The sequence below is a fragment of the Carassius auratus genome, unplaced genomic scaffold (genome assembly GCF_003368295.1).
Source record: "Carassius auratus strain Wakin unplaced genomic scaffold, ASM336829v1 scaf_tig00035951, whole genome shotgun sequence".
Taxonomy (NCBI): Eukaryota; Metazoa; Chordata; class Actinopteri; order Cypriniformes; family Cyprinidae; genus Carassius; species Carassius auratus.
Window position 1 is genome coordinate 153362 of NW_020526275.1, and position 72089 is coordinate 225450.

Below are 72089 nucleotides of genomic sequence, written 5' to 3' on the forward strand. Positions count from 1 at the left end.
TTATACAATTGTTATGCAGCCCCTAACTGAGCATACAATACTTGATAAATTTGCGTTCTGTTATCTAGCCACTAGCTTAGGTATGTTACGTCCGGTCCCTCAGCCGGAAGTAAGATGACAAAACGAGCGCAATGGCGGCACCGTTGTTGCCATGGAAAATAAGGTGAATAAGGCTCAGATAAATATTTTGAATGAACTCTTACCTGATAAAATCAACTGAAACACTGAAATAAATCATGATGCTTATTTTCTTTTTATTTTTTTCAAATGATTAATATCATTAATATTTTAAATATTTTCCCATGCCGTGGGGTCCCCCAGAGGGTGGGGCCTGGTGCATAGCACACCCTTCCATTTTAATTAGGAAATGTAATGGAGTAAAAGTTGGCTGAAATATAAAAACTCAAGTAAAGTACAGATACTCCTAAGAAATACTTAAGTACTGTAACAATGTATTATTACTTAGTTACAATACACCACTGGTAACATTTGCCAGCTATATGCAAGTCAACAACTCTCAGTCTTGAGCTGCTTTGATCAAAGCATAGCTCACATGAGGAAATGATTTCTGTCTATAGCAAGTCCTAAATTTCACAATGCTTTTATATAGTGCACAGCACACCTCACCAACACCTCGGATCTCATTACATTGATTAGACTTGAGGAAAGTTGACCACAGACAAGCTCATGGATAAGTCATTACCCTGGGGATTCACATTTTGTTTACACATTGTGTTCAATAAGGCATAAAATGCCTTAATGTATTATTATTGTTATTATTATTATATTTTCTTTTTTTGTAACTTAGCTGAAGATTAGATTTGTATGTTTTTAGTTTTTTTGTTTTTGTTTTTTAATGAGCAATTTATGCATAACTTATCACATACTTTTTCCTGCAAGGAAGTGATGTTGACTGGTGCTGAGAAAAAAATAGTTTATGCATTTTATGTTTAGTATTTTCTCATTTCACAGGTATGGTTTTGTTTTCATCAAATGTGCAGCATTCAGCAACACATAAAATATAAGAGGAGCAAACTACAAATGTTCTCTCAGACACAGTGCTGAAGGATCACATCTGGATTCGTCATTTAATCTGCAACACTTTGATTTAAAAGCCAGTCTGCTGATTACTTCTGCAAACCTCTTATAGGTCTTTGCTAGCAAAACTTGAAGCAAATTTTGAATGTTAAGAAGTCTTCTCTGTAGATGTTGCTGCTTTCAAAAATGTGATTACAGCCTCTTAACTTCGAAATTCTGACCTGCTATTGTCTGAAATTATGTTTTGTCACCTCTCTGGACAAAATGTTATTGGATTTAATGTGAGTAGACTTATTGCTTCTAGCTTCTCAAAAACAAACAATGTGGTTGGTCCACATTTTTTGTTGACATTTAGGCACAAAGAATGCACAGCAAATCGATTGCAGCTCCAAATAAGATGACCTTGTCCTAAGAGAGACAGGAATTAATCAATACCTACACTAGGAAGGTGACCTCCTACCTGAGTCACCTGGGCACCAGCTCTTCAGGGATGTGTGCTGTACATCTGAATGAGCGGAGCATGTGCTCTCCCAAAGAACTAATGACTTCAGCTTCAAAAATAACCCCCTTGAAACAATCTGTCACAGCTGGAGTTGAGCACGGTTCAATCTGTGTCCCGGTTTAGAGGTTTATTTCTGCTCTGGCTCATACACCCTGGTGACTATATGACTGGCATTGAGCGTTCAGCACAACTATCAATCAAAAATGTGCATAAAGAGACCAACCCATCTGTCAATGGGGAGAGAGCTGCACTACTCCATCAGTCCTCTTCTAATGACCCCAACCTGGTATAAACATGGGACTGACTCGGCTCGCTCTGTCTGGTTCTCTAATGGTGTGGACACTGGCCAGCTCAGTAGTGTTTCCATTAGAAGTTCATTGCACCTCAGCTTTCATCCATATAAAAGCCTTCCATTTGAAAACATCTAGTACCGTGCAATAAAAATAAATAAATAAATTCAGTAGTTCAGCACAAAAACCTGTACCTTATTGGTGGTGTCTGAAAGATGAAAAATGTGGTAAACATATATGGTTTATATATATATGGTTTATATATATATGGTTTATATATATATATATATATATATATATATATATATATATATATATATATATATATATATATATATATATATATATATATATATATATATACTTTAAACCACTTAGTAAATGGAAACCATTTTTAAATTTATGACAAAAAAAAAAAAATTATTATAGGTTATAAAGAGCATGTATATTTATCTTAGATCATTAGATCATCAAATGGACTATTTTACTGTTGTCCTTGCTGCATTTCTGTGCCTTGATTGTGGTAGTATCCTTGCTGTCTATTAAGGGTCAGAGAGGTCTCAGATTTCATCAAAAATATCTACATTTGTGTTTTCCGAAGAAGAATGTAGGTCTTATGGGTTTGAAACAACATGAGACTAGGGTTGGGTATCAATATATATTGTATACTTTTACAATGGTCCCGGTGCCTAAAGCGGTGCCTGAACCGATAATTTAAAAAAGAGCCACAAAAAACTGTGGATAACATAAAAGAACATTAAAAATATTAAAAATATCCATAGCTTTCACAGGCTTCTCAAATCCTCCATTTCCCAGGCTTCCCAAACTCTAAAACTAATAAATGTATTTCATGATCTGGGTCATTGTTTAATACAAAACAACACATAATGTTTCTACTGTATCTCTGTCAATCACTCTGATATTTAGTTAAAATGAGTGCTTTCTGTCACTGTCTTTAATCAGTTCTGTGAATGACTGTATGGTCATTCTTTATAAAGTAGAAACAGTATTGTGCAAAAGTCTTAGGCACATTAGTACTTGCACTTTTTTTTTTTTTTTCAGGTAGCTTTACAGAAAGGTTTCTTCAAGTGTCTTGGAGATATGACCACAGTTCTTCTGGATTTAGTTTGTCTCAGTCATCTGTTTCTTCATGCAATCACAGACTATTCGATGATGGTGAGATCAGATCTCCATTTGGAGCACCGGCTGTTGTCAGACTGCTTGTGCATTCAGAAATCTCACTAGATTATTATTAATATTAATGGCAAAATTAATGTTTGGAAATGTAAACTGATATTTTCTAATGACACGCTACAGCAGAAAATATAAATAACTGGCCGAACACCATTCTTTGGGGTGAAAATACTAACCTGCCTAAGACTTCTGCACAGTATGTATAAAGTAAGTATAATTAAATTAAGTATATTTAAATAAGTTTAATCAAAGTATGCGTTTACGTGTGTTAAGGGCTAGATTTTCGCTGGAGGAAACAGCTGCGGTATGATGAGCAGTGAACGCAGCGAAAACTTTACAGTAGATTGGAAACAGATTGCTCCCTCATGACCTTTTGTAAACTGTATTTATGACAAAGAACTGCACAGATACAGATATTCTAACAATCTATCGATAAACACACCTTGTGTCCACTGTTTCTGGTTGAGTCTGCTCGCGCTGCTCTGCTGCGGTCTGAAAGACAGGGAGGAGACAGGTCTGCCACTGTTTTCATATGAAATTTAAGGGGACTGACTCTGAGGCGATCACAAAATTTGTGCACAGTTTATGGAGCTAAATGCTATAGACCCTCTAAAAAAGCCTAATAACGCCCACGCTTCTTGCCTACACTTCGGAGAACCAGGACAAATATTTCAATCGATCACTCAGGCATTTAAGAGGCACCGAAATGAGGCACCAAAATCTGTGTTCTGATTCGGTTCGGTTCCTACTGGTTCCATAGGTATCCATATTGGCACCGGGTTTCGGTACCCAACCCTACATGACATGACGTGGCTTTGAAGCCTGTTTGAAACTAATTTTAAGTAAATGCACAAACTTCTTTCCTTAATGCCAAATAAAAAAAAATATATATATATATATATTTATTTATTGACTATTGCGGTCTATATTTTCTGGAACTAAAAAGTAACTTCTTTTACCGAACAAAATGGCAGCAAATAGTAAAGAGACAATTTACTCAATTACTCAAACCAAAGTGATCTACAGTGCCTTCAAAAGAGCTAAATGGACCAGTACATTAGCATCAGAATGAGGTTTCTCAGCAGTTTTGATACACAAACACTTTATATTGCCAAATAAAAGTCATCATACTTCCCTTCATCACATCATCTGCCCACGCTCTCCACAAACAGTCCTAACGTCCTATAAAGACTTTTCTAACCAGCAGCAAGCGCTACATTCAGAAAGCAATAGGAAACTTTGCTGAGCGCCGATTTCAGTTCAGGCACATTGTTATACATGCTGTGGACATTAAAAATCATTATACAAGTCACTTTATCTGACATTCAAATTGTCAGCTTCATCTCTGAAGAGGCGTCGCATAGCAGTTTAGTATAGCAATTCAAAATATGTCCATGCACAGTATGCACTGCTCCCCAGTTATTTCCAAAAGGCATAGGCTTTTCACAATTCAGGGTCTCGATTAAAGTCCATTAAAATACAGGCAGCTAAGAGAGGGAGGTGGAGAGATTGATGGATTTGTTCATTAACCACGTCGCTGTGTTAAAAGCATGCTGGCAAGATTAGTGACAACATTGCTTGTTTAAACAAATGCCTTGCCACTCTTGTTTTTCACTTCTATTAAGAACAATAAGGGCAAAGGCATTTTAAAAAGACACATATGTGAGGCAAAACCAGTGCCAGCATCTCTTTTCCTTTTTCAAGACATTTGTCTCTCTAGAATCAGTCAGCTATGTCTCAGTGACATGACCACACAGGTCAGTGGAAGGAAAGATAATTTTCATGAAAGCTTGTTGCTTATATTCTCTTTTCCTCTCTACAAAATGTGTAACTCAGCATGAGATGCGGCACTGAAAACAAATGCGGCATCTGGTGTATGCTCACTTTTTGACTTCTGCTTCTCATCATTAATCAAAGTTGCAGCATGTGCCTTTTAATGGGGAAAACAACAACACACTCTGTACAATTCTGCATAGTGAAAAAATAACAGACATCTCTAGCTAAAAAAGTATGACTAGTTGCATCTAAAGAAAAGTATCAAGACGGATGTGAATAGTATGATTTTGAGTTGGTATTGCCTTTATTCAAAAGTTCTAAAACAAGAAACATATATCAAGTAACTCTCGTTTTTGCTTGTGTGGCATTGTTTAATTTTGCGTTTGACTGACGCTTCTGCCTGAAGCAACTTTCAAGGTATCACATCTGTATGTGTGATGTGAAGAGTGAATCTATGTGTTGCATCCAGTGACATATGCTCTTTATATTCAACATATTCAGTGTTTCTTAGCAAATACAGATTTTTGTGCAAAAAAAATTAAGAAGCTGACTCAATTTACTAACTAAATACAACATTACCAAATAATTATATAAAGGGTTCCCACAGTTTTGACCAATACATATTGGTGACTTTTTCATTGTATTTCTGTAATACCTCAGTAGGCAATTTGTTTGTTTGTCTACATTCTGACTAATTCACTAAAGATTTGTTAAAATCAAATCATGTGAAATGAACTGACTTAATGTAACAATTTGTTTAAAAAAATCAGTCATTAGTATTTCACATTATACTATTATTATTATTATTATTATTATATTATTAATAATAATAGCACATTAAAAAGACAAACCAAAACTCCCACTCCAACAGAGTGCTCCATTCAAGCTATTTTAAGTATTATGGGCAATGTTTAAGAGTAAATCAATAACTAGAAAGATTCTTGGCTATATTCTTAAAAAAAAGAAAAGAAAAAAAAAATACTGTAAGTAACAAATTTCCTTTATTATTATTTCAAGATTTCATTTAAAGCACCATTTTAAAATGCCCTGATATTTCCAGGTTTTCCACGACTGTGGGATCCCAGTGCGTAATGATTGATAAAACAGGATATACATTTCCTATTACCACTTTCACACATTATATTGTACCAACACTTCTTTCTTATATTCCAACACATTAAACTTTTACAGCATATACTTTATTATTCAGCACTGGTCAGCTTGACCCACAGGGAACCATGTGCTGGACCAACCACCGGAGTAGATAAAGTTGAGCTAGTGCCAGAATGATTGCGATTTACCAAACCTGGAGATCTATCACAACACTACAAGACAGCACACACACACACACACAAACATGCTTCTTTCCCTGCGTGTCAACATACGCATCTATACACTCCAATAGCTTCTCTAATACCCTGTATTTTCCGGTTTGCAAGAGAGAGATTGGATTCTAGCCTAAGCCTTTCTTATGAGTTTGTGCACAAATAAGATTGAAAATTGTATCCGCATAATTCCAGACTGCATTACAGCAAATACATTGTGTGCTCTCCTCAAGGGGCTATTTCTCAGAATATCAATGATCTTGTAAGGGACAGTGGAGAGGAAAGAAACTCAGAGATGAGAAAAAGAGGTGAAAGATGATGAAAGCAAGGAGATGATATTTATAAAATTTCTGTGAAATTACAGAAAAATACAGCCTGCTATTTTTGACCAAACTGGACTGAAACACTATAAAAACTAAGAAGAAAATGACATTCATCTCCCACATGATTTTCTGAGAAGATTATCAAATATTTGAACACTAGGTTCTTTGAACATACACATAACATTGCAATGCTGCCTCATCTCGACTGTTGCTAGGTAGACACTGAGAAATCAGCATCTATAATTTCCAATATCTCTTGAAGAATGTGTTTAATTTGCTCTGCAGGTCTCTCTTATACTGTAGGGTCACCGCAATGCTTTGAAGTGCTCCCAGACCAGCTGTGAGAACGTGATCTGTCGGTGGATCACAGTGAAAGTTCATCGACTAAACCCATGATACTTGGTTCTCCAATAAGATACTGGTCAACACCACCAGAGCCGCCCTGAAGCAATGAGTGGGCTCAGAATCCAGCAATTCCACTGTTAATCTTTTAAACAATTTATTCCCACCCACACCCTCACTTGCTTTTCTCCACTGTATTGTGGGTTGGGTATTATGGCTGTTTGCTATACTCATGGTAAATGGCACACATATGTGAAACTGAATATGCCTAGTTTATATGCAGCTCAACATTTCTATTTTTGGCTTCTGAACAGCTATACTGCTTTTGCTAATTTTTGCTTTACAAACCTGCCACTGCGATGATAACCTAAGGTAGAAAAGCTAAAAGGCATATTTGTACGTTATTTTCTCCTAAATAAAGTGTGCATATGTGTACCTTTTGAAAGGGAACCTTTTCAGTGACAGTTCTTTCTTTACCTTTTCTCAAAGAATGTATTCATAGATTTTTATATGTAACACTTTACTGGTATACACACACACACACACACACACACACACACACACGCACACACACACACACACACACACACACACACACATATATATATATATATATATATATAGGAAGGTAGGAAGGAAGGAAGGTAACCAATGGTGTGGCTTAAGGTTACTGCATTAAAAGAAGGGACCTTTCTCGCATCTTCTCTCAGTGAGATGTCAAAACAGATGTCAGACCTATAAAGATAATAATCCACACAGTGTTTTTTTTTTTTTTTTTTTTTTTTTTTTTTTTTTTTTTCAGAATCAAGCCGTTCTCAGCTTCTTGGCTGTGTAATGTCATAAAGACCCAGGCCCCTCCCACTATTGTTGATTGACACTGGTATTTTACCTGAGTGAGCTGTCATCAGTCAACAATGGTTTCGATGCTGGAGCAGATGTAGACAAGAATGGCTCCTATGATTGAGGTGTTCAATAATGAACATAGCAGTCATCATTTATTCCCAACATCCAAGCCGCTGATATGTTAATGCATACATGTTCATGTGAATCATTTGTGATCTAAAGAGGCATGCCCTAAAGAAAAAAAATAAAAATAAATAAAAACCCAGTTTGCTGTGTGCAGAGCTGTTTTTGACAAGGTAAAAAGGGTGTTGTTTTACACTACCATTGAGGAATTTTTAATTAAAAACCCTAAAGAATCATATCAACTTGTGGAAAATGGGCATCCAATGACCCCTTTAATACCCCATGTGTGCCTTCTCCATCTCAGAAGATCAAAATGTCTGAGGTTCTATAAACCTTATTATATACATTATTAATAATGTAACTTTCAGTGTGTAAACATAAAAATGTCTCTCACTTTCAATACCATTGCAGATAACTGAATCCAATATAACCAGGCATTATCTACACTGGTACTGGTACACACTGATACACTGTGTATACTTTATTCTATTCCAGCTTAATAAGCAGAAACAACCACAAACTATCTTATTATTTATTTATTTTTATTTTTTTGTCCCAGGTCTTGTGAAATTAAGCAGCCTTGGATGTGCTACACCATAAAAAGTGCCATACATAATCTTTTTACCGGGTCATAATGATTCCAGGGTCAAGGCACAGCACTCCTCTATGTATGTTTCATCAGAAAATAGGGTGATGAGAGGTTTTACCACATGCACGGATGGTCTCTGCCAGAACTTTACAGCAGGACATCCTCACAATGTATTCCTAAAACCAAGCAGCCTAGTAGCCGAGAGTCTTTTTTAGGAGCCCGTGGGAGAAGACAGATCAATAGAGGAAGCAAGAAAAGAAAGTGAAAGGGAGAAAGAATAGCTTTGAGTCCTTTGAGCACAATATAGGGCCTCAGACTGAGTTACCTAATGGATGCTCTTTGGCTATTCGAATGGAGGAAGAAAGACGGAGTGTCCATCCTCTGTTGTCATTCTTCATGATCTGATGGATTTAATGGAAAGGGGGATTATTTTCTACTGTTTGTCCGTGCAGAGGGACCAGGACAGAACTATCAGGATGAGCTGCAGTAATGGGAAGCTGGATGTGATGAGATGTCAGGTCAGACTCCTTCTCTAGAGATGCCACAAGACGTGTCCTGCTGGGATTGCTGGTGACAGGGCCAGTGGGCTGCACCCAAGCAAGAGGCAGGTAATGGGACCGGCTTAATGGGACTGTCCTCGGGCGAAGACATCGCAAAGGTCTCACGCACACACACAAGCAAAGAAAAAAATACACTCAGTGACTTTTCCCTTTCACGATGGCAGCAGGTAAGCACCAGCAATGGACACATGAGCTCGGGATTGAAAAATCAAATTCTCTAACATGAACCAGGGTGAAAAACCATCAGAAGATGGCACAGATGCAGAAGCACATAAATGTACGAACCTGACTAGCCTAAAGCCACACCACATGTGATGACTGCACAATCAATACTTGCTTATTGGGAGTGTAGGATGAATGGAATAAACAGAGAAAGGCCAGAGGGAAAGTAGCTACAGCCATAATTTCAATAGCGAGTTCAAGTTTGCAATCTGAGATGTGGGAGGAGTGTGAGACATAAAATGCATCTGGAATAAGCTTCAAAATATGTTTTCAAAATATAAATGCAGTGGCGTCAATGCTAAGGTGGGTGGCCCTGGTTTAAAGCTGAATGTAGAAAATTGCTGCAATGTTAATAGAAAAACCTGATGAACAAATACCAGCAGAGGGATAGAAAAACAGCATTTGTACTAGTCTAAATGCATTTCTATACAAAAAAAAAAAAAAAAAGAAAGAAAAAAAATCACACTTGCACTATTCAGTTTTTTACATGGGAATATTTGTTTATTTTGTTAATCATTAAGTCTTGTACATGTACTGTACTGTTTTTTCTGTTTTCTCAGTATGAACAGCTATCCATTTTCAAGAAATGGCTAAAAAAACATCTCTTACATCTACACTTGACCCTCTAACACTAGCATTCTCTATTCTTTTTTAGCTACTTGTTTTATTTTTTTATTAAAAAGGACCCTCTGACAATAGTGTTCTCAATTTTTTTTCTATTCCATCTACCTGTTTTATTTTTATTTATTAATTATTAATATGGTTATTATTATTTGATAGCTTGTATTGTCCTCATTGGTAAGTTGTTTTGGATAAAAGTGCCTGCTAAATGACTAAATGTAAATGTAAAACTTATTTGTGTTTTTGATCATTAATTTGCATAATTATTGTAGGTAAAAAAATATATATATACAGTACAGACCAAAAGTTTGGACACACCTTCTCATTCAAATAATTTTCATGACTATGAAAATAGTTTTCATGACTATGAAAATTGTAGATTCACACAGGCATCACACTGAAGGCATCAAAACTATGAATTAACACATGTGGAATTATATATGGAATTATATACATAAAAAAGTTTGAAACAACTGAAAATATGTCATATATATATATAGGTTCGTCAAAGTAGCCACCTTTTGCTTTGATTACTGCTTTGCACACTCTTGCGCTTGTCGGAAGGAGAAAACAACACGATTGAGAGAGGTGGGGCATAGAGTACCTAGAATAATGTACAGCATTCTCTTGATGAGCTTTAAGAGGTAGTCACCTGAAATGGTCTTCCAGCAGTCTTGAAGGAGTTCCCCGAGAGATGCTTAGCACTTGTTGGCCCTTTTGCCTTCTGTCTGCGGTCCAGCTCACCCCTAAACCATCTCGATTGGGTTCAGGTCCGGTGACTGTGGAGGCCAGGTCATCTGGCGCAGCACCCCATCACTCTCCTTCTTGGTCAAATAGCCCTTGATGCCTTCAGTGTGACTCTACAATTTTCATTGTCATGACAATAAAGAAAACTCTTTGAATGAGAAGGTGTGTCCAAACTTTTGGTCTGTACTATATATATATATATATATATATATTAAAATATAATTAAAAGTGCAATAATTATGTCATTGTGAACCCTCACGTCGTTCGAAAATCGAGTGTGATGGCTGGTCATGTTAGTCATGCTTGCATCAGCTGACAGTCAGCTGTTCCTGACGTGTACCAATCCAGTCTCGACACCTATCACCTGCGGTCTATTTAAATTCCCATTATTCAGTGTCTCTCCATCGCATTGCTGCTTGCAATTAACACCCTCCTCCAACCCCAACTCCACCAACTGAACCTGTAATCTGATCTAACTTGTTCTTTCTTTACAGTGATCTTCATTGGAAGAGTGTTGCCCAGAACCATACCGCCAACACTAACTGTATGCAATTATAATTGTCATTAAATATACTTGACGGAAGTGGTCCTGATTGAACTTATGTTCAGTTGCAATTTTTGCTTAGTTTATTTAAAAAAACCAGGTCACTTTGCAATCTCAAAAAAACATAACGCAACATAATGCTTTTTTAAAACTGTATGACTTCCTTTCTTTCTTCTTCAGGACAAACAAAGATTATATTTTAAAGAATGTTGGTAACAAAAATGGTTTGGTTACCCATTGTATGTAAAAAAAAAAATAAAATAAATAAAAAAAATAAACATTTACAAAATGAGATATTTCTCAAAATATGTGCCTGGAAGAACACAAGTCACTATCCTAGAAATTTGATTATACCGGTAATTGGATTATTGGGGTTATAATGTGAGCCAGTACTGCCACCTGTGATCTCTTCAAAAATAAAAATATAAAATAAAAATGGATATGCGAGATTCCTGACATTCAGTTTTAGTTCCTCAGTTCCACATTGTGTAAAGTAGCTTGGTACAAGAAAGATGCTGGAGCTCAATGCAGTCCAATGCTCAGAGCTGCCCTCAAACAATCTTTAAAAACAGCTCAGTAGTTGAACTTGTCAGAGCTCCCAAATTGTTTCCTAACAATTTAAAGTGGGTAAATGTGCTGGTCACACACGTACAAAAACTTCTTCTCAGTGTCTCTCACACAACACGTGCATTATAAGATGGCCTATCTTAGCTTATTTGACCTTTCAGCCTTTGTGTAGTGAGCACATCTATATGATGTCTTTACGTGCTGCTTATGTAGGCAGTTTGAGTAGAACATAACTTGTATCTGATGGCACATTAGACACAAACAGAGACACCATCATTAGAATACTTTAATCAATATGGGAAAATAAATGAATCCTCTGAGTTATTAAACTTGTTGAGAGCCAGACATGCATGAACACAAAACCATATTTTATCATCCCCTGCATTCTTCTAATTAACTACTAATACAACAGTGAGCGATTAGCTTATTGTGTACGGTATCTGTGGCATTCCACATTCCAGTTTTATACAGTAAATGAGCTTAATTATTTATGATTACATACTCCCCTTGTCTATCTTTTTTTGGCACATTTATAACAGTCATTCAATCGTTATACAATTAGAACCTCATTAACTAATGATTCTCTGCACCAAAAATGTCATTACCATTCACCTCATACCTCATGTGCAAAGCTTTTAATGTTTACTTCGCCAAACTGTATGAAAAGTGCTCTTCAGTCTACTGAAGTTCAGTTCAGTTCAGTTCATGAATGCAGATATTTGGAGATAAAACCATGATGCTTATATTTCATTTACATGATGCAGTCAAAAACCACAATTAAAATGGCAAAAACAAACAGAATCGTTTTTTAAAGGTTTCATTCAATATTTCACTTGAATATTTCATCAGCTCTGAACAATGTTATGCTAAACGATGGCTAGATACAAATGATTCACTGTTAAATTACTTAAAGAAAAAAAAAGGAAAAGCAATCATGACCTACTTGTAGGCTTTAAATGGTTCACTCTGATACTCATTGTTAAAATCGTATCAGTTGAAATGACTTTCACAATTTACTTGCATCAATAACAAACAGACACTAAGACGAATGCTTGAAAAGGTTTATGCAGTTAATTACATAACTGTGTTAATAAATTACATAACAAGGCAATAAAAAGGCATCTTTTCCAAGCATTAGAATTAACCTATATTTTAAAGAATAGTTCACCCAAAAATTTACATTTGCTTTTGCATTCAGGATATAGATGAGTTTGTTTCTTCATTAGAACAGATATGGAGAAATTCAGCATCACTTGCTCACCAAATGATCCACTGCAGAGAATGGGCTCCAAACAGATGAGAAAAGCATTACAATAATCCACAAGTCTTTTACGTATTTTGAAGTGAAAAGCTGTGTGTCTGTAAGAATACAAAATCTTGAAAAGCTGTGTCTGTAAGAAAAATAAGTTTATCATTAAGGATTTTTTTTTAATTTGAAAGCGCCACTTTTGGTCAATATACAAGGCCAGAACTCTCAGCTTTTCACTTTACAAGATGTTAATTGATGGACTGGAATCATGTGTCATTACTTTATTATTGTGATGTTATTCTGACGGCACCCATTCACAGAGGATTCACTGGTGAGCAAGTGTTGAGATGGTACATTTCTCCAAATCTGTTATAATAAAGAAACAAACTCATTTATATCATGAATGGCCTGAGGGTTGTCACGTTTGTTTAGTTGTGTTATCATCGTCTCCTGGTTCCTGAGTTGTTAATCAAAGTATTTTGTGTTTGAATCACCCTCTGATTCTTCAGTCCTATTCCTGGTACACACACTGACAAGGGTGAGTACATTTTCATTAAATGTTCATTTTTGGGTGATTTATTATTTTTAAGGTCAATAAAATATCCTCAGACTTTACTTATCAACCAATGCTTTTATCGAGTTGACCTTGCCTCGGAATGAGATTTTGGAATTTAACATTCAGGAAGGTTATGAAGTTCAACAGTCTTCTGTGGACTTCTAGTGGACTTCAAAGAGGATTAAATGCTTATCAAATGAGTTGGATCTGTTCTGATAGAATCGGAGATGGAGGGGGGCTTCAAATCATGTAAGTCAGAAAAATAAATAAATAAACACCCAAAGGGCATAATGAAAATTAGACAGATGTGAGCTTGCTTGGGTTTATCCTTTTTGGTTTGTCTGTCTCAAAAGACAACCTTGGGCTATTGTTATAAGCCTTAATGGTTTCCTAAGTACCAAAGATGACACTTTAACTAATTAGGAAGACCATGTGCACACCAGAATCAAGGAAGATCGTAGGATACTCATTGATTCCATCCGTCTCATTTGTTTCCTCTATCACAGATCAATAATGTGTAGATCACAGTCTGGGAGGGATCAATACAACAACTTATTCCTGTCAGCGAGGCTTGAGGCTGACGTAAACACATACTTGAGCAAAGCCTCATTTCTCCCGAGCGAGTGAATTGAGAAGAGACTATGGGTATGAATGTCTGTCTGTCTATTTATCTATCTATCTAATTTCATATGGCACCTGTGCCATACAGATTTTCCCTGAAAATTCAGTTTAATAGACAACCATTGAGAAAATGTATGTAGTGAGTTGTGAAAAATTAATAGAATTATTTTATTGCCTTAATAGAAGATGTTGTTTTGTCTGTAGAACTGTGCCACACTAAAAAAATAATGTAAACTAAACCACACACACCCACACAGTAATAATAAACATAGACCAAAAAATAAACTATTAACATCGGATATAAGCCTGCAGCCGTATTTTGTGGTCTCTGAGGGTTATCTATTGCACTGATAAACAAAATGAACTGCCCTCCTTGTCACCATGAGTTAATTGCCTCTGGGTTCCAAAACTGGACCACAAATGTTTATGCATATTATGTATTCATGTAGTTAGCTATCAGTGTTTACAACTCTCACTTTCCCAGTCCTGAAACAGATCCTTATGTTTCATAAACCCTTGAGGGTCAGGGGTGAGATTGTTACTATTTTCTTTCAGCACGAATAAATAATTGACCCATTTACATAGCATTTAGCTGCACCAGAAACATCACTCCACAAATTGTGCTTAAAAAAAACAACAAAATGTTTGTGAGCATTTTTTTTTTCCATTGTAGATGAACTACATAATAGTAATTCATGTCCCTTGAAGGAGAGGAACAGGGCAATGTAGAACAGAGATGCCCTGCTTTTGAAAAGCAAACTGAAGTTGGTTCAATTTGATTCAGTTCAATCCCTCATAAATGCATGTATGCTTCTAAATTATATATAGATATACAGTTTTTTTATGTATCTTTTTTTTTTTTTTTTTTTGCTTATATTAGCCAACCATAAGTCAACCTCATGAGAAGGGTAAAACACACATATATACACATATTTCCTTTATGTCTTCATCTCACTTTCCTTCTCTGCTTAAAAAACATTAGCTGTACTATATGAGGGACATGAGAACATGAGGCGCACATCTCTGTGACTGCACCAGGAGAGACGGTGCTCTATAGATATGTTTTTATGAAGCCATAAACATCGGCCCATCTGCTGCTGCCAATGATCTCGACAGCAGAAAGAAGTGCAGGTTTATGACTCCTACAAAGCTTACAGCACTGAATATAAACAAGTGTGAGAGAAACAACCTGCAGGTGATGGGAGAAACTCATTTGGCAGGTGCTCATCACATGGGCCTCCTTTGAAAACCTGGTTTAACTTTCTGAGTTATAAAACATACAGATCTCATATGGCTTTTGTGAGAGCAGCTGTGAATTTTAATATGCAACATTCTATGCACAGTATATGTCTGGAAATATTACTGTGGTACTAAGAATGGAGGCATTTAATGAATTCTGGGTTTTATGTTTTCATCCATTTCACGGCTGTTTCTGCTTTAGGTGATGCAAAATCTCTCAAATGAAAAGCTAACTTTAAAATGCTGGCTGATGTGAGAGAAATGCTTTGTTGTCACACTACATAATTATCCAGAAAACATCAGTGTGATAAAAGAAAATTGTAAACAAAAAGGAATAAATGACCTTGAAGCACTATTTCTGTTCCCCACAAAAATATATTTATTATCTGTTCCACAAAAAGACAAAACATCATTCTATTTTTGTATATAGCGTTTATACTCTGCACCCTGAATGAACAACAGAACTTGAAGACATTCTATCCTGAGTACATACATGAGAGGAACTTTAGCATTGAAACTTATATGAAACACTAACTGCTTTACATAAAAAAACAACAACATCAGTAATGGCTGCTGTTATGATATAATGGCTGATTTGTCAGTTCTAATTGGAGCTACGGTTGTCTGAAATGGTGTCACCATTGCAGTGATTAGAAATGATACACCACTCACCCCCTTGACCTTCCTCTACAGACCACACATGCTCTCTCTTTTTACATAGCTTAATTGCATCTTGCCCACTGCAGATGTGGGTAATTCAATATAACGTCATGTTCTCACACTAGACTCGTCTGGATTAAATGTCCATCAAACTGCTGCAGTTTTTCATAATATATTTTGTGGCCACAGACTACTCTAGTATTACAGAAATGATCTGTCCTATTCCAGCCAGAAAGGTTTCAGAGATTTAATGTAAATGTAGATGATCAAATAAATCTAAATGTGTCACAAAATAATAAAACTGAACCCATATTCCATTTAAAAGTCTGTCCGAACCAACTAAAATGAATTACTGATGCATGCTAACTGGTTCTCTTCAGCTTTCTAATCAAATAATGTTGTCAATAAAACAAATAGAGTTGTAAAGAAGAAATACACATTAAATCAGGTGTCAAAATGATTCAGATATTGTCATCATTATTCACCTCTATTTGTGGATGCCAACATCTCATAAAAGGTTATATAAAACATCATAAACCAGAATTTACAGTTTGCTTTTAATCAAACTCAATCACTGCACATGCAACTATAACAGTCAACACATCTTCATCTGATCCTAATAAACATTTATACTACCTGACAAAAGTTTGAACACACCTATAATGAATTTATGATCTGAAAAAACATTTGATCTAAAAGCTTATGCTTAAATGATTAAGAATCATTTTGTTATTTTGTTCCTTTCATTACAAACCCCTTTTAATGGAAAATAATACTGGATTTTTTTTTTTTTTTTGTCTTTACATAATATTCTGATAAAAAAGGAAAAATACACAAAGGATGAATATTATTGTCAAAGGGTTATAGACAGAAAGGCTGCTGGGTCTTGATATAATGAGTGTTGTTGTTTTCAGTGATGTGCAACCTGTACATATTAATCCAACACACACACTGGTAAACAATAGACAAGAGACAAACCACAAACAAGCAAAACCGGACCCTGAACACAGGAATAGGAAGGACTTAAATATGAAACAAACAAGGTAAATTAATGAGACACAGCTGAACTCAAGATCAAAAAAAGTCAGTAACCATGATAACAAGCAGGAAACTCAAACAAGGCAGACAGTAACTAAAGAAACAAATTAACTGACTGGAATGAGGGAGGCGACAACAGAGTGGGGATCCAATTGCAGGCTTTATTAGAAGATCGTGGTCAAAACAGGCATGGCCAAACATCAGCAAACAATAACATCCAAGGCAATGACAAAAGAGTAATCCATGGAACAGGTGAGGGTAGGTAGCAAACAATCAAAGTCAAGGAAACGGCTCACGTTCAAAACACTAAGACAAGGCAAACCTGGAAAACTTAGGAAAACATAGAACTCACAAGAAAAACATACAAACATTCAATCACCAGCGAAGACAGTATGTGTTTGCTATTCTTATAGTATTACTAATATGAGGCAGCTGTAAGTGGATAATTAGTTAATTTACAAAAATATTAATTACGAGTGATGTCTTCATCACTCATACTTTTGGGTCTGTAAATGAAAATACATTGCTGTGGTCCCATGTAAGACGTTCATAACATTTGTGGCTTCCTTGGTATTTAGAAACTGAAAAAAACCCTGGACTACACGTCACTTACCTTTATTGACATCCTGCTATACTGTATATTAAAGAACAGCAGCACATCTTAGTCAGTTAAGCTCACGGAGTTAATCTGTACTTTTATTTATTTTATTTTATTTTACTTTTATTTTATTTTATTTATTTAACTTCCAGTTTATTCAGTGAAAATTGAACAGCAAAGAGATTCCAAATAGAGAGTACCCTTGCTGTTTATGTAGCTTTGTAAAATTATGGTTGAACTACTGATGTCACATGGATATTTTACTGATGTCCTTACTACTTTTCTGGTCCTTGATCGTGGTAGTATCCTTGCTGTCTATGGAGGATCAAAGAGCTCTCAGAATGCATTAAACATATCTTAATTTGTGTTCCAAAGATAAACAAAGGTCTTACGGGTTTGGAACGACTTGAGGGTGAGTAATTAATGACAGAATTTTCATTTTTGGGTGAACTATCCCTTTAATTTAACTTTCTTTGACAAATGAAGATTTCTTTTCACAGTCCTGCTGAGAGGCATCTGAAAATAGAGACAAGACGTTACCAAGCAGTGATGACTGATCATAAAAGTGAGCATGACTCTTTGAGTGCAGACTCATGTGGTATGATGTGAGCGTGTAATTCAAATTTTAATTGCCTACCCTGTGTATCTTTTCCCGCAGGCAACAAGGTGTAGTGTCTGCAGAACAGAGCACCCAGAGCCATTATTTCTCCTTTCTGTTTTGCAGATGAGCACAGAGTCCCACTGTACATTATTAGTGTTGGCATGTTAATATGAGGTGGTTTAAAGAACCCTTTAACACGCCAATAAGTGGCACTACAAATACGAATGTTCTGCAAACGAATGGTGAAATGGTGTGTGTCAGATATCTCTACTTTAAGAATCTAACTGATGTAAATTATTTCTCAGGTATAAAGGGATTTAGACCAACCGTTGAAGTGTTGCAGAACATCATTTGAATTTTAAACTAAAGGGCCAATCAAAAGTCAGAATTAAAAGCAGCTGCCATTATGATACTGAACTGTTTTATATGCTGCGCTCAAATGAAAGGTTATTTATTCCAAAAGGTTACAATGTGAGAATTAAAGTGTCAAACTGGACAGACTGACAGTCCCCTGCTGTATACTTGGATTAGGCCCCTGTGTGGAGCATATACTGTATGACTCAGAGAACAAACAGTGTGTGTCATATGTCTAAATGACTCCATGTTGTGTTGCAGCCCCTAAAAGCAAGTCATTAATGTGCTATTTGAGCAGAAAACAACAGAAAAAGTCTAAATGGAATCTGATTTAGCTCTTGGGAGCTTTTATAATGGGCATGCTGTAAAAACAACTTAGTGGAAAAAGATGGCCTCTCCTGAAATTACATCAGTTACATGTAATGCTTCCAGGAATTAGTCATTTATTCAAACTCATTCAGAGGCCTGAGTAAGACTTTAAATAATCTGTTGCCCTTTTAATTTTTCTAGGACGCCTGACACAATGGCTGCATGGGCCTCACTAGGCCATATATATATATTTTTTTTTTTTGGGGGGGGGGGGGGGGGGGGTTACCCCTCATCACCCCTCATCACACCACAGCTGTTTTGTGCAGTGAAAATGAAGCCTAACACATACTTTATAAAACGATCATGTTGCCATTTTCATTTGAAAATGTAACTTTCATATTCCAGTGCATGTGGCAAAGAGTTTTGCATGCTTGAGCTACAGAAAGAGGGTTGTACTAGAAATGCAAACAGTAAAATGTTGTGTTTGTACAGTAAACAGGTTGTTTGTGTGAGATCATGAAGACTTGTATTTGACTTATTCAGGACTCAAATGTTATACCTATTTATGCAAACCAGTGGAATACTGCAGTAAGTTTTGTATATGACCCTATTAATCAAAAATGTTTAATCTTATATATCGGCATTATAATAGTATGCATCCTAAAATTGGAGCTTGATGGTGTACAGAAATAAAAAGCGTGTTCACATTGACAAAATCTTACTGGTGGGGACACTAAACATCTGCGATTCGTCCTCACAGACATCTGAGATACTGTCTCTTCTCGGCAAATGGGCTTATGAGAAGCTTCTTCGTGCTGCTGTTCTCTATTGCAGTAGATATTGAGAATCTTTCACTGTGCAGATGTTGCCAAAGGTTTCTAGTGGGTATTCCAATTTTTACAACACTTGCATGGCTTATCGGAGAAACTCAAACTGTTACCTAGGCAACTGTCGCAATACTTAGAGATAAGTTAACAACCTCAGCCACCTTAACTATTCTGTGAAATCCACAGTCTTGAACTTTAAACATTGTTCCTTGCTTCTTGATGCTAAAATGATTCAGATTAAATGCTTAATGGTATATGTTCTGATTAGCTGTGTCAGTGAGCTCATAATTGCTAGTGGTCTTGTGTGTATCCATTAGGAAGAAGAAGCAATATTGCAGCACAATGCAAGTGCTCCCTCAGTTGATTTTAAATGATACTGCATGTCCTTGCACAGTCAACAAAGTGTGCTTTGATTCTTTTATAATTAATTTACATATATATTTACATCAGCAAGACACCACAAGGTTATTTTATAATGTCTCTACATAAAATTACAAACTTTTCACTGAGTTCTCAATACAGTTGGTCTAATATAAAACAAAGTATACAGTATATCAATTAACCAGATTATCTGTAATATAATTTAAGAATACCTTTAAATCACATTTAAATTACTGAAACATAATACAGAATTTCAATTTGAATTCAAGAAAACAGAATCGGTATGAAATGAAACTGACAGAAAACTATTTAACAGTTGTGTTTACCTTGGAATTTAAACAATTAAACAATTATATTTAAAAGTTTTGGATAAAGCTTTGAAGTTCGAAGGTTATTAGATGTGACATAAAGACTAGATGGATAGATAGATGGATGGATGGATGGACAGATGAAATTCAAAGAAAATAATTTAACTATTTTATTTATTTATTTATTACCTTGAAAAGCATTTTTTAAAACAAATTGGATTGATGGATGGATGGACAGATAGATTCCTAAGTACTGAAATTTGCACAACCCTGGTAGTAATTCACATGACTTTCATTGCAAGAACACATCAATGTTTGTGCACTTGATATGAAGCAAGGATGTTGTGCTGTTGTTGAGTAAGGGGTCTCATACAATACATGCTGTATGAGAGATGTGCTGAGTTAGCCTGAGCACACCTCATGAGACTCTCTCCTCCTAACCCAAGTCTGAGAAGACAATAATATTTTGCTAAACAGAAATAGTCCAAATCTATTTAGCGTCTACCCGGAGATGTGGATCAAATGTGATTTCCGCAATAAAGAGGAGAGCTGCCCACACCAGTATGGGTCCCTGGAGTCATGAAAGAGCATCTACATCTGATACAGTGTTTAGCTATTCACTCACTGTGGTCTCATACTGCCCTCTGCAGGAAACTGCAACATCCCTTTTCCATTCTTGTGCGTTCTTACACTTGAAAACCATTTCTTCAAAAAAAAAAAAAAAAAAAAAAAAAAACACATTCACAGATAAATTATCAATTCCTTTATCAAAGAACACCAGAGGCAAGACCATCATACATCTTAGAAATGTTTGATTTAAATGGTTTTGCCTTTCCTGTTATTTTCTGTATTTCAAAAGCTTAATTATTTAATTGACTTTTTTAAAAAAAATCAAATGAAGATTTAATGCATTTAATTTAATTATTATACAATATCAACAATTATTAAACTATTATTATTTACAATAAAACTTAATAAATAAAACTGCAACATCTTCAGACCCAGTTATAAACATTTGAATTGTGAAACAAAGTAAGAAATAGCTAAATCACTAACACCCTTACTGTCACTTTTAAAGAATATACAGCTTCAGTAGCTCAACTGGTATAATATTTTGCCAGTTTTTTTTTTTTTTTTTTTTTTTTTTTTTTTAATACATGCTTAAAATGTATTTACTACCACAAAATGTAATATATATATATATATATATAATTATATTAATTATATTAATTAAATGTAAAGAATATGTGCATGAAAATGTGAATGTGTAACTGTAAATTTAGAATAGCTATCCATCTGTCTAACCTCACACTGTCTATCTATCTATCTATCTATCTATCTATCTATCTATCTATCTATCTATCTATCTATCTATCTATCTATCCATCTATCTATCCATCTATCTATGTAGAAGCTGTGAATGTGATGTTATTAGGTTGTCACTAGATGCCGCTCTGTTTTTATAGATACGGAGATAGGCGAGCGAAGAAGTCTTGGGGTCCTGTTTCATGTGTTTCTGGGATACTGGCGGACTGACTGCGTTCTGAATGTCATGGCGACCAACAGCGAGCAACTGTCCCTTTGCTTCGTAACTGATACTAATCAAGAAGTCCACAGCGAAAGTGAGTATATGTGGGTGAATTATTTCTCAAAAAGTATGGCGGCCTGGTTTAAGAATACGACGGGAATTGGGGGTATAACAGATTTTTGTTTTTTCTGGTTTTGTGTTTTGTAAAGCCTGTTGCGAGTAGGATGCTAAGCTAATACAAGCTAACTAGTCTTTGTCCGCGTGATCCGTGAGACGCGTATCCAACCGTGTTTATAATGCGTTATTATTTTCTACGCCCTCATAATTTTATATTAGCACATCAATTAATTGATTATATAGAACCTGTAAATGAGCAGGCAGTGCAGTTGCAGAGCACGCTTGTAGCCTTTTTGAGATGCGCGTGTTGAGATAGCTTCGCGGGAGCGCATCTCCATTCTGTCTTCTGAATGAAACGCCATGCAAACAAAAATTTGATGAAGTACTACATGTGCTTATATTAACGGTAGGTGTGGTTATATTGTAATAAAAATTAAACTTTCAAAAAAGGGGTTGTCTATCCATGTAGTGCATAAAACAAACACACAAGTTGTCTCGTGCGCTTTCTTAACCGTGCTAACGTTAGCCGGTTTGCTCAACTGCATCTAACATCCATGTAACGTTAATGTGGTAACGTTAGTATTCTTATATTTATGTTTCTGTATGCTTGGCCTGAGTGGTCGTTTGTAAAAACTGCACTGATTGGGATAAGTAGTGTTGGTTGTTACCGTCGGCCGTATGCTTACAACACAGTAACATAACAATTCATATATATATATATATATATATATATATATATATATATATATATATATATACATTTTTTTAATTTTATTATTATTTTTATTTTTTGTGAATCTACAGTAACGTAACTGTAGTATCCATGTTATTTGGGGGGAAAACCGATTTGAAAAGAATGGCGATACCTAGTAATATATGTGTAATTCTTAGGGTATAATTTGTATAAATGACTGTAAGTGATAAGAAGACTTTAAGTTGAGGGATGCATTTAATCAGTCCAATTTACATGACCAGTTCTGAAAGTAGAGAAATTCCAGTTATCTTTGCCATTTAAACTAATTAATTTGGGAAAACATTAAAGGGATACTCCACCCCAAAATTTAAATTTTGTCATTAATTACTTACCCCCATGTCATTCCAAACCTGTAAAAGCTTCATTCATCTTCGGAACAAAATGTAAGATATTTTGGATGAAAACCGGGAGGCTTGTGACTGCCCTATAGACTTCTACGTTACCCTGAGAAGAAAACAAAAATAATGACTTTATTCAACGATTCCTTTATCAAACATCTCCTCTGTGTCTCTCCGCATCACTCAGACTGGCTACACTTTTCTGTGTCAGCTGCATCTCAAGGATGCACGGTTTTCTTTCAAATCAAAGCATGAATACACATAGAACAGTACATCCTTGTGGCTGGCTGACACAGAAGACCGTATGCAGTTTGAGTGATGTGGAGAGACACAGAGGAGACTGTTGACAAAGGAATCATTGAGTCATTATTTTAGTTTTCTTCACTTACAAACAGTATTTTCGTCACTTCATAATGTTACGGTTGAACCACTGATGGCAGATGGACTATTCTGATGACGTCTTTCATACTTTTCTGGACTTTGACTGTGTTACTTTCTTGACAGTCTATTGGACAGTCACAAGCCTCCCAGTGTTCATCCAAAATATCTTAAATTGTGTTCTGAAGACAAACAAAGGCTTTACATGTTCGGAACTAGGGCTGGTCGATATAACTAATGATATGATCATGCGCATCTAATCAGTAAATCTGGTTCCTTGATTGCCGTTAAATCGCCATCACCTGCTTGTAATTGGAGCGGCATTTAATAGACAGAGCCATAGATCACTGACAAGCTACGCAATATCACGTTCATTATCCCAGATGAATCGCCTTCGATAATGAGCACGATATTGCGTAGCTGGTAAGTGATCTTCTGCTCTTTCAATGGCAGTTGACAATCGCAGTTGTCACGGCAACCATCACAGCAACCATCCCAGCCCTACACACTGATTCAGTTTCCCTCAGCAGCATCAACAATTATATAATAATCAGGCCTGATTCACTGGTTGAAGTTATCTTATGAAGTGATTTGCCAGGCTGATGTTATTATGCAACAGCTCTGCTGATTGAGTGCATAGCATTTCTATGTGCTCAGCCATGTAGGTCAGATATTATGTAACAAGCCCTAAAAACATCCTTTCATGTCTTTATATAAGATGCATTATGACTATTTTTAATTTCAGGGCTCAACATTAAGGTTTTTTGGCCCAGTCATTCAGATATTTTTATTGGTTGCTTTGCCATTATTCGTCTTTTTTTTTTTTTTTTTTGTTCGCAAATATATATAACAAATATCTTTATATTTTTATATGTTTATAAATGTTTTAATACGTTATGTTACTTTACTAAATAAAAATTTACTGTAAGAGCTGTATAACTGCATAGAGGGATAATGTCATAAATGCACTTAAAAAAAAACATGTGCTGGAAAACAGTGGCATATGGTGATTTGGTTTGATTTTCTGCCCATTCAAACTGATGCTCACAAGACTATCACAAATCAGTGTTGCAGAATCTCACTGCTTTTGTGACATAAACAAAATCCACAAAAACAGTGCATAACAGAAAACAAAATGTTTACATACAATAGTTAGATCACCATCATCCTTTGTGTGTGTGTGTGTGTGTGTGTGTGTGTGTGGTGTTTTTAGTTGGTTTGTTGAATTTATATGTTTTTATTTTTAATTTCAGAGTGAAAACAGAGGGTTAACGCATTTCGTGTCCAATTTACAGAGCAAAGACTACAGAAATAATCTCAAAAACTAAGACTGGGATTCAGTTAAATCGTTTTTTTAAAATGGAGTGTGCCGTAGACACCGGTCCTGGTAAGTTACAAAGTTTTTGTACTTAATACTGCCACAGTATTAGCATTGTGCTTTAATCATGTGAAATGTTGCTAATGGCACATTTACTGTTGGTATTGTTACACATAAGTGCTTTCCATGTTAGCATATATTCAGGTGTTTTCAGATGTGCCACATTATTCATTTATTTTATGTCTTCTGACTTCTCCTACATTTTTCTCACAGATAACTTAAGGCTGGTTCACACGGCAGGATAATTAGGCCGATTTTAGCCCCGATTCACCCCTTCCGACAATTTTAGGATGCTCCGATTATCGTAAAATAATCTGATCAAATATTCCTGCCTTGTGTGGTGTGTTAAGACTGCTCTCCTATGCTCGGAAGAATGTCGGGACCGCTCCGATCTCAAATCGGGGATATCCAACATGTTGGATTTATTTGGCCCGATTTCTTCTCGTGTGTGGTGTCCCCCGAGGACAAACAATCACGCAGCCTGTGGACTGTGGCGTGTAGCCAATCAGAAAGCGAGGTGACAAGGCGGTGAGGAAGTACTGGGAAACAAAATCAAAACAGCCGGCGTATATAATATAGGCTAACAAATATAACAAATACAAATAAAGTCGATGGGCATAACTACATCCACAACTGCAGTCCACCAGAGTACATGGAAACGAATATATGAACGTTTATTTTAACGGTTATTAATCTGTGTAGTACGTAACAACATTTCTATGAGATAAAACAACAACTTATCTCCATATTATGATATAGCAAGTATAGTCCATGCTCGCGTTGTCTCCACCTCTATGACCATCGCCTTTTCTTGTTTTTCTTATGTTTTTTTTTCCGTTAAAAACAAAGCACAAACTATGGCCACTGCATCCTCTTCGTCCGCCATGATTGTTTACTCTAAAGTCACGTTTGATCTCGAGGGATTTTGCGAGATTTCCCGTCTGACCTGGGAATGCTCGGGAGTCAAATCGGTTCGTGTGTGATGTGTTGATATTGCCGTGTGGCTGCACACCACACACGGAATGACCCTGATTTTTTATCGCCGTGTGTGGGGTCTCTCAGGTTTGGAAAATCGGCCAACAATTTTAAAATCGTTCCGTGTGAACCAGGCCTTAACTGATATTCCCAGTATTTGTTTTAGATATAAGTTTGATATTTGGGATTCAGATATTGTTGCCATTAGGTTCTCTGTGTCCATTTTTAAGGTATAGCTAAGTCTGCATTATAACTTTGTGACTTTTTAATATAACTTTCTTGTAACTGTTAGGGAACACTTCTGTCATGCTGTAGTTACTACGTTCACATAACTATGTTTGTAAACATTGTACGTTACCTCTACAGATGATGGGCCATCTGATACTGCTGTTCCATATGAAGCCATTACTGTAAAGGATGGGAGTGAGACCCCAAAAAAGAAAAACAAGAAACATAAGAAACACAAAAGTAAGAAGAAACGTAAGAAGCGCAAGGGAGAAAAGGAGAGTAGCTCTGAATCTGGAGTAGAGTCAGATGGCGATTCCCAATCAAGAACGAGGTGAGAGGTTTAGTTGCTTGGCAACGCTGAATGTATTTTTTTTTCCTTGATGCTTTTAGATTCTTTTAAATTAAAAGCAAATATTTTCCTTTTTTACAGCATGAAAAAAGATGGCTCATCTAACCTTGAGGCTGATAATCATGCGAATGCCACAAAAAATTGCACAGAAGGTATGTCCGTGTTTTTTTTTTTTTTATTAACAGACGATCTGGCTAATTATGTTTATGTATGATTTGAAACCAATTTACTGTGAGTTTTAATTGGAAATGTATTGTTTGTAAAGTAAAAGCACATTATATGTGTCTTTACAGACCTCAGTGATGTGGAAGCTGATGCCAAGGTTAAAAAGCAGAAACATCGTGTTGGGAAAAAGAAGAAAAAAAGAAGACGGAAAGAGGAGGAAAAGCAGGAGGTTCCAAAAAAGTCCTCATCTCGCTCAAGATCGGCGAGTACCTCAGGGTCAGAATCAGAACCAGACTCCAAACAATCACAAAAATTGCAGATGGCATCTTTAAATTTGGACAGGAAGTCACCTATTGCTGTAGCTACATTTCCAAAAGACAAATTTAAAGATAGCATGCCCCAATTGGAAGATAAAAAGAGAGGAATGACTTCGGATAACACTGAAGAAGAAAGTTTAAAATTAGAAGGGATAAGAAAGATGTCTCCTGAGACTGCACATGCACTAATTGCAGAGAGGGACATAAAAGTGGAAGCTGTTGGTGAACAGGAAAGTTTTGGTAAAGTGCAAGAACTTCCTGATATTATTCCTAAGCAAGAGAATGTGCACAAAGAGCAAGCTGTGCAGAAGAACATTTCGAAGGAAGCAAATGGGAATCAGAAAGAAAAGAAAAAACAGTCCCTCTCCAGGTCAAGGTCACGATCGCTTTCAGACACTAAAGGGAAAAAATCGAAACACAGTCGCTCTAGAACTCCAAAGCAGTCATCTGGTAAATTAAGACGTCATAATGACAGATCATCTTCAAGGGACAGGTCTGTGTCTGCCTCTGGTGGTAAGGATCGAACAAAAAGAAGCTCGAGGTCTCCATCAAAACAATCACCGTGTAAAGTAAAAAAGAAAACTGGACGCAGGTCAGAGTCGCTCTCTGGAAGAAGAGCATTTCGCTCAGACTCAAGGTCCCGCACAAGGACCAAAAGATCGAGGACTAGGTCTCCACGACGTGGTCATCGCTCAAGATCTAGGTCAACTAGAAGACCAAGACATTCACGCTCAAGATCAAAACAGTCTGTTTCTCGGCGGAAGAATCGGCGCTCAAGATCACGGTCCAGATCTGTACGGAGAGGAAGACAGTCAAGGTCCCGCTCTCGAAAGAGGACACCTGTTTCTCGGGCAAGGCGGTCCAGGTCTAGATCCGTCAAAAGAGCAAGGCGAACTCGCTCAAGATCCGTTGTGATTCTTAAGCGATCTAGATCACGCTTAAGAAGAAACAGGAGATCTAGATCAAGATCTGCTCGTAGAAGATCAGGTTCAAGAAGCCCAAGATGTCGAAGTAAGTCTCGGTCCCCTCAACGCTCCAGGCCCTCCGAGTCACGTTCTCCTGCAGTCCGTCAAAGGAGGTCAAAATCTAGGAGCCCTCATAGCACAAAGTCAGAGTCCATATCTCCTCAACGATGTAAAAGATCAAAGTCACGGACATCTTCACATAATTCAAAGTCTGAATCACCAAAAGTAAGAACTAAAAAGCAAAAAAGTAAACGGTCAAGGTCAAGGTCAGTTTCTCAGAGACGCACATCAAGATCTATTTCCAGGGAGCGACAGTCATCAGATAGTATATCCCCTACCAAGAAAGCACACACTAAATCTCCGACTAAAGAGGAAAATTCCTTAAAGGATCAGAGTTCAAAAGAAACTAAACAGCAAATTGTGGATGCTGTAGAGGAAAATGTAGAAGTTAAAGCGACAGAAGAGTCAAATCAATGGAAACCAGTGTCTACTGAATGTGCTGTGCAAAATCCATCAAATGAGGACACAACATCATCAGAATGTGTGATACAAAATAAAAAAATAAAGGAAGAGTCTGAAAATCTCTCTGAATGTGAAGAAAGACCAAACCGATCCAGATCTTTGTCGTCAGAGCCAGTTCCTCAACATGGTACTGCAAGATCAGATGAAGATGATCAATCAGGGGGCTCACGATCACCTACACCAAGTAAAGTAAAACAATCAAAGTCCTCCAACAAAACGTCACCTGTACGGAGAAAGCGCTCCAGATCAGTTTCGTTCACACCGAAAAGGCGATCCAAGTCTAAATCGGTCAGTAGAAAGAAGAGGTCAAGGTCTCCTGTTAGAAAACGCAAGTCCAGGTCTCCCTCACATAGTCGTAAAAGGAGGACGAAATCTCGGTCACCTGTTCGGAAAAGAAGATCACGATCAAGATCAACCAATCGAAGGGCAAAATCAAGATCGAAATCTCACACAAGAGCAAAGCGCTCAAAATCGAAATCCCCCAAGCGGAAACGGTCAAAGTCTAGATCGCCGACTCGAAAAAGGAGGTCCAAGTCACGTTCCCCTGCTAGAAAGAGAAGATCTCGTTCACGGTCAAGGGCTCGTCTGTCCCGATCCAGAAGATCACGCTCTGTTTCACGTCGTAGGAGACCAGCATTTCGTGGGCGATCTTTTGATAGACGAGATCGATGGAAACGTGAACCAAGCCACTCACCAGTTTTGATTCTCCGTAAGAGGAGGTCCACCTCAAGATCTCGACGCAGTTCTAGCAAGACGCCACCACGTCTTACTGACCTAGGTAAATATACGCTTTGCTTGGCTTCCCTTTCTTGGTAGCATAAATAATATTAAAGTTGACTTAAATAATAACATGAAATGTTTGTGTACATAACTTATCTTAATTGATTTTTCAAACAGATAAAGATCAACTGTTGGAGATTGCGAAGGCTAATGCTGCTGCAATGTGTGCTAAAGCTGGAATGCCCATACCTGAAAGTCTCAAGCCGAAGGCAATTCTACAGTTACCTCTGCCAACCCCAGGTCCAGCCCCCTTGTCTTTGCCTCTGCCATTGCCTGTGCCCAATTTACCTATGAATCTCCCCATGGGTATACCAGGTATGCCTGCAATGCCAAACATGACAATGAACGCTGCCATGGCAAGTATGACTGCGGCGACAATGACGGCTGCTCTCTCAAACATGGGTGCCCTGGCCTCTATGCCTCCAATGGCTCCACTTCCTACCATTACCAACAAGCCCCCTTCAGCACCAACACCTAATCTGGCCAGTATTGAGGAGGTGAAGAGGAAAGTGGCTCAACAAGCTAACAGCATTAGCATCAAGGAGTTTACAGAGGTAAGATTTGTTTGTGTGAACTGCTATCCCAGTTGTTTAATGTATCATGGAGTATAAATATTGGGTTAAGTAAGGTGTTTTGTTTTAGTTTTTTGTTTTAAAAACATTATCTGCTTTACCATTATTAATAAATAAATAATAAAAATCAATTATTAAGTTTTCACAATAATATTGTTTTGCTGTACTTTTGATCAAACAAGTGCAGCCTTGGAGAGCATAATAGACTTATTTTTAAAACATAAACCTTGCCAAGCCCTAATATATCTATATAAAACCAATCTTTATACTGTTATTACAATTGTAATAATAATAATTATTATTATTTTTTTTTAGAAATGTAAACAGATCGCAGAGAGTAAGGAGGAGATGAGTATTGCACGGCCACATGTTTCAGATGATGATGATGATGAGACACGGGTGAGTATTTAGGCTTAAATTTAGAGCAGCAAAACCAAGAATGTGTGAGTCTTGAAACAAAATTAATGGAGAAATATTGTTTTTGGCCACAAATTCAATGGGCTGAACAAATAATCAAAAGTGATTGTCATGCATATCTTTCAGTGAAGCACGGTTCTGTGATCAGTAGTAAATAATATTCCAAATATGCCCTGCCGACGAAAGGCAATGCAAGTCGTTCCAGGGTTGTAGCTAGAGAAGGGATAATAATACCACATTTAATAACATGTTTTTATTTCAGTCTCACTTAGCATTGCATTATAAAATATACTTAATTATAATTAAATTATAATAAGAAGAACTCAAAAAAAAAACATTGTGTATTTATTAGTCACATTGAATCAATGAAAGCAGTTCAATCTTCTGTTTCCTGGAGCAACATGCTTTACCTTTCTTCTGCGGTGCATATTTGGAGTTTCAGCAAAAGAGTGCCCTCTGGCCTTCAGAAGGAGATTTACTGATCACAGAACTGTGCTTCACTGAAAGACACACATGACAATAGCAGCTTTTTCCTAATCACGATTGTGATTTAATTTTGATTAATCATGCAGCTCTAACAGTTTTATTAATTGGCCTCGTAAATTTAATCATGTTGTGTCATTTTGAACTAATTAAAAAAAAAATCAGTCTCGTTTGCCTGTATTTACCTCTTGTTTGTTTGTAACTATTTTGCAGTAACCCACTGTCATTCTGCTGCATCTCATATGATGATGGTCACCTGTGGCTCGCATTTGTGAAAAAGGATGATCTCCGTCATGTAAATGAAGCTTTTGTTTGCTCACAGGACATTTGAGCATCTGGACACTTGAAGCTACATTGATTTCAGTTATCTTTAAATGGTCATTTGTTGGAACAACTGCAAGCTACAGGAATATTTTTTTACCCTAGACTAAAACCTACCAGAGTAGACCATTCAGTATGTCTAAAAGTGGAACAAAGGAGGTAAAGTGTAAAACAGACATACTATCTGCCCAGACTGACAGTGAAACAATTCGCTTTCAGGCTTGTTTTTACTTTTACTACATATGGTGCCTCTTGATACCATGAAGAAGGACCTCTGGTAGATTTAACATGGAGTTATGGTTGTACCTAAAAGAAGAAACAGATTTTGGGGTGCAGTTTAGATCACAGGTTAGGTCTGTTGGTACACATTTTCAGAGCTTTCTGTTAACATACAGAGTTATGATTATTTTAGGAGTATATTTTCCGTCTTTTAAAAATTCATGAAGTGTTAATCACTTGTTTAAATGCATTGGTGAAGAGAATTGTGTTTGTTCCTTAACACTTTTGTGAACTTTTAAAACAAATTAAATGTTGAGGTTCAGAATTGTTGCTGTACTTGACTGCTATACTTAACATGATGTTTGCATTGGGGTGCATTGTAAGGCTTTTGACCACAGACTTTCTTTGAGTTACATTGGTTAAACCTTGCCGTGCTGCTTGCCAATTACTGGCATTGTGGTCTGTCTTTATCTAAAAAAAAAAAAACAAACAAAAAAAAACATTACAGGTTCATTGATGAAATTTAATCTTTTTTTTTTTTTTTTTATCATGTAATGCATCCTTGTAAATGACAGACCATGGTGCGGTTGTGTGGTATACAATGCTGTTTTATCTTTGTGACTGAAATATTTGACCCAGCAAAGCTGCAGGGTGAGATGCTGTATTTACAGGAGTGAGAGCATGTCAGCCATCACTATTCTAGATAAGGAGTGATTAAAATGCATATGATTTGAATAAGATTATTGTTTAGACATACTGTATATTGTGTAGGTGTGCATTTTGTCCATTTTTTTTTTTACCTCTCCCCTCCACTGTGGGGTGGAGACCCCTTTACCAATTTAACTAAAAAGAAATGTGATGTCACACCTCCTACTAATTCACGTAAAAAAAAAAAAAAAAAAAAAAATCTAAAGATTGATAGTTAAAGAGTATGTTCAACATGAGATGTTACATGCTACATTAGCTGTAGATTTGGCACTATTGTTGTCCACATTAAATGTAAAAAAAAATCTGTTCAAAACTGCTCTACACTTTATTAGATTAATATTAACAACAGATTTCAAACTGTAAATGTAAAGCATTGTGAATTAGAGGATCTTATTTTGCCATTATTTTCTTATTGTTCATTTTAAGGGACAGTTAGCCAAAAAATAAATATTCTGTGGTCATTTACTCACCCTCATGTTGCTTTAGACCTGTATGCCTTACTTTCTGCAGAACATAAGATTTTGAAGGTTTGGATAAACATGAGGGTGAGTGATGACAATGTTAAATTTCTGAACCATCTCTTTAATTAGAAAGCCATCATCGTGAAATGAGTTTGGCCATGTTGAAGTCTCCTTAAGGATAATATGAAAAAAAGTTTTTTTTCTGCATCTAAGGTACAAGCCCACATTCCTTGCATAAAATGTGTACCGACATCAGTTTTGACAAAGCATTTTTATCCTTTCCATCACATTGTGAAATATGATGGCACTTTCTATATAATGCAACTTCAAATATTAAAGGAAACAATCTACGCAACTTTTGGAAATGTGTTTTCTTTGATAACCAGTTAAAATGAAAAAAAGTGGGTCACTTATTAAAAATATTAAAAGATCATTGTTTCTGATTTAATTTAAGCTCCACAGTACATTTGACATAATTTCACAGTTTGCTCTCATGATGTCAAAGAAAGTATGTACCAGTGATTAACTCTTATCAGTTCTGTATTATCAAGGAAAGCATATCTGCCACTTAGTACATGACTCTAATAATCTCTTTTCAGAGACAGTATAGGCCATATGACAGAAAAGGTGCAACACTTTCGTCCATTCTAGTCGCTATTCTACAATTTACTTATATATTAGATATAGATATTTAACCCTTGTGCGGCCCTCATTTGGGAGTCACACTCATGGTCTTCACGGTCAAAAGTGACCGGACACCTGAAATGTAACTTTTTTGCCCCCCAGTAAAATCAGTGGAATATATTTTTATTCAATAATATTTTTTCTTTTGTATTTTGAGAAATTTTTAAGGTATTAATTCATATTTATGCAATAATTATGAACAATTTTTCTCATAGAAAATAGTACATAATTTTTTTTTTCTAATTTTTCAAAATTATTTTCAAATAAATGTTGTATTTCAGATTAAACCAGAGACTAGGCCTTTCAAATACATTTTTTTGAAGATTTTTTAGCGCCACCTGGTCAGAGCAAAGAAAGAAAAACATGTAAGTGCATGGTGCAACCACTTATTACCAGTATAGGAATCTATAGAGAGGCTTGTGAATTCCCTTATTGTTTTTAGACATAATTGCTTACTCATATTAAGTAGTGGACTTGAATATATATTAATACATTCTAAAGAGTACTTTTTGTATATTTTTTTATATTTCTTCTGTTATAAATAATGATTTCATGCATTATTTGCATTAAAGTTTTTGCATTATGATTGCAATCAAACCTGAACATATTGTTCAGTGGCACAGAGCTCCTGCAAAAAAATAAAAAATAAGAATCCTCAGAATGGTGCAAAGGACCAAGTCTGAGTTTCTAAGTGCACTGACAAACCCAAGAGGCAGCGCTTGCTTCTCATCGCTGTTTTACAGACAGCAGGTCATAGGTGTGTGTGTGTGTGCGCGCGCGTGCGTGTGTGTGTATGTGATTATTTAGAGTGTCATACCTTCACTGCTGTTAGATTTTCTCTGCATTATGACTGAATTATTGAATGGATTTCACATTCTCAAAACTTTGCTCTGTGTTACAGACACAGTAGTTCATAGGTGTCTATGTGTAAGTATGTGTGTGTGTGTGTGTTTGTGTGTGTGTGTGTGTGCATCTGTGTGTGATTGGATGTGTCAATATCACACTCTTGATGTTTTATAGTGTCATCCCTTCACTGCTGTGCACTTTTTTTCAGTTTTGTGATCGATTTGTAGATTGTGTACACAAATATTCTCTGAATTGTTGTATTTTTGTCTATTTCCCATTCATTTCCTATGGACGGTCATTTTTGACCGAAGACCCTGAGTGTTACTATTTTTTTTACGCCCACTTAGACTGTTCGAATCATGCCCTCAATTTTTTTGTGTGTTCACACCCCAAATGCCATGAAGGTCACCGCATTTCATATCATTCCGATGAAGCTGTGATTTTTAACATTTCAAAACGTAAAATATTCCGGTCAGAAATGACCGAAGACCGCACAAGGGTTAAATTTGACTCAAAGACATACTGTCCGTTTGCGGACTGCGGCGTCGAGAAGAGTAAGTAAGCAAACCCAACGTTATAGCCGTTCAATCTTGTGTAATCTATAGAAATAAAGTAAACTGTCGAAGAATAAGTAATAACAAAAATTCCCTCTTTGTGATGTAAATCATATTTTTAATGCAACTTATTTCTAAATACTGCAGTTATTTTCAGGGATGTTTTACCGCCCCCTGCCGGATCACAGATTATGTCGAAAAGAAAAGGAAACGGGAAGTTGTCGAGTGCGTTACGTCGATTGCTGCTTTTCCGCAAATGAAAGGTTGTACCGAAGTTACTTTGTTCTTATAACACTCAGTTTAAAAGACAAACATCTAATTTAAAATTAATAAGTACAGTTGAGCACGTCAATGCCGATATATAAAAAGGTTCCCAAAGTCAGCGTGAGTAGTAAAAGGGCAGTGACATTTGCATATATAATGGACAGAATATCTTAGCTTACCAAACCGTATAATTATCACCAGTTCTGTAAGAATTAAACTTATTTGACTACGTGGACAGTAGTTTCCTATCTGTTCCCATATTTACATTATGGAGCAGTCGAGTAATGAGGACAGTGAGGCCACCGTGGACGTGCATTTTACCGAGCTGACTGATTCACTAGTGGCCTGGAAAGTTCACATGGAAGTTTTTGCCATTGAAAACCCTTTAAGAGTGAGTAATACTGAATTCACACTCCTGTATCCATCTGGCTCCTGTATCTTAAAGCCTGACGTGTGTATAACCCACGTATAGATGCATTTAAGGACTGCTATATATTAAAATAGCTTTCTTGTCAAACATATAGCGGACATGTCCATATTGCGATGAACTACACAAAAATAGTTTTAAACACATCATGTGTTTGCTTGGTTTAGCAATGTGTTGTCGAATGAAAAAAAAAAAAAAAAAAATCATATTGTCATGCAGTTGGGGATTTGTTGGCTGCACATTCATGCTGAAAATGTGTCTTTCCACTTTTTCCAAAAGATGCTGTTGGTCTGTGATCTGTTGACTGTGAACTCATGGAACCAGAGATAAATTGCTTTGTGACATGGGACTTCATACCGCATAATCTTCACAGTAATCTTATTTAATGGGCCACAAGAAGATATAATCTTTTTCCTAATGATATGATGCAAGCTTCAGATTTGATGATTAGGCATTTGTGAGGTGGTTGAACCTGAATGTCTTTAACTTGGAATTTTTTTTTCCTTGATATAAACGGTCACAACTACTAACCTTTTAGTTTTTTGGAATATTTATGGAGATTTGGACGTCAGTGAATTTCCCTGACAGATTCTTTGTTCCTCATCATAAAAAAGGAAAACAGGAACTTGTGGAAATAGCATTGTCATTGTAAAAGTGTTTGAATCGATCCAGATAATTATTATTATTATTATTATTATTATTATTATTACATTTTGTGTGTTTGTGTATGGTGTTGGTTGCATATCATTTATCAAACGAAGCATTTAGCTTAATACACTCTTTTTTTCACATACTTGTTTAATGTAAGTTTATGATGTATTGAAGTAGTAGCCGTGTTTTCAGAAATGGAGACATATTATATACCCGCTAAGTCCCTTGAGTTTAGCTCTGAAATATTGACGTGCCTTACAAGTCAAGTAATTCAGTGAATAAACAAAGTAATAAATAACAAAGCATATTGTACTCATTTGTATGCCATTTTTCTACGAGATGATTAGGACATCGCTGTGGTGAATAGGTGTGTTTGTCTTGGCTGAAGAAATTTTCCACTTGACGTCACCTTTGTTGAGCTGTTACACAAATCCTGGCCATCAGACAGCCTTAAGTCAAGTTGTAGACATTGTTATTATAATGTAGAGCAATGACCAGTTGTTTCTATTGCCCTTTTTTATATAGTTCAACTCAAAGATTGATTTACAACAGTGACGCACAACAGGTTTTGTCAGTTTGTCTCATGATAAATGAGCATTTGTTAAGGAGATTGAGAAATAATACACAATATACAAGTACTTATGTCCAAAGACTAGAAGTTGTCTATACCACAAATAGGTTATTTTTTTAGCTTAGGCAACAGGTTTCTGGTGTGTGCAGTTTTCCAAATAGGATGGAAACCTTGAGTTTAATGGAAATGGGATGAGAGAATAATAGTGATAGGAAAATAGTCTGCTGTTGAAAAATGGAGAAAATGGAAAATCTGTTCCATTGTGTTTTGCAATGTGGAAACAGGAAGCAAGTTCTCGGACACGTATTACAATGCGTATGCAAATAATAATGAAGAAGAAGGTCATGTTACCACCATAGACGGAGGTCCCAAATATACAGTTAGAGGTCATTCAGTAATAGTAGAGCTTTTTTCAATGGTAGCTTTTTTCTTAAACATATTATTCACTATTATCGGACACTTCTTCATTGTTGTGAAGGAGCCATGAATGGAACTGATGTAAAAAAAAATGCTATATAATTGCATTACAATTAAATTGTGGGAATAATTTACTCAAAAATGAAATCTGTTTCCTTTTCCATTGAACACAAAATAATTTATTTTGAAGACATAAAAACAGTTTCTGGTCCCTAAGATTTTTTGATTAATGTCTATTGTTTTTTTTGGCCAAAACTGTTTGGTTACAAACATGCTTCTTTGTTTGTTTTTTGTATAGAATACAGGTTGGAACTTCATTAGGAGGAGTAAATAATGTCCAAATTTCCATTTTTGTATAAACTATTCCTTTAATTGTGGTAAGCCACTCAAACACTTTAATTGGCTGTATGTCTGTACGCACAGGTTCCACTGGAACATACACATTCTTTTCACAATATCAGCAGTTTTTGCTCGTGGCTGTTTCTTTTCTTCTTTTTTTTTTAACCTCTGTGATGCAGATCATGATCTCTGCCCAAGTAAACAATCTTAATTTCAGAACTTATCATTGTGGTGTCATCTTCCACCCTCAGTTCTTTGAACCGGCCTGTTGACAGTGGCACATGCGGGCAGCATTTTGTCCAAACAATAATTAAAGGACACATTTAATTTATAATTTGTCTTAAATCTCAAAAAAAAAAAAAAAAAAAACTGAATCGAATTGTGAGTGAATCATTACATCCCTAGTGAGGTCTAAATTTTTAAAGGGACAGGCAAAAATCCCTTTCTTATTACATTTACTATACTCTTGGCTTCAATACTAATTTTGTTCAAGCGTAAACATTTACAGACTAACAAGTTCTTGTCTGTTGTGAACATGAGAGAGTCATGTGTAGTTTAGACCATTCTAAATTTGAATTGGGCTTTTAAATTAATATAATTTGACTAATATTCAAGGCTTTATCAAATGTATTAATTTAAGCATTGCATTTTAAGTAATTTCTTTATTAGTTAATTTAGTTTCACTACTACTGGAAAATTTTCCACTGGTTTCACCCTCAATCAATGTGTCAAAATGTTTTTGTTTTTTTGTTTTTTTAAAGAGGTTATTCATAGTCAGCTGGTTGTCTCATGGTGAAAGAATCCACTTTGGTTGTTTGTTTCTGTGGAAAGTCTGGAAGGAGTTTTGACACTTGCTGTATGTGACACGGGCCCTGGAGCAGTCATAAACTCAGCTGGGTGTCTAGTCAGTGGAAAATGTAAGCTGTTCTCGTAAAAGTGTCAGATGAATTGACATTCCCTGAGCAAACCCATTCTGATATCATAACCTAAGCCAGGGTCTTATAAACAAAACACTGACTCATTTGGAAACTTGAAACCCACTTCCTGAATTGGTGCTTCAAAACACGAAGTGTGCCATTTAAGTGCACAAGTGGGTGAAAACTTGATATGGAGCTCAGGTCAGTTTGGGCTATTATTATCTTGCTATTTGTACCTTGTGCCATGACCCATATCCCACCTTTACACACATTTCTTGATAATGACCTTATTTGTCATTAAATTGACCACAGGTCCTTTTATTTTCCATTACATTGATGACAGATAATAACTTCATTTGCCATTACATCGACAGAAAATAATTACTTTATTTACTCTTAAATTGAGGTTAGAAAAGAATTGAATTTGCCATTTGACTAAATAATGATCCAGTTTCCTGATTCTTCGACATCATACTTTTATTCATCATTACATGAAAATGCCATTTAGCAGAAAATGTCATTTTCAAGTATTCAATTTAACAATACATATATGCTTAATGTAGTAACTAATATTCCTATATAAATATAGGAAGTGACAAATCAAATTAAGGCAAAGTAAATATGAAAATATTTTTATTATAAAACTTCATTTTCTGTAGATTATTTATTTGTTTTTTTTTTTTTGCTGTAATTTTTACATTTCATATTCCTTTTATTTGTTGTTACTCTGACAGTAAATAAGAATCTAAATTTGTCCTATATTTTAAACCTGTATTTCCGGCTTCTAGCTATTTAAAGCTGATGAATTCAGCTGTTTGTGTTGTATGCTTTTGAAGGGAACGGAAAGTTTTTATATGCATAATAATACCTTTTGGCTTCTACCTGTATAAAAGCATACATAAAACACAGCAACACAACTTAATGCTGTCCTGTTCACCATTTTCCACTCTGTATTCCTTTTCTTTTTTTTTCCTCTCTATCCATTCCCTAATAAGAGGCCTTGTTCCACTTGAACTAGATTCCCAGCTTTTGGACTAAAAACATCTGCACATATGACTGACAGATGCTTATGGCTAGTGTAGACATCTCTGTGCTTATCTTGAACAGGAAAGCTTTTACCAGATAGAGAGGGGAAAATCTGAGTGAAAGGCATGCTGAGAATTTCTAGTATGTATGCTCACTTCAAGGTTTTATTTAATTTGAGAAAATAGATAGATAAAAGAAATGGGAGTTCTGGAGTTAGTTCTGTCTAGGTCAGTAATATTTATTTCGAAAGTAGTCTTTTATTCTCAGGAGGGCTGCAATTATAGAATCAGAAATACAGGAACATTGTTTTCTCTTTTGTATGATTTATTTTATGATTATTTTTAAATGTAATTTATTCCTGTGATGGCAAAGCTAAATTTGCAGCAGCCATTACTCCAGTCTTCAGTGTCACATGATCCTTTAGAAATCATTTAGGCCTAAATATACTGATTTGGTGCTCAAGAAACATTTCATATTTTCAATGTTGAAAACACGCATTGCTTAATATTTTGTGTGAAACTGATACTTTTTGTTCTCACAATCCTTTGATGAATGGAAAGTACTGACACCAAAGTGTAAATATATCAAATCTGTGTACACTTTTTTTTCTCTCCAGATTTTATCTCATCATTGTTTTGCTGTACAATTTTATATTGCAGTCATCATTAACTGGTTGTGCTTTAGGTAGCAAATCATGGTGACCCAACACCGAAGCAAAGTTTGTTTGTGCTCAATGTGTCAGAGTGTTGTTACTTGCATTTTATTATATTGTTTAATTTTAGTTTACTTCTGTTTAGTGTTATCAAGCCTGTAAAAGTAGATGATATGTTTAGCTTGATAAAGAATTAGAGTTAATCTCTGTGCATCAGCCGCACTGTCGTCAGTGTCAGTATTTGGTAATAGTTGTGTGTACACAAGAGACTGAGAGAATATGGATCATGTTTGTATTGCTTGCGAAACTGAGAAAATAACACCATGCAGATGTGTTAAAGATAAGACGTGATAACTGAATGCCACTTAAACAGATAGAAAAAGAAAAGCTGCTCTTCAATAATAACAGGACAAATCCACTGCCCCTGGAGTCAGACAGGAGAAAATGAACACCTATGGAAAGTATGCTGCGGGGAGTGCTTGATAACACAGCTGCCCTTCTGCCCAGCTCAGCTGATTTAGATTTTCCATCACGATGGGAGGGGCAGCATGAAAGAGACCGATACAGATCATTGTTTTACCACACTGTGTGTCCTGAAATGGTATGACTGAATTGAGCAGAGATTGGCCCAACTGGATCTGAGCTGCATGGAAAGCAATGGCGCATAGTTTCCAAGACTTGCATTCTCAGGGTGTGTGTGTTTAAGTGTGAGTCTGTGATTAGTCAGCAGAGCCATTCGTTTCGGTACAGAATGTGAAAGTGAGGTGGAACCTGCTAGCCGAGTCACCCCTCCCCTGTAGTAGGCGGAGCCTGTAGTTGTGCGGCTGACAGGGGCCTTTATATAAAAGGAGACAGCTGAGTGAGCTGCAGTCTTACGAAGCTTTCAAGACGTTTGATCGGTGGTGCAGGAGGACAGACCATTCCAGAAGATTCTGTCTCAACAAAGCAGTGTCACGTGACCACACGGGGGGGGGTTTAGTTTCTATGCATTGCTCAGTTTGACCCATTTCCTTTGTGAAAACGCTCTAGGCTCTCTACAGGACTGAGACCGTCTGAGAAGGACAGGAAGAAAAGCAGAAGCGAAGAGGGTGATTTCGAAGCATTTGTTTCCTGAAGCAGGCGTCAATCGTGTCCTCACGCTGGGGAAGGCAAAACGGACACGTCTCAGTCCCTCCTGCCCTTTACATTCTCTAACCTCTCAAGTCCTCCGGAGGATCCGTCAACAGGCTTCAGTCATGCACCTGAAAACCATGAAGTGTAACCCTTTCTGCCTTATTGCTTCCTTGGAGGATCCGGATATGTTTAACAGACCTGAGCAGAGGGTAAGGCTACATTGACATGGTGCCTTATGATATCAAACTAGCTTTAAATGCTGGAAGTCAGACTGCTAGAAAACCATAAATGACAGAACGCTGTCAGAAAGCTATCCAACAGCTCTTTGAATTCCTCATGCAATCTCGTCTTTATTGATGCCAACTTGATTTGTGCTTTCTGTGAGGTTTGTGGTTGACTGAATGACCTACTTATGATATTTGTATTTAGCTAAATATCCAGTTGATTGGTTGTGGTAGTAGTGGTTAGGTCATGGAATAAGATGCTGTGGGAACATTTAAAGAGCATTTGGCTGGACAATTTGGGGGTTTTGTATCTGACGTAAGCACTTACGCACACACAACACAAACAGAATAACCCAGGATGTGTGGATCATACTCTATTAAATCTCTGCATAGCTTGAAATGGTCCATCAGGACTTTTTCTGTCAGTTCCGCCTGCATGTTCACAGCATGCAGTAAGTCTCTGTTACCTTGGAAACCAATATCTTGCCGAGCACTGACAGACGTGATCATTTTTAGGATGTGTATTAGATTAGTACTATGTGCGTCAGTATGGTTTAATATAGAAAGGTTTACTGAATATCAGTCTGGCAGCATCCCCAAAAACAAGCTAAATGGATTTGGCACTATAAAGCCTTAGGAGTGCAGGCTCACCACGGGGTGGGGGTAATCTAGTGGTTTAGGCTTAAGGCTGGTTAGAAAGGTTGTCAGTCTGACTCTGAGCCTAAATGGGTGCACACTTAAAACCTGACCTCAGATTGCGCAACAGGGGATGTTTATTCGTGTACTCCTGAATCACATGCAAAATGGTCCTTTCTTCATTTCTGTTTCCATGAAGATATAAAGTGAAATGTATTCATCTGAGATGTTTCCTCTCATCCACAGGCGAGTTTTGAGGATCTGTTCCGTGCCTTCGACCGAAACGTCACCTTCCAGTTCTTTAAGAGTTTTCGTCGGGTCAGAATAAACTTCACCAATGCTCTGGCTGCTGCAGAGGCAAGAGCAAAACTGCACAAAAGTGACTTCAATGGCAGGGAAGTGCGACTCTATTTTGCCCAGGTATGTCAATTTAAATGTAGCCTATACATATATTGCATTTAATAAATGTGTGTGTGTGTGTGTGTGTATGTATGTGTGTATGTATATATATATATATATATATATATATATATATAAAGTAATAATAAGGTTATTTTTTATGATCATTAATCAAATAAGAATATATATTTATTTTTTATTTACCACACTTGTCAACTGGGGGGTGGGGTGGGGGGAAAGATAATGACCAAGTGACTGTATAAACAAACATTTTGTATTTTTTATATGCTATATCATATTATAATGATTGTATATTGATTTTATGATTGTGTAATATTTTATAATGACTTCTAAACTGTAATGTCTTTTTATTACTGTTTATTTTATCACACCTGGTTAGAGCTACAGTGTACTGATTATTACAAAAAAAACTCTTCTTTCTAGTCTGTGCATATTGGCAGTCCACACCTTGAACCTCCAAAACCAGATAAGCAGTTCCTCCTGTCCCCTCCTCCGTCGCCCCCTGTTGGTTGGGAGCAGTCAAAGGATGCCACACCTGTCATTAACTATGACCTTCTGTGTGCTATTGCCAGACTAGGGCCAGGTAGGAAACGCTTTCATAAATGTAATCTTTTTTTTTTTTTTCTGAATGTTCCATTCTTAAAAAAAAAATAGGTCATAAATTATTCATTTAATATGACCTGCTCTAAACGTCTAATAATAAATTCTCTCTGTTCAACAGGTGAAAAGTATGAACTCCAACCAGGAACTCCCACCACTCCCAGCGTGGTTGTTCATGTTTGTGATAACAATCAAGAAAGCTCAGGAAATGAGGAAGAAATGGATGGAGGCAGACGTCCACGTCCAAAAATCGTCCAGACCCGTCGACCAGAATACAGTCCCTCTGTCATGCAGTGAGCCTAGGGAAGCTCTCGTTGTGCCATAATCTTTGCTTTACTATCACAGGACCCTCTGGGGATCTGTCGTAGCATGCAGTTGGTCCTCCACACCATTAGAGGACGCCTTAAGACAGAACCTCAGCTCTGTAGAGAGCGACATAACGTATATGTCCACTATCTCACAGGGCAAGGGGTTCATTGCATGCATTCAATGGTAGACTGACTCATTCTTCTGCAGGCTGGGGGTTTTCAAGAGTGCTTTCATTGGTAACTGTGGCCATGGAGAACATGAGTCTCCAATTGTGTAGTGTTTTTTTGTATTTTGGGAAGCATGTTGAATCCCAGTCAGTGGGTGTGATAATATGATTAGTTTATTTCTTTTAAGTTTAGCTTGATATTTTCAGGACCTTAATTAATACTTGTGCAAGATTACTGGAACCTGAACTAGAGATGAAGTAAATATTTTTGTCATAAAATCTGGGGGGTGCTTTTCCCTTTCATATTGCAATTAATTGTAAGTCTCGTTCCACCATGTGCCTCAGCATGTTCCTAAATTACGGATGGCCATTAAGTGCTCTCGTATAATTTTATTTTTTGGTCTAGACATATACAGCTTAAAATTTAGTTATACGAGAGTCCATTGTTTTAACGTTTTTAATAATAATAATAATAATAATAAAAAGACTCAAAATGGCTCAAAGTAGTTGTTTATCCATTAGTATGTACTGAAAGGCATGGTCCTCAATTTCATGCACTTGGGAGTCATTTGTAGGACCATAACACTGTAATTAGTTTTTGTTGGAAGACTTACACTCTTTACCAGGATAAACACCAGTTGATTTTTTTTTATCACATTGACCTTAATAATGTATTTCTGATGCCTTTTACTGTTTGTTATGTCTGTATATGATGGTATATGCTGGTTTTTTTTTTACTTAGTTTTGAAAATGTCACTGACTTGGCAATGGCATGGGTGTTTGTCCTGTCATACATAAATAACAGCCATAACATGTCATTAAAATGTTTTTTTTTTTTTCTTCAATGTTGTGTTATGTCCTTTTTACCTTTTTTTTTTTTTTTTTAAAGCGAAACTGTATTTTAGTCGCAAAATAGTAAGTGTTCTGACTTTCAGCCCACATGCCTCTTGAGTTTTATGAATGTATCCATTTTCAAAAGATGACTCAGTATTCATCTCGTATGCTGGTATCGCAGTAATGACGCAAGTCGAGGACTTTTCAAGGTGATGTCTATTTTTTTTTGTTGCCCTGAAATAGAATCTGTGAGTCTCGAATTCCTGGCTGTCTCAATGTAAACCATTGTTCCCACTTGCATGTGGAGTTATTCAACATCAAGGTCTAGCTGGCAGAGTTGATAGAAATATCTACATTCCCCAGTGACTCATGCTCCTCTCCACCAACATAACACTTAACTAGCCTGTTAACGTCAAAATAATACATTCAAAAATATCATTCTCTCTCACATTGGCTTTTAATTACATCTGTGGTTGATCGGTGCAGGATCTGACCACGCCATTGGTAAGCACGTCATTGGTAAGACTTCTGTTCAGGTGCAGACTTTCCCCGTGTTGAAGCTGATGACCTTGACTTTCATTAAATACATTTCATTCATTAAAGCTGTTGACATCTTGAGAGGACTGGGTCCTTCTGAATAAATCTCTCTATGTTCAGAAATGGGTGGAACCATGAGCTCAGATACTGTCCTGTCTTCCTTAGTGTTTTTCTATATAGAAGAGCTTACAGGGAGACTAGCAGGAAAGATCTACAACACACTGTTTTGGCTTCTTTTCCATTAAACTGAAACTTCCTATTACCAGCAAAACTAAGGTATGTCTGTTATTTTTATATTATATACCTTTCTCTCTTGCTTAAAAACCAATATCAATTTGTGTCTGTATATTATATACTGGACTGCTTTGCTTTGACAATGATAATATATATATATAGAAAACTGCTGGGTTGCTTTCTATTGTTATGTAAAAAAAGAACTGCATTTATTTTAAAATATTTTGTAATATAATCAATGCCTTCAATATCACTCTTGATCATTTTAATGCATCATTTCTGGATAAAAATAAATAAATAATTTAGTTAAAAATTATTTTCTTTCAGAAAAAAGTACAGATCCCAAACTTAAAATTATTCGATAATTACATTTTTTAAATTATTATTATTTATTTTTTATTCAGTATAGCTTTCGCATTTAGATCAAAATATTAAGATCATGAGAACGAAATTCTGAACTCAATATATAACTCAATATGTATCCAAACATTTGATTGGTTGTATATATTTAGCAATATAGAAGTATTCCTAAAAAATAAAAAAATAACCAAATGATGAATTCCATATCTGTATTTATATATTGAGTTCAGTATCTATATCCACAGTTGGAAAAAATGCTAGAGCAGAACTACACAGATATCCACGCTCTGCTGGTATCCTGGTTGCAGCACTACATTAATGAAACATGGGTGGTGGGCGCAGCTCCGTATACACCACCACATCATCCACCTGTGCATCTGAGTGGAGCTCCGGTCCCTGATAAAGGTCACGGCATGATCTACATCTGTCTGATGGTGGGACTCTTCAGTTTCTTTACCTTTGGCATTATGTTCAGCTATATTCGCTCAAAGAAGGTGGAGAACTCACAGGATCCATATCATCTGTATATAGCTAAAGACTGGGCTAGTATAGCCTCTCCTGTGGTCATCAGTAACCCAGCTGCCCTCGGACACCTTCCGGGCTACAGTGGAAGAGAGCAGGAGCAGGCCTAGATTACAGCCCTAGACAGAGTTTGATGAAACATATAAAAAAAAAAAAAAGTGTCACAGTTGTTCATTATGTCAAAAATAAATGAAACAATTGAATTCTACAGTCAGTTTGGTTTTATAAATGCCACTGGGTCATCTTATCTGCAGGTAATAAGTCTAGTACACAATGTCCAAACAAACAGATTTTGTGGATCAGTGTGTTAACCCTTTTAGCATTTGTTATAATGATCACGTTCAATTGGCATGTATAAGGTCATGGAATGTTTGAGATGTGTAATCAGATTTTCCAAGAATAGCTTTCATGCTTGATCATGAATGACTGGCATGACAACTCCACAGAAACAAAATAATTGCTGTCCTTCGGAGACTTTGGACAAAAATTCCCTAGAGTCACTTTTTTTAAAAAAGGAATTTGTTATTAAAATGATTTGGAAGTAAATTCCTTTTTATTAAGCGATTTTAGGGCTCTTTGGGACAAATCATGCAGTGTCAAAAAGGCCAAGCCTCCTTGTTACTAATTTACATTTATATGTATCTGCCAAATAATGTACTTAATTTGTTCATGTTAATTATCAATATTAAAGATCTATTTCACCCCAAAATAAAGAAAAGAAAGAATTGTATACGTTTTTTGTACATATATCTACATATTAATCAGAACAAATCTTTTAAAAATTGGTAATAATGAGTGATTCTTGAGCACGAAATAAGCATATAAATAATATCTGAACTTAAGCATTATGTGACACTAAATACTGGAGTAATGACTGATGAAATTTCAGCTTTGCCATCACAAGAATCAGTTATAATATATGTGTGTATATGTATATATATATATATATATATATATATATATATATATATATATATATATATATATATATATATATATATATATATATATATATTGCCATCACAAGAATCAATTATATATATTATAACTTATAATAATGTAATAAAAAATGTAATAAATATTTGTAATATATGCATAGATAGATAGATAGATAGATAGATAGATAGATAGATAGATAGATAGTAAAAACATGCAAAAATGTATACATCCACATTGTGTTGTATTTATTTATTAATTATCGTCTTTACTTTTCTGCTAGTTTTTAATAACACAAAATAATTGTTTCATACTGTATTACAGTAATGATAAAAAGAAGGAAGGGGCAAAATAATCGTAATCACACTAATAACAGGCCAACATGTAAAATACAACTCTGCGTTTCATTTAAGAAGATTCTGCATCCATGTGATGAGTCCTTGTCTGGTGTTCTGAGATGTTCTTGCTGTCTCCATCTGCTCCTTTTCCTTTCTTTCTTTTTCTCTTTCCTTCTCCTGCCTGAGCAGCTTGTCAGTTTCCAGTATCTTCTCCAGCTCTCTCTTCAGGCTGTAATGCACCATCTGCCTGCTCATGAGAGGCACAATCAGGTTGAAATTGTCCACTTTCTTGTTGAGTTTCCCCAGTTCATTAGCAAACGCAGCGCAGTGCTCCTTCCACTGGAGAGTTTCTGAGTGTCTCATGGGTTCTCCCATCCTTGCCCTGACCTCCTGCAAACTCATCCTCATTTTTGCAATGGTTTCCCTGATCTCCTTCTGAGCCACGATCCATTCAGGCTGGTAACCGTTGTCGATAAGGATTCTGTTGAGGTTGTGCGTCATGGGGTCCATATAAGGGTTGTGATCAAACTTGTTGAGTGGTTTGCCAGTGCCACTGAGGTTTTGGAAGTCTCCACGGGCCATCGACTCCTGGATGAGGTCCTCAACCAGCCTCTCCACTGCCTGAGTGATTTTGATCTGCTTGCTGCGCAAACGTGCATCTCGTGTCACCATGGCTCCTTCATCTGCTGCCGCCTTCTCCATCTCCTTCTGTCGATACTCCAGAACCTGGTCAGTGGCGCGCTCTACACGAAACTGTCGGTACTGTCGCTCTCTTTGGCTTGGAGTGCCAGAACCAATGCCTTCAAAACTGAGGTATTGTCTATGTTGAGGTGCATTTCTTTTAATTTGATCTTCCTCTTCATCCTCCATCGATTGGGTATACTGTGAAGCTGATTTTTGTCGGGCAAGGTGGGCTAGAACAGCCCGATAGGCCTCCTCTATCTGGGAAAATAGAGCAGCATCTGCTGTTGGAGCGCCAGAATCTGGATGGTAGAGCTTGGCCATGTGAAGGTAAGCCTCCTTGACCTCTGCAGCATTGCTGTCTCCATCATCAGGCAACTGCAGTATACGGTAACTCTCTCTCAAGCTGCGGCTGATAGAGCCAGAACTGAGAGCTCGCAGGCTGAGGGAACCGTACAGAGGCAGCAGAGATCTGCGGAGGTCCCCGCTGTGCAACCGTAACAACATCCAGCAGCTCATTGTGCCTATATCAATCCAGCACCTAAATATATACGGAAATTATGAAATAATGCTAAACTGATTTGAACAATAACTTTTGGGTATATAAAGTGAGTGATTCTTGTGCATGAGCTGCTTAAGAAATAGATTAAAAAAAAACAGTAAATATCATATACACCTTTAATGTTTATTTATTTTATTTTTTTATTTTTTTACTTATCAAACCTTGTTATAAAAACTGTAATACTTAAAAGAAAAGAACATTTATTAAAATTACTATATAATTATTTTGAGTTAGATAGATAAATAAATACTTTATGTATTTATTTTTAAGCTCCAGGTTTGATGTGCTTTATAGCACTGCACAATTTGGTAAAATACATAAATACTTTTTCACTGTAAAAAATAAAAATAAAAGGTGTTTAAGAAAATAACTTTATTCTCCAGTACAACTGTAATAATTACAACAATATTATATAAAACATGTACACCTTTGAATCTTATTTACCCCTAAAGGTGCCTTTAAGGTACTTATTAGTATCAGACAGCTTTTGTACCTTTTTTGTTTTTTTCTCAGAGTGTGGCTATGACGTCTTCAGGCTTTTATTTTGGCACAGAAACTGTCAATCAAATTAGGGCTGGTTTATGTTACATTTCATGTAGGTTTAGGACTTGCTAGATATTTGCTAAGTCAGATCTTGCAAAGCTTTGTCAACAATGTTATAATGCAGTGTTTCTAGATAATATTTAGTGATATGGCCACCATAAACCTCCAGTGATATTGTCAAGTTTGTTGTAGCACAAAAGCTAATGTTCAAAACTAGCCTACATATCAAATATGAACACTTACGATAGTGAAATCTAAATACAACACGAACAATACATAGCAAGGACATACCTCACCGATTTAGCTCGGATGTCTCCACTGCAGAGAGGGTTAGGTCAGCATGTCTTTGTGTTTTGAATGACACCGTTTTGAACGTGCACTGGGGTTTGTTGTTATATATTAATGTCGAACAGAATGCGGGGAAATGTAGTCAGTGTTTTCAGGGCAAAGCGCGGTACAGAATTGGTCCTGTAGGTGGCGACAAATCTCAACAGCCACATTACAGGAACATTTATAACTTAGGCTTCTTTCTCCTTAAAAACAATTTAAAAATTAACTATTTTATCCACTGTGCAGGACACATTTGCTGCTATCCTCTTTGTGCACAGTCTGGTGAAAGTCAGTGTGTTCTGTGAGATTTGGTACGAGGGAGATAAGCAAACTATTCAAGTAGGTTTTAATATAGGTTTAATATTATATATATATATATATATATATATATATATATATATATATATATATATATATATATATATATATATAAATTGGGCTATTTTAGAAGTCAACCAAGTTATGCACATGTAGTAAATTGTGATAAATTAATTTATGACATTTTTAGAGGTCTTTTGTTTTTCTAGCTTTTGCAGTGATGGCACTCCATGCATGAACTCTTGAATTATACATATATATATATATATATATATATATATATATATATATATATATATATATATATATATATATTGCCTTTGTTTAAAATCCATGTTTCAAATTGCTCTCAAATTTGTGAACTCAAATGTAGGTTCCCAATTTTGGACCTCATTGGACCACTTGTTTGTAATTATAGGCTTTATCATTTCATATATAAAATTGCCTCTATTTGATGTTGTTTCTGAAACCAGCTTATATTAATTAGATATATTCAGACTGATATAAATACAAAATATAGAAAGACATTAGTGGGATCCATCTGCATGTTTGTATATTCCACTATTTACATTGCTAGATTAAAATAAAACAGATGTTTACATTCAAATTTCTCTATGAGTGTGATCTGTCATGTGAGTAAGCAATTGGTGAACTCATTTGCCCAGAGGACCATGAGAGCTTTTTAGCATCTCAGAAATCAATATTGTGAGATCAATGGGTCTCTGCTGAAGTGCTTTTCCCTCGCACAATCTGTGTCACACGTACACGGGGACACAAAAGAACCACAAAAAAAGGGCCACAAAGACCTCACATCAAGCTTTGCGGCTGGAAAGAAGACTTAAAAATAGCATTCAAAGAGAGCACTTCTTAGGATAGACTGCAAAATGACCAACTTTACAGATGAAGACCTGGACAACTATTTGCAAAATCAGGTGACCTATTTTTGCTGTCTTGGGTACTGGGATCTAAATCGAACTAAAGTATTAACTTAATTTTGTATTTATTTTATTTTTTATTTATTCAGATAGCTCAAAGAAAATGGCGTCTGCCCTGGTTTGTTTGTAAGTTGCTAATTTTGTTCTGTTGTGCTGTCAATGGTGGCCGAATGTGTTATTGTCAGGTGGATCTCAGGCATCGTCAGGTTTCAAAGTCCGTAGAAGATGTGCAAAAAATCATAAAAGATCTTACAGCTGAGGTCAGCTCGAAGGATGCTCGTTTCCAGTCCATTGCAAACTCTGGAGTGCATAATGCCAGCCTCAAAGTAATACTTCATGTAGGCCTCTTGTCTATTATACAATGAATAACTGTATTTTAATTATGGCTACTTTTGTAACATCATAATTCCTCTGGTGTCCAAAATCCGATTTAGGACCAGCCAGCTTTAGTGTCAAAATGGTCTGCATTACTCAGAGGAAGATGCGCATACAACCCTGCCATCCAAGTAAGCAACAGAACTGTCAGCTGTATCTCTTACAAAGCAAAATTATTTTTCAATGTACTGCAATGCATGGACCATATATGGATGCATATAAAAAAATACATAGCAACGAAGACAAAAGCTGCACTGCATTTTTACATGTAATAGTTTATAGGAACATTAATTAATCCATTAATTAATTTCTCTTCCATGAGTTATCATTAGAATTTTCATAAAGCTGAACGGATGATCATAGATTTCTCGTTCTTTTTCGGCAGGTGCTCACCCCAACTCTGTTCCTGATTTCAGTGCCCCTACAGGGTCTGATGGGTTATAAGGAGAGGCGCACGCGTCAGTGGCGTTACTACACACTGAGCGGGTCTCGTCTCCTCTCACCGGTCCGTGAGCCAGAGAAGCTCCACCAGTGGCTGGAGCTAGAGAGTTTCGTCAATCCGAATCAGGAGTGGCATGATGCCCGCATGATCATTGAGGGTGATATTGTGCCAGCAAAGGTGGTGAACGTCTTCAAAGAGCATCTGGAGGCATCCATAAAGACCTGCGGTCTAACAAGTCAGTTATGAGAATAATTTTGTATGAAAACTTTGTTTTACATTAGAATAATACAAATGGTTTCAGATGGATCCCACTGTATGTACACTAGTCAGCATTTTAATTGGATAACAGCCTTTCATCAAAGTGTCCCTAGAACATAAAACCAAAATGCGTTCTTGTCTTAGGCAACTTTGATGAACATTTTTGATCCACTTCTATATTTAGTTTCTAGTCGGCTATTAGAATATCCTATGAAATCAGATGAGCTGTACCAAATGCTTGATTATTTTCCCAAACCCTTTCAGCAAAAACTCCACCCCACAGCAGAATCTAAACATTTCATTGGTCATGTCAATCAAAGTGATGTATGCTTACACCAAACACAACCCCTAACTATAACCAATGAAATTAGCTACATAGTTGGGATTTTCACTATACTGGTTTGGGGGGGGAAATAGTTTATCAATTTACAGAATGAAATAAAGCTTAAAAAGATCCTCATTTGACAGACAGGATTTTTTTGTTTTCTGATTTGGTGTGTTAATGGTAGACAGCTTTCCACACACATGAACACCATTTAGCACAATATGATGATATCAACATTCTAATGAGTCAAAATCGCATGAAACTATAGGTTGATAGGTTGTTTCAAGCCTCTAAGTATCCCCAGTTCTAACCCTAAAACTGACTGGTTGACGATGTTGATCCAGGAATAAATCCTACTTGGGTAATGCATAAATGCACACTATACATAAAGTGTAACAGCATATATACACCCTACATTTAATTTGTTTTAACTTTCTTTTTGCCTTTATGTGACAGGTAAGGTGAGTATGCTGGAATCAGTCGGGTCAGTGGTGCGTGTTGCTGTGGAAACATCAGAGGCACAAATTGAGGTGGAATTGGTTCCTACAGTGGAGCTAATGAACTACTGGCCAAAGAGAGCTAGGTGGCCTCGTCTTTTTCGAAGATGGCCCTCCACAGAACGGGCTCGCTGTATTAAGGTCAGCGGGTATATATACATAGGAATTTGTGCAAATAATTAATATAATACTTACTATTATATATTTGATATGATTTCTGAAGGCTGGAGTGACGGCTGCTGGAAATTCAGCTTTGCCATCACATGAAAATTAAATTTTACCATACATTAAAATATTAAACAGCGATATTTTAAATTGCAATAATATTTCACATTATTGCAGGTTTAAACTGTAATTTTCATTAAACAAAGGCATTAAATAATTATTAATATTATTATAATTATATGAATATTTTAATATGTGACCATGGACCATAAAACCAGTCGCAAGGGTCTTTTTTATTATTATTATTGAGATTTATACATCATCTGAAAGCTGAATTTCCATTGAGGTATGGTTTGTTAGGATAGGACGATATTTGGCCGAGATAAAACTATTTGAAAATATGGAATCTGCAGGTCTTTAAAGTTGTCCGAATAAAGTCCTTAGCAATGCATATTTTTTTTTTTTAATTACATTTTTGAAATATTTACAGTAGGATATTTACTAAATATCTTCATGAAACACAATCTTTACTTAATATCCTAATTATTTTTTTGGCATAAAAGAAGAATAAGACTGACCCATGCAATGTATTGTTGGCTATTGTTACAAATATTCCTGTGTGACTTAAGACTGCAGTTTTGTGGTCCAGGTTCACATATTTTTATTATTAGGTATAATAATACGTTGATAATATATCAATTATAAACTAGTAAACAGAAATTGTCCTGAGTACTGTTTACATGCACTACAATGATGATTCATCTAATAAATCCCCTTCAGTCATTTGGATTCAATCTAATGGCCACATCAAACTACCACTGGCTGCTGTCATTCTCACGGGCAGAGCAGGTGCTGCTGAGCAATATAGATGAGGACGGCGGCTGCCGCAGGAAGTGTTATCGGGTGGTCAGACAGCTCAAGGAGGACGTCTGGTGTCCTGGAAGCAAACCTGTCATTACTGCCTACCACCTACAGGTACCAGTCAAGCAAAACAGCCTTCCACTCCTTTTCGGTCTCTTCTTTTCTTTTCATATTTTTGAGACATCATTCTGCTTATAAACAAATTCAGGTTTACACACTTTGCCACTGTCTTTGCATCATCTAGACACTGCTTTTCTGGACATGTGAGAAGTACCCCTGCACCAGGGACTGGAGAGACTTCAGAGGATGTGTATTACGGCTGGTGCAGAAGCTACATAAGTGTGTTAGCCAGCATTATCTCCGACATTACTTTGTACGATCCCACAACCTCCTGAAATACAGCAATACTAATGAGCTTGATGACGTTGCAAAGAAAATCAATAATTTCCTGGACAACCCTGGAACATATGTTCATTAGAAGCTTCCTGTATGGGTTAGATGGCATAGATCTATGTTAGCTGTGCTCCGTTCTGACTGCATCATATTGATGAGATCATCATGGTAATAGGCCGTGGTTGGCTAAGTAAGTATGAGTGCATTTCCTTCTTATGTCTGTCTGATCCTGAAACTTTCACCAGAATTATGCTGTTTTTTATTTTTTAATACAGTAGGCCAACTTTGTTGAATAATTGACGTGAACAATGCTGACATAATTAAATATTTTCTCATCCGAAATGCACCATTTTTATTTTATATGATGTTTTTATTTTGTCTTTATTCAAAAGATCAATGCCTTTTTGTACAAGGGTGGTCTTTTCAGATAAGATATACTTTAGATGCTGAACTCTCTGTACTCTACTGTACTAGAGGAACCCTTAATTATATTGTATTCCAGCAGAGGGCACTGTTATTACGTGTTACAAGAGGTCTTAATATCCATAGTAAACATGACTAGGTAATAGCACAGGTCAGTAATAAAGAACTATTTTTTCTATTTGTAGCTAATGATATGTATTTTTACTAAAAAGGGAATACGCTAGATTCACTGAGTAGTAGTAAGTGAATCATAGGAGACATCCAGGGTGTAGTTTACCCAAAGGTGAATTCAGACATTATTTTTTTCACCCTTATGTCATTCCAAAATCATATTGACTTTCATCCATAAAGGAGTTACGTTCACATTGCTTTTTTTCTGGACAAAAATAACATCAGAAGTTCTGACATATTGTGACACTGGCAGTTTGAATACGTAGAAGTTTAAATGAGACACAATTCAAAATTTTAGGTGAATTCTTCCTTTAATGCTCATCAAAATGTTAACCATCACCGTGACTGGATTGAGATTTATTAGTGTACTCTTTGCTGAGTGGTTGGGGAACTATGGTTTGTGAGCTGGCTCTTTGACAAAAATCATGTGGTCTCTCACTATTTAACGAGAAAAGATCAATTATTTAAAAAAGACATTTTACTAGAGTTCAGCTTTCTATAAACTAAAAAACAGCCAATTAAAACTCCTTCGCTGTACAGCCTACCGAAGTTAATGAAAACTTTAGAATAATAATAATAAGAGACCATTGTGCTAGCCAAGTGTGCCACTAAACCACTAAACTTCTGAGCTCCTGTGCTCAGATTCAAGCACTTTGTTTGTGGTAATGAGGAAAATAAATATTTTCAGAACCGAAGACAAAATGTAAAAGTAAAAAAATTGTCTGGACTGAAATATATCCTTTTATTGAAACTGGTGCTCTGCTGTGCAAACATTTCGAAACATTTCACCCCGTACTTTTACTTATGTCCTATATGCCTTGTATATAAGTGTGATAATCTGCACAGCTTTTAGTGGGTGGGACAGTTTGAAATTATTAATAAAGATGCATGGATGATTGAGAAAATAAAGAGCGGAATGTGTTTGATTTTAAAAAGCAAGCTGTGAAAGAGAACAGAATCCACTGGTGAAAGGCTGTTTCTGTGCGAACACTCCAAGCAGAACATGCACAACCATTTATAGCCTAAGCGGTCAAATCACACAGTCGCAGTGACATCACACGTTAAAGATTTGTGCCTTAACTGGATTCTTTCTCGAGCTCAGTGTGTCTGTAACTACAGGACGAATAGGTAAGTTCAATACCAAAAGTGGAGTGAAGTTTCATAGTGAAGCATCATTTAGTTTTCTTAGTGGGCCAAAATTTGTATAATCTTAGAACAATTTAGATATGTTCTCCCTCACAGAAACCATTTGCATAAATCCTACACACTGATGACATCAGCTTATTGCTAAAAATGATGTAAGTGAGGTGCATAGACTAGAAGATAGACTTCTTAAACATATATTTAATTTGTTGAACTTTTTTAATTAATCATTAATGCTGTATGTTCATGACAAGCTGTTTTGAGTTGTTCATCTGACACTGTCTACACTTATTTACACTTCGTTTTTATTTACAGTTTGAAGAACTAGGAACTACTACTCAACCTGACAATAACAGTCCAACATATCTATCAATAAATCCAACAGCCACCCAAAACATTTCATGAAGTATTGAGTAATATCCAACATCCAGCTTGAAGCATTTCTTTTTCTGTGTCTCTTCAGTGCAGAAATCCATCATTGGAGTGGAAATGCAGGGTAAGTGTGCAGGAGGCTGTGGCCAGGAGCCTTTATGCCTAGAGTCTAGCTTTTCTCAGCACAAGATGAATGTTTTATCTCCCTGAGGTGACAGAATTGTAAGGTGTCAGATTTGTGACTTTTGCATCTTCTAAACATCAAGTTTTTCATATCATATTCCTACATCATACAGCTTCATCATCTGTGTGTTACTTCATACTTCTTCATATGTCCTCCATCTTTAGCTGTGTGGTGTTCTTTTATTCAGAAGGACATTACTGTTATAGAGGTGTCCAAGCTGTGAGTGAGTGAGTAGCAAATTGACAGCATCTTGTTTGAGCTACCGACTGCTAGCAGCCTTTTACATTGTCAGTGTTTAGCTTGTTAGCTTCAGCCGTTAGCTCCTGCTGTGAGATGCCATAATTACAGAATTATGCTGGCTAAAAACATGTTTATGTTCTTCATTAAGCTTCATAAGCAGAACGGAGCACAAGTAAGTTCCTCACTAGCTGTAAGCAACTACAATTGAGATTTGCAATTTCATTTATTTATTAAGAATTTAATACTGTGATTTAGCAAGGATGCATTAAATTGGTAATTTACAATTCAGCAGATATTATATATAGATATATAGATCAGATATACATATACTATATATATATAATATGAATAGTAAATAGTAAAATAATATTTAAATATTAAAATGTCATTATAATTTAAAATAACTCGTTTCAATTGTAATATATATGTTAACAGATTTTCATTTAATGTATTTTGACATGTTCATGGTTATCAATGTAATCAATGTCTACATGCCAGATACATTTTACTGTTGAAAAATGAGTGTTGCAATATTCTTAATTTCAGTTGCAATCATTAGTAACCATTTGCAGTAACCATTTGCAGGATAGTAATATATATATATATATATATATACACACACACACACACACACACACACACACACATATATATATATATATATATATATATACACACACACACACATATATATATATATATATATATATATATATATATATATATATATATATATATATATATACATATATATACACACACACATATATATATATATATTTGTAATAAATTGCAAAGGGCTTTAAAATAACAAATGTGTACTTTACATTGAAAATATATATAAAACTATTCACATGGACTGCTTTTAATAAAAAGTGAGACATAATACTATAAAAGCACAAAGTATCATGTAATCAATTAGTGATTCCGGCCCCACTTTATATTAGTTGGCCTTAACTACTATGTAGTTACATAAAAAAATAAATAAGTACAATGTACTTATTGTGTTAATATTGTGTTGTAAAACACTTTTGCTGCTATTGAGATAGGGGTAAGGTTAGGGAGAGGGTTGGAGGTATGGGTAAGTTTAAGGGTGGGTTAAGGTCTAAAGTATGGGTCAACAGTGTAATTATAAATGTAATTACAGAAATTAAATACAGATGTAATTACATGTAGTTTTTTTTTATATAAGTACAATGTAAAAACATGTATGTACACAATAAGTACATTGTACTAAATTATTAATTAAAATGTAAGTACATAGTAGTTAAGGCCACTTAATATAAAGTGGGTCCGTGATTCCTACAACACAGATAATTTTTTATAAAGCTTGACAGCTTGTGGTTGCAATAATGCATATGTATATGTGAATATTCTTGAATCTTAAGATTTCTTTCATGGGAAAAAAAATAAAAGCAAAGGGGTTTTGAAAGATGTGTGAGTGAGTAAATCAGACAGAATTCTCAGTTTTTGGGGAGCTAATCCTTTAATGTGAAAAATGTGGACCGTCTGTTACATCCAGTGTTTGAGATACTTTCACATCTGTTGCATCTTTCAGAGCTGAAGACAGAGCTAGCATCAAAAGGCTTTGATTGAAGATGTTCAGCATCAAGACAAGATTGAGTGGCACAGCCTGAGAGACAGACAGACAGTGGAGACAGGTGCACTTATAGAGAGAAACGCTTGCAGTTTAGATGTGGGCAGAGGAAAGGAGAGAGAAGGGCTGGTGTGACAATGGGACTGACGTGAAGATGAAGTATCTCCCGTTGACACAGATATAGACTCACAGAGACAAATACGCAAAGACAGACAGAAACTTATGGAGTATGATAACTGGGGTATGACAGTAAAGTTAGTGCTTTGGGAAACCCAACCAATGTTGAAAGAGATAAATATGGGAAGAGATTCTTGCTTATGCCTTGTTTTTGAGCAGAAGATCCCTTTTCATGAATTTTACATGCTAAGATGTCAAAGTCTGTAATAAAAAGTCTGAGATTTCCATATAAACTCAAACATTACTCATCAGATTGTTCCAAGACCATGTAGCTCTATAACTGTCAACAGCAGCCTTAAATATTTTTGGTGAAACATCTCAAGTTTTTGATACACTTATATTCTGTCATCAGTAAAATCTAAATTAAAGGTAACATCTCAAAAAAAAAAAAAAAAAAAAAAAAAAAAAAAACATAATATATATAAAGGCTAGCAGCCTTTTCCATTGTCAGTGTTTAGCTTGTTAGCTTCAGCCGTTAGCTCCTGCTGTTAGATGCCATAATTACAGAATTATGCTGGCTAAAAACATGTTTATGTTCTTCATTAAGCTTCATAAGCAGAACGGAGCACAAGTAAGTTCCTCACTAGCTGTAAGCAACTACAATTGAGATTTGTAATTTCATTTATTTATTAAGAATTTAATACTGTGATTTAGCAAGGATGCATTAAATTGGTAATTTACAATTCAGCAGATATTATATATATATAGATCAGACATATACTATATATATATATATATATATATATAATATGAATAGTAAATAGTAAAATAATATTTAAATATTAAAATGTCATTATAATTTAAAATAACTAGTTTCAATTGTAATATATATGTTAACAGATTTCCATTTAATGTATTTTGACATGTTCATGGTTATCAATGTAATCAATGTCTACATGCCAGATACATTTTACTGTTGAAAAATGAGTGTTGCAATATTCTTAATTTCAGTTGCAATCATTAGTAACCATTTGCAGGATAGATTTAACATTTGTTTTTGAAAGTTTAATGCCGCGTTCCAGGCAACCCGTAACCTGTGTTTTCCCAACCTTCTACACTCTGCTAGATTGCTTCAACCCAACTTTGGGTCAAATATGGACCAACCCAACTTTTGGGTTACAAATTTAATTTAACCCAACAACTGGGTTAGTCCATATTTGACCCAAAGTTGGGTTGAAACAACCCAGCATTTTTTAGATTGTACCTTCCAACCTTCTGGAGCGCTATAAAGTCGTGAGTCGTGGTTTGAAGTCGTGACTTACGGGCTTTTCCCTTTCAACCATGTAGGAAAGTTTTGTTTTGTGTGTTTAACTCCTCTAGTTGTGTTTTTATGTTGTGCTTTAATGTGTTTTAATGTACTCTTTTTCACTTACAGTGAATTTCAAGTAACAAGCAGTTCTTTGTTTTGGGTGCCAGGCGCCCGCTCATGCATCACAATAGACTGGGAGACACTCATCTTCCCTCTGTTTCTCATTCACCTTTTCTTTCCCTCTCTATCATTCTATCTCCTTTACTATCAAACATACTTTCTGCTTTTTCTACTCAGCTATGTGTACATTATATATGTGTACACACACATATATATATATATATATATATATATATATATATATATATATATATATATATATATATATACAGTTGTAAAATGTACAGGTATCCTGCAATAATAATATTTGTTTACAGCATTTTTATTTATTGGCATTGCAACTAGCTGCCAGTTATCCACAGTAAATTTAACAGGATTTTTTACAGTGAACCTATGTGCAATAAAATTCAGCACTGACATTTTATATCCAACATTATAACCATAAAATATATTTATGCCTTGATGCAAAATCAATAGCAGCTCCACTATATGCACATAGAAGCATCTGATCTAAAGATGTGTTTTGTCAAAACTGCTGTTTGATATACCATGTTGATATGAAGTCTCATTCTGTTTGCTGTCATGGCTCAGGTCACACCCCAATAATAATTTTCTCATTGTCTGACCGGTCTAGAAACTTCATTACAAACAGGCATCAGTGAAGTGATGTCATACTAGGAAAGAAGAAATGCCTTGTCCAACTAACAGAACCGTTACAGTGGCCAATGTACCACAGTACAGGTATAGATGGTGTTATCTGAAGCCTTGTCTATAGTGTGACATATTTGAGTTTGATTACAATAGGATCCATTATAAGAAAAAGTACTTGAGCTGTTTAAAAAGGTGTGTGTGTGGTCTATATCTGGACTTCTCTGGACATCTGAAATGGGGAGAGGGTGAACACGAGCTGGACGGAGATCAAGAGAAAACATAGTGGGTCTTGGATATGTGCCCAATAAGAGAAATACCTTTAATGGTTTTGTATCAGATCAAAGAGAATTACAATGTATTTGTCTAAGGTTGCATCTGTGTCCATCTGACATAAATAGATAAAACACCAAACAGAGGCTTGAATGATATAACCATTTGTAATCACAGGCTTACACACAAAATAAATGCAATGCCTTAAATTAAATTGGAAACCCATTGCAATGGCCTGGCTTCACACCATCCGCAGCTCTTCCTTTTGTGTGTGACTGATATTTCTCAGGCGTTTAAACATTTTTGGTGTCAGAAAAGCATGGCATAGCTATATACACCAAAGCTCTTGCATTATAGGTTCTAAGACCCTATGTTAAGCGTTAAGATATACAGAGCAACGACTTTAAAATGCAATAGCATTTAGACCTAAGCTGACAATTCTCATGTTGCATAATATAATGTTATAGGACATGTCAAGACTACACAGCAACCCCTCTTTTGCTCCACAGTAGAGCTCAACACCAGGATTGTATTATCTTTTAGCCATTTGAGGTTTCCTGGGTGCTGTTCTTGGTTTCCAACATTTTCATGGTTTCCTCATAACAGTGTAAAACATGCATGGAAGGACAAAGCAAATGATAGTGAAAATTATATCTGATTGATCTGATGCTCTGCATCATACACTTAAAAATTGCTTTGATAGTGAACAAGTAGCATAGTCGCCATTCACAAGGGAAAATGGGAGTTGGCATAAGAAAAATATGTTTCAATAACTAGGCTCATTTCATTTGAAGCATATTATTAATATTAGTGGAGATGTGCTTAGTTATGACGGATATTTCAGAAAGTTAAAGATTATATTGAGTATGTGAATATTGCTGGTGAAAAGTACCAGCTCTGAACTAAATAACTAGACGTTACCACATTAGTATTTTATATAAGTTAAAAAAAAATACTTATATTTGATCTAAAATGTATAAGTTATACACACAAACACACATTCATGTATATGTATTCAAAAAAGACCAAAGTTTCAATTTATTTTTGTGAAATCATGTTGTTGGGCATATGGAGTAATTTATTGTTTCTTATTTTATGATTGCATTTTATATTAAGTTTGACTGAGAAGTGGGAGTGTTGTGGGCTGTAGTGTGACCTGTGCAGTACATGCAGCACTCATTACTATTCATCACTATTCACTGCCTTATTTGCATACTCAGTGTGGAATCAGGATTTAAAATTGTGCTTATACTGTTTTGCTTATATCTTTCTTATTTGTTTTTTTACTTTATTATTATTGTTGTTGTGCATTTTCCTTACTTCCTAACCTTAGTTCTAGAGCCACAGGTTGTTGTTTTGGAGTGAGGTTTTCTCTCCTCCCCTTAAGAACATGGTGTTCTTTATCTAGGTCAGTTCACCTGAATTACAACAAAACTTGAAGAATCATTTGCAATAAGAATGGAGGAAAGATGTCAAAATGCAGTTACCTTTTGCCTCCTAATATAGGTTACAACAGCTAATTTTACGATGTAAACTCTTATGTTCTTTCACTGTACAACTAAACAACTGTGTTAACTTGTACTATTTACAACTGCTGTGAATTTGTTTGACGTCATACAAAGAAAGTAGATCTCATTTGGATAAATATCCTCAAATCCGTTTTTCATTCTCACAGACAGTTGCTCCTGTCACACTCCTGTGTGTCGCCACAAAAGTGGTATAACAGGTTTGCATGAGACTGGACAGTTGAATAAAACATGAGCACAAGTCTTTGTGCGGGAGTGTTTATATGTTGCGAGTTTGCAGATTTGTGACCCTAGCAGACATTCTGAGATAAACTAATGATACTCCCACCTTTGCCTATACTTATGTTCTCTTTGGGAAATAAAATGTACTGAGGGAAAAGGCTTAGTCACTTCTGCTTATTTCTTTTCACTGGATAGAGGCCAAGATGACATGGTTGCTTCCATGTCCCTAGTTGAGACTGGCCCTGTGGCACAGAACATTATTATACTTGTTAGTTCCATGTAGCAGATCATGTCAAGAGGAAGCCGATCGAAATACTTCAAAAACCCTTGACAACTCAGGAGTTTGGAACTAATTTGAATATGTTTTGATAAGTTTGACTCATCCTCATGTTCACCACATGAGATACACGATAATACTGTAAGTTAAAAAAATATATAAAATGAAAATGTATAGGTTGCATTTTATCATTTTATACAGCTCTCTTTCTTTAAGGTATCATAAAAGCGATAACTTGAAATGTGTAGTGCACATACTGTATGGTCTACAAATGTGCTTTTGAAACTTTTAGAAGCTTGAAAACTTCAGAAATCTTAGTAACTGAATGAGAAAAATTGAGCTGTACAGTTTTTTACTTTTATGTTCTGTAGAAGAAAGAACGTAATATGGGTTTAAAATGACATGAAAGTAAAAATTTACAGAATTGTAATTTGCGGGGGGTGAATTATTTCTTTAACTTTTTCCACAGAATGACTCAATAGTCACAGCCTTGTTATTTGACAAAGTTGTTATTTCATGTTTCAAACATCTGTTTCAGGAAAGACGGGGCCAATATGAGCTGGCGGCAGCGTCAATGCAAGGAGGATAGAAAAAGAACAAAAACAAGAAGATGGACAAAGATATGGCTGAGCTGAAAAAGGAAGTGAATTTAGTGAGACTTTACTTAGTTTTGTTCAATATGGTGTACTCTGATCATTTTTCCAAGGCTGAATCTTTCTGTATTAAATCTTTTTCAGGATGATCACAAGCTGACTTTTGGAAGAGCTCCACCATATATATGGAACAGACTTGAGTAGAGTCTTTTATAAAATGCCTCTTAATAAATCTCTAGTGATCAATACCTAACATACATAGCCTTCTCTTTGACTTCACCAGGGTTTCACAAGTGCTGAGAGATTCTCAAGTGCTCAAAATTATGGAGTCTTTCAAAAATGTGGTTTCCCGGGTAAATATATATATATTCTTTCTAATTTCGTGTTTTTTTTTTATTTATATATATATTTTTTTGCCATTCAGTTTTTCTAGTAAACTAATCTATAAGCTTAAATACATTGTAGGTTTGTATTCTTATGTATTTTTGATCAGATCATAAACTTTTTTTTTTTCCTTTCTAGCAAGCATTGGTTGTCCGTAATGGTGAGAGGAAACATATCAGTGCTGAAGATGTGGTGGTTGGTGATCTGGTGGAGGTAAAGGTGGTGACAGGATCCCCGCTGACCTGAGAATTATAGCCTCACATGGCTGCGAGGTTATTATGAGCCGCTATTTCTTATCTGAGCTGATCAGTGTAGTGTGAACCACATTTCCTTTCTGTGGCAGTGACATTATGTAAAAATAGCTTTTAAATTGGGTGTTTTAGGGTGAATAACTCCTCTCTGACTGGAGAATCAGAGCCTCTGACACGGTCCCCGGATTTCTCAAATGATAATCCTCTAGAGACCGGGAATATTGCTTTCTTCTCCACCAACTGTGTGGAATGTATTTATATTCTCATTCACTACAGATGTTCAGTAAAGTGTACTTATGTTTGCATAATTGTTAAGATTTCATCATAATCAAATTCATCTAATTTAATTTTTATATTTACTTATAATATTACTCATTATGCCATTAGGTGGAGACAAATGACTTTGAAATGGCAAATGAAATGTCTTTATGAGTAGCTAAATAATTGAGTCACAGACTTAACTGATTTATAAAAAAAAAAAAAAAGAAAAACACTGATTTGTTCATTTTGTTCACCATCTGTGATTAATTCAGGAATATGCCAGTGATTAATTCTACCATGTTACTAATTTGATTTTAATTGCAACTACTTTTGATGGTAAAGCAAACACATTGTGTATGTAAATTATATTATGAAAAAATATTTTATATTAAGGTTAGGGTCGGCAAGGTTGTTTATATATATGTTTTTGAAAAAAAGTCTCTTATGTTCACCAAGGCTGAATTTATTTGACTGAAAATGGAGTAAGACGATTAGCATTTATAAAATAACTGTTTTCTATGTCATTTATTATATTCTAAAATGCAATTTCCCATACAGACAATGCTTAATATCCAGTAGCCATTACTCCTGTCTTCAGTGTCACATCATCCTTCAAAAATAATTTTAATGTGATGATATGGTGCTCAAATAAATAAATAAAAATAAAGTATTATCATTGTTGAAAACAGTTGAGCTACTTAATATTTTTTTGGAAACTGAAAGTTTTTTTTTTTTTTCTTTTTTTTTTTCTTTGACTAATATGCAGTTCCAAAGAAGAGCTATTTCAAATGGAAATTCTTTGTAATATTATTATTGACTGATTATTATTAATTTTTTTTTACATTTAAATGTTTCTGATGCAATATTTGTGCACTGGTACTGCACGTGACATCGTCATCAGCACCAGAGACCATACAGTCATGGGCCGGATTGCAACACTTGCATCTGGACTAGAGGTCGGATGCACCCCCATCTCCATTGAGACTGAGCACTTCATCCACTTCATCACAGGTGAGGTTATCTTTCTTGGTGTCTCTTTCTTTATTCTGTCTCTCGCTCTTGGTTACTCCTGGTTGGGAGCTGTTATATTTCTTATTGGCATCATTGTGGCCACTGTGCCTGAAGGTCTTCTTGCTAAAGTCACGGTTAGTAAGATTAAACTTACTTTGTTTGACGATTAGGCCCTAATATTAAAGCGCTGGGCTCAACCTCAACCATATGTTCTGATAACTCTAGCACATTAACTCAGAATCGCATGACCATAGCCCACATGTTGTTCGATAAGCAGGCTGACACCATAGAGAATCAGAGCGGGGTCTCCTTTGACTGCAGCTCAGCATCATCGGCTCGTATTGCTGGGCAATGCAACAGGCCTGTGTTCCTGGCAGACCAGACAGATTCTTACAGTTAGTTTTTGATTTGAGTCATAGCAATTATACTTTGTGTGTTAACCCTAATTACTTTTGGTGAAGATCTGCTTTAAAAAAAAAAAAAAAAGGAAAGTGCAGTTTTTTATATATATTTAAAAAAATAAATAAATAAAGTATTGATTTAATTTCTCAAATAAATGAATTATTTGTTCAGCAAGGATACAATGCTTAAATTAATCAGAGGTGACAGTAAAGAGATTTAAAATGTTATATAAGATTTATTATAAAAAATACGTTTTGAACTTGCTTTGAAAATGGTTTTGAACTTTAAATTCAGCAAAGAATCCCCCTGACATGTTTGCAACATTGCTAATAATACGAAATGTTTCCTAAGCATCAAATCAGACAATATTATTATAGATAATATTAGAATGATTCCCGAAGGATCGTGTGACACTGGAGACCGGAGAAATAACTGCTGAAAATTCAGCTTTGCATCACAGAACTAAATTACATTTTTAAATAAATCAAACTAGAAAACAATGCTTCTAATTTGTAACAATCTTTCACAATGCAAGTTTTTTGCCGTATTGTTGATCAACATGCTATGCCATGGTTTGTATGATTTTCTAATAAATATCTCACTTGTGTTTAAATATTTAAAGAGAGATGTTGCTGGGGATGCGTCTGAATCTGCTGTGTTGAAATGCATTGAGCTTTGCTGTGGATCAGTGAAAGAAATCAGAGACAAGTACATTAAAGTGTAAGAAATCCCTTTCAACTCGACAAACAAATATCAGGTACTGCATTTAGGATCTTGCATCTCTACTTAGTCGATCTCCCATTCATGCATTTAAAATATGCCACTGTTTAATGTTACATTGACACAACTAATACATTGCAACTCATCATTCTATTAAATTAATAAATCAATGCTTGCATTGGTAGCTGTCAGTGCACAAGAACCCAAATGATGGCACAGAGTCTAAACACAAGCCGGTGATGAAAGGAGCCCTCGAGAGAATCCTGGACTGCTGTGCTACTGTGTTGATCTAAGGCAAGGAGCAACCTTTGGATGATGAAATAAGAGAAGGCTTTCAGAATGCTTATCTGGAGCTCGGGGGCATTAGAGAAAGAGTTTTAGGTAAAAGAGAAAAAGCTGCTCCTTCCAATAAATGTTGTTAGTTCACCTGAGCACACTGTGATCTGATCATTCACATTCTTCTCCAACAGTATTCTGTTATTTCTACCTCCTTGAAGAACAGTTTCCAGAAGGCTTCCAGTTTGATACTGACTTTGTGGGTCTGTACTGGCTTTGTGCTGCTGTACCTGATGCAGTGCAGCAATCAAGGTTAAACAGATGTACAACTCCTTTACAATGTACTGCAATGACTATATAATTATAGTTTACACATATATTTATCAAATATTAGGTTACTGCCAAAGCCATAGCAAAGGGGGTTGTGATTATTTCGGAGGGTAATGAGACTGTGTATATCTCTGTCATTGAGGTCAATCCAAGGTATTGTGTTAGTTTTACTAAAAATTACACTCTAAATTGCCTTGACATTAATCTAATAAGTCAATGAATATCTCTTTTCAGAGATGCAAAGGCCTGTGTGGTTCACAGTGGAGAGCTGAAGGGCCTCACAGCTGAACAGTTAGATGATATTCTGAAGTACCACACAGAAATTGTGTTAGAATTGTGTAGAAACTGATTATTGTCGAAGGGTATAAGCGACAGGTAATGAAATTCTGAACATACCTACTGTAAATAATGGGCTGTGTACTTAATGCTTCAGTTAGACAGTTTGGGGAAGTCGTGACCTAGTGGTTAGAGAGTTTGACTCCTAAACCTAGGGTTGTGGGTTTGAGTCTCGGGCCAGCAATACCAAGACTTAGGAGCCCTTGAGCAAGGCACTGAACCCCCAACTGCTCCCTGAGCGCCGCAGCATAAATGGCTGCCCACTGCTCCAGGTGTGTGTTCACGGTGTGTATGTTCACTTCGGATGGGTTAAATGCAGAGCAAAAATTCTGAGTATACTTGGAGTATACCATACTTGGCTGTATTAAACTTTAGAACAGCGGTTTTCCAACATTTTGATGCCAAAGAAGCATGCTTGTATTACAGTAGTAAAAAAAATGCTTTTATTCCATAATTATAAAATATATATAATACATTAGCAGCACAACTTATTTCAACATTGAAAGAATAAGAAATCTTTCTTTTGCACCAAATCATATTCAAACAGTTTCTGAAGGATCATGTGACAAGGAAGATGGCTGTAATGGTGTCTGAGAATTCAGTTTTGGAATCATAAAATATTTTAAAATAGGACATAAGTTATTAAAAATTGTAAATTGCTGAAATTGTTTACATTTGTTTGTTTTATTTTGTTCATGTACTAAATAAAGCCAAAGTTGTCTAAAGTCAAACAAATGTGTCTTTACTGCCCATGCTTATGGAGGGCACTGTAAATACAATATTAAAAATACATGTTCTCGTTTATCTTAGTATATAAATAAAAGTTTTCCACAGACTGCTTAGGACCCTTTACAGCCTCTGGTCTCCATGAAAACCTCTGGTTTAGAAAGCATTTGGAAATTGCATGTTGAAGTTATTTATTTATTATTTTTTTTCATTTATTTTCCAAAGGGAGCTATAGTCTTTGTAACAGGGGATGGATGACAGCTTTGCCTCAGTTGTAGTAGGCATAGAGGAAGGTACAGGAGACCTTTTTTCATATCCTCTCAATGATGTAGGGCCCCTTTGTTAGCATTTGCTCTCCACTCTAGACCATCTGATCTTTGACAACTTGAAGAAGTCCATTGCATACTCCCTGACCAATAACATCCCTGAGATCACACCCTTCCTGCTCTTCATTATCGCCAACATCTCCTTGCCTCTAGGAACTCTTACCATTCTGCGTATTGACCTGGGAACAGATATGGTCAGTGCACAACACACTGGGTTATTTTCTTTTTCACACTTTCACATTTGGTATTTCATCTCTATAAGAGATGACAGTTAATCATTTTGTTTTGTTTTCAAGGTCCCTGCTATTTCTCTGGCATACGAGGCTTTTGAGAGTGATATTACACAGAGACAGCCCAGAAACCCTAAAACAGACAAGCTGGTGAATGAAAGACTTATTAGCATTGCATTCGACAGATAGGTAGGTTGACATTTTGTTGCTTTGTTCCAGTAGCTTAAATGGTAGAGCATAGCACTAAATGCTAGAATTGTCTTAGAAAAGATTCTAAGACTGCCATTTTTAATAGTATTTGATCAGGTGATAAACTAAGTTTTTCCTCACTAACATGCTATCTTATTAAAGTTTTAATAGAAGATATTGTCTCGTTCTGCAGGTATGATTCAGGCTTTTGTTCGATTTTTCACATACTTTGTCATATTTGCTGAAAATGACTTTTTACAATCAAGAATACTAGGAATTTGTGTACCTTGGGATGACAAGCATATTAATGACTAGGAGGACCGTTATGGGCAAATTACACCACAGCTGTGAACCATAACTTTGCTACATGCCAGTCAAGGGGAGGGACATTCTCATTCTTAAGAGCATTATTTTGGATAAGATATATATATATATTTTTAGTACCATGAGTCAACAGTATTACTGTATCTTCCTAAAAGAGAATGTCCTTTTAAAATCCACACAAAACTGTTCAAAAGTTTAAAATATAGTAAACAGTAATATTGTTGCATTTTATTACATTTAAAATAGCCTTTTTCTATTTTACTGTATTTAAAAAAGCAATTTATTCTAGTAGTGTCAAAGTTGTTTTATGCATTTTTATTTATTTATTGTTTGTTTGTTTGTGTATATTGGCTAAAAATGAATGTAGTCCACATTTAGGTGTGCTTTAGCATTTAGATTTGCCTCAAAGCTAACAGGCATCTACTAAAATCTTCAAAACCTTCAAGTGATACTATGGAATTGTTATTGTATCAAAACAATGTTATGTTTTCTCAGACATATGAACAGAGAAAGATTGTGGAGTTCACATGGCACACAGCATTCTTCACCAGCATTGTGGTCGTGCACAGGGCCGATCTGATTATCTGCAACACCTGGCGTAATTCTGTCTACCAGCAGGGAATGAAGAGAGTCTGGGAGAACAAGTGAGCATAAGCCATGTTCTTGAGGAGATTTTCTTTTATTTATTGTCTGTTTACTACATTTTTTGTTCTACAAGGAACTAAATCCTGATCTTTGGATTGTTTGAGGAAACAGCACTGGCAGCTTTCTTGTCTTATTGCCCTGGCATTGATGTGGCTCTCAGATTGTACCCACTCAAGTAGGCTAAAACTCATTTATATATGCAGTTTCTTGGCTGCTTCTTTGGTTTATATTCTGTGCTCTATCCAACTGGTGGTTCTTTGCCATCCCGTACTCTCATCTCATCTTTATTTATGATGAAAATCTCATTATCTCATTCAATAACTTGATGTTGTTGCTGGTCGGTTCTACATATCCTAGTGTAAATTATAGAAGTTAATTGATACCTGTATATAAATGTATTCTTTCTTAGTATTACCAAATGTAAACATTTTAAGAAACACAGATAATGAATAATGACAGAAGCAGCATAAAAAAAGGAATCATTTTGGCATGGATACACACTACACAGCAGTAGTCCTAAACTATTTCATCCAGAATTTAAGGAAGAGAGTGTCCTTTTATTTTCCTTTTCTGTCCTTTGTTCATTTAGAGGCCATTGGAATGTTAAGCCACTCTCTTCTGTTTGTTATCATTCAGTGGTGTTTCCATTGATTTAGCATAATACATTAACCAAAACTGAAGCAAACCACAAATTTTCCCATGTAAGACAGTAATTCAACTACTTTTTTGACTGTCTCATAAATCGTGACTGTATTGTACTATGTACTGTATGATTTGTTTTGAGTATGACCAACATGAAAGGGCAGTGACACATTTCCCCTTTCAACTTCTAGATCAATACTTTTCAGCCCACTGTAGATTGTGATTCACTGTGAGTTTTATTTTTTATTTATTTATTTTTTTACAGCATTTAATATGTTAGGCTTAATGGCAGAAAAGATCATCTGAGGGAGAATGTAGTATATGACTGATTTGAGGCTAATCATAGTGTAGAAATATACCTGTCAAAAATGATACTGCTTTTTCTTGAGAAAACAAAAATGCAAATAATGTTAACTGAATATTATTACTAACTGTATAGAACAAGCTTCATATATACTGCTCTTATGGCATCTTACATCCATTTTTTTTAAGCTTGACATCTGTGGTCACTCTGAACTGTTGTTGTATGGAAAAGAGCTACATGAACATTCTGTAAACATTCTTATTTTGTGTTCCTTTAAATTTGAGAACGGCAGCGCAGTTAAAGCCTAAAAGCCCTCAAGAGATTTTTTTTTTTCCATTGTGCAGGTCAATACCTTTATTAACCCAAAGCACTGAGTCTAAGCCCTGGCTTTTGTCTTAATCAGAATGTCGTATATTGTTTTCCACTAAATGTGACTTGGCGGTAACAGCATCACTCCGCTAGAGAGAATAGAGCTTTTGTTGGATTGAAAATGGGACTTGATTCAGGGGTCCATCGCTCCGTGACAAGAATGAAGTGCAGCTCTGAACAAAAAGCTCAGTGGTGAAATTGTAATTTATTTTCTCCGCTCTGAGACAACCACATAATCATGGGGCAGGAAAGCACAGATTTCTCACGAAGTTCATGTAATCAATGTAAAAGTTGACATATTGATAATACCATTATAATAATGCTCTGAAGGATTGCCGCTGGAGAGAGAAATTCGAATGTTGTGCTTCTATAGCAAGTGTTATTGGCAGTATGTTTGGATATTTAATTATTTATATTGCTTTTTGTGTTATGAATGTGAAAATATGGTGTGCTGAATAGTTCACAGTGTAGGATGAGGCAATGATCTAAGCTGTACAGACTGTAACACAGTTTCTGGTCAGTTGCAGGTCAGCATATAATAGAACTTAAGCAGTTCTGTTATTATGCGTATTGATCATATTTTTTCTCTCTTGCTGGTTTGTGCAAGAGTAACTATGCTGGATACTGAGAGAAGAGTTCCTAATTAAACCTGAGGGAAAATGCTTGTCTGACAGCCTGTGAAAGGAATTCGGAGAGACCTGACCCTGTCCAATCATGGCAAGATTGTATACATGGTAAATGATGCATCAGGATTTATGCTTTTTGTCTTCGGAGTCCATCTACATTTGCTCTGACAAGTTATATTTCTAACTGACAGTTTACATGGTATGGGCTTTTAACGAATCATTTCCTGCTAACCGATAATGACTGCAAGTTTTTGAGTAAAACAGTTGGGTTAAGATGTAGGAAGGGGGTCAAATATAGGTTATGTTAGCTTTCAGCCCCTGCTGGTATAATAAAACATTTTAAGCATCCTTGTAAAAAGTAACACTAAAATAGTATTAAATAATTTATACAATTTTAAATATCAGTTTTATATTTTTATGTTATCTTTTAAAATGTAATTTATTCTTGGGATGACATGTTTTTTTTTTTTTTTTTTAGAAACAATAACTTCAGTCTTTTGTGTCACATGATCCTTCAGATAATTTCCAATATACTGATTTTGTGCTAGAGACATTTCTTTTTATGAATTATTATGTATTATTATGAAAATATATGCTTATATTTTCTTGTTTTGTAAATCGTGATACATTTTTATCAGGATTCTTTGATGAATGGAAAGTTTGAAAGAAAAGAATTCAAAATATATATAAAAAATGTAAGGATACATTTAAAGCATCCTTGCTGAATAAATTAGTGACTTTAAATAGTGTTCTGTTATTATCTGTGCAGCCAAAAGCAGAACAGTTAGTATGTTTTGCTCAAACTTTCTCCATGGCATTAGAGCTGGTACACTGTTGTCGCTTGCGAAATCAAAATGATGGTGCCGTGGGTATAAACTTACAGAGGGGGCGGTGATATTATAATGAGATCCCTTTGCCACGTCACCAAGGGAGCAAAA

General features: G+C 35.8%; 4 protein-coding genes and 1 pseudogene across 5 annotated transcripts; 4 read left to right on the forward strand and 1 right to left on the reverse strand.

The window, feature by feature from the left end:
* Positions 1–21843: 21843 nt before the first annotated feature.
* Positions 21844–31914, forward strand: LOC113082388 (serine/arginine repetitive matrix protein 2-like). Of its 2 annotated transcripts, none has more exons than XM_026254051.1 (8): positions 21844–21969; positions 24716–24849; positions 26182–26374; positions 26474–26544; positions 26686–29139; positions 29259–29695; positions 30029–30112; positions 30827–31914. In XM_026254051.1, exons 2-8 carry the CDS (start codon positions 24822–24824, stop codon positions 30827–30829), a joined length of 3270 nt encoding a protein of 1089 aa, XP_026109836.1. In that variant the 5' UTR covers positions 21844–21969; positions 24716–24821; the 3' UTR covers positions 30830–31914. The 2 variants fall into 2 exon arrangements, with proteins under 2 accessions (XP_026109836.1, XP_026109837.1); XM_026254052.1 differs by having other exon boundaries at positions 21857–21969; positions 24758–24849.
* Positions 31915–40531: 8617 nt separating this feature from the next.
* LOC113082390 (calcipressin-1-like) lies at positions 40532–43386 on the forward strand. The gene is made up of 4 exons (XM_026254053.1): positions 40532–40992; positions 41890–42063; positions 42487–42646; positions 42785–43386. The coding sequence occupies exons 1-4, from the start codon at positions 40906–40908 to the stop codon at positions 42958–42960; spliced, it is 597 nt and encodes a 198-aa protein (XP_026109838.1). The 5' UTR covers positions 40532–40905; the 3' UTR covers positions 42961–43386.
* A 3406-nt stretch (positions 43387–46792) lies between these two features.
* LOC113082392 (dnaJ homolog subfamily C member 28-like) lies at positions 46793–49118 on the reverse strand. Its single transcript, XM_026254054.1, has 2 exons — positions 48977–49118; positions 46793–48121 (listed from the first exon to the last, which is right to left on the reverse strand). Exon 2 carries the CDS (start codon positions 48097–48099, stop codon positions 46966–46968), a length of 1134 nt encoding a protein of 377 aa, XP_026109839.1. The 5' UTR covers positions 48100–48121; positions 48977–49118; the 3' UTR covers positions 46793–46965.
* A 1034-nt stretch (positions 49119–50152) lies between these two features.
* On the forward strand, positions 50153–53789 carry LOC113082393 (protein mab-21-like 3). Its single transcript, XM_026254055.1, has 7 exons — positions 50153–50265; positions 50454–50594; positions 50703–50774; positions 51029–51320; positions 52125–52306; positions 53111–53305; positions 53436–53789. Exons 1-7 carry the CDS (start codon positions 50218–50220, stop codon positions 53667–53669), a joined length of 1164 nt encoding a protein of 387 aa, XP_026109840.1. The 5' UTR covers positions 50153–50217; the 3' UTR covers positions 53670–53789.
* Positions 53790–62816: 9027 nt separating this feature from the next.
* The window catches only part of LOC113082389 (sodium/potassium-transporting ATPase subunit alpha-1-like), a 20262-nt pseudogene continuing 10989 nt past the window's right edge, over positions 62817–72089 (forward strand).

Excerpts from the sequence above, each read along its gene's own strand:
- LOC113082393 (XM_026254055.1), top strand. The coding sequence starts at position 50,218 with ATGACCAACTTTACAGATGAAGACCTGGACAACTATTTGCAAAATCAG. Across the intron at positions 50,595-50,702 it reads TGCATAATGCCAGCCTCAAA|GACCAGCCAGCTTTAGTGTC; the intron begins GTAATACTTCAT and ends AATCCGATTTAG. Across the intron at positions 52,307-53,110 it reads AACGGGCTCGCTGTATTAAG|TCATTTGGATTCAATCTAAT; the intron begins GTCAGCGGGTAT and ends AATCCCCTTCAG.
- LOC113082388 (XM_026254051.1), top strand. The coding sequence starts at position 24,822 with ATGGAGTGTGCCGTAGACACCGGTCCTG. Across the intron at positions 26,375-26,473 it reads GATTCCCAATCAAGAACGAG|CATGAAAAAAGATGGCTCAT; the intron begins GTGAGAGGTTTA and ends CCTTTTTTACAG. Across the intron at positions 29,140-29,258 it reads ACCACGTCTTACTGACCTAG|ATAAAGATCAACTGTTGGAG; the intron begins GTAAATATACGC and ends TTTTTCAAACAG.
- LOC113082392 (XM_026254054.1), bottom strand. The coding sequence starts at position 48,099 with ATGAGCTGCTGGATGTTGTTACGGTTGCACAGCGGGGACCTCCGCAGA.
- LOC113082390 (XM_026254053.1), top strand. The coding sequence starts at position 40,906 with ATGCACCTGAAAACCATGAAGTGTAACCCTTTCTGCCTTATTGCTTCC. Across the intron at positions 40,993-41,889 it reads TTAACAGACCTGAGCAGAGG|GCGAGTTTTGAGGATCTGTT; the intron begins GTAAGGCTACAT and ends TCTCATCCACAG. Across the intron at positions 42,064-42,486 it reads TGCGACTCTATTTTGCCCAG|TCTGTGCATATTGGCAGTCC; the intron begins GTATGTCAATTT and ends TCTTCTTTCTAG.